The sequence below is a fragment of the Ixodes scapularis genome, unplaced genomic scaffold (assembly GCF_016920785.2).
Source record: "Ixodes scapularis isolate PalLabHiFi unplaced genomic scaffold, ASM1692078v2 PGA_scaffold3__209_contigs__length_174095766, whole genome shotgun sequence".
Classification (NCBI taxonomy): Eukaryota; Metazoa; Arthropoda; class Arachnida; order Ixodida; family Ixodidae; genus Ixodes; species Ixodes scapularis.
The window spans coordinates 8,937,987-9,010,075 of NW_024609868.1; the positions used below are offsets into that span (position 1 = coordinate 8,937,987).

A 72,089-nucleotide genomic window follows, 5' to 3' on the forward strand; every position below is an offset into this window, starting at 1 on the left:
GCGGGTGTCGCACCTGAGCCCCATTTATCCCAAATTGGCCGGGGTATCACTTGTTTGCCTCGCCGCGGCTGAGCAAAAAGGTTCTATTGTGTCCTCCGTGCAGTCTACAAAGGACAGGCGGGACGGCGACAGGGAGGGCGGATGGCCTGCGGGTGCACCGGTCTATCATGGAAAACAGGTGTGGCGCGTCAACAAGAGGGACGCGAGATGGTTTGGCCGAAAATGAGTTGTGCTCGCCATGCGCAAAACAAGACGAGCTCGCCCACCCTTTGTGGATCACAAGAGTTCATACCTTACGACAAAAGATGATGAAATCATCTGATACATAACGATGAGGTATGATGCAGCGATGCAACGCTTCGGAGAAAACGAAACTGGAGAAGATGCGGCATCCTTCCGCCAGGGGTCCTCAAAGCGCAAAAGTTAATTTTGCTCTTTTTTTTTTTTATATGTCGTCACGTGACACCACAAGCGCAAGAAAGGAAATGGCGGCGTTAGATGTGTTTCGCTGCCTCAAGTCAAGATTCAAAACAATTGTGACTGCATTAATACTGGTTCATCTTGGGTTTCCAGACTGTGGTAAGTTTGTGTTTCTATCGACATTTTAGTTTCTTGTTTCCCCATGTTTAGTAAGCATACCGATCTATACTTTCTCTCCAAGTGTCATATGCTGCGAGCCGCTGTGTTTTGCTCAAGATTCTCTCTGCTTTACTCGCATAATTTTTCTTGAAAGCATGGAGTTAGATCTGCCGATCTTGTCGATTTTAAAGTTGTCGTAGCTTCAGCGAGTGTAACGGTTGCATAGTTCAGCACTATTCAATTAAGTTTTCAGTTCAAATTTTGCTGCCCACTCGTAGTAAACATTTCACGTGTGTTGGGCCGGTCAGGGTGTTTTCGGTCAGAAATACTCTGAGAAAAATATGTTGCCGAGACTCTCGTCATATTTATTCAACATTAATCTAGCGGTCCACAGGTCACCCTATGATCCGAAACGAGTATGGTGAGGTTTGCTTCTGTGACTTCTAAATCTTTGGATAAAGTGTATGCAGCCTAAATCGCGTTTAACGCGACCAGTAATTAGCCTGTGTAAATGAGCGACTGCTGGACGGTCCATACTTTGGTATGTTTTCTGAGACGTCGCTGTCGCCAGGACGCTTTCGCGCTCGTATTTTGGACCCTAAGCGTCTGTCTATAACAAACGACGTTTGTTTTGTGATAACGGCAGTTCCAAACAGATCGCCACGGATAACCAAAGCATGAACGCTCGAGTCTTTTGACAAGACACGCGTTGGGGAGTTCGTTTTGTTTTGAATTTCATACTACGCATGTATCTCGACAGTTCTCACTCATGCCAGTGAAACCACTTCCCTTCTACTCAGTCACAAGCTATCTTCGCAAGTAGATTAAAATTTTTATGTTCCAGTTTCTTTTTTTTTTTTCTTTCTAATATCCATATTTATTTTGCCGTTGAGGTTGCATTCCTTTTTTTGAACCCTGTACTGCCTTTTCTTTTTTGTATCCTCATCCGTCTTTTTATTTCTGGTTCCTAACTAGGTAAGTAATACAAATAAAAATGGATGTGGTAATCATTCACTGCCCCATTTGAGCACACTAGTACGTAGCACATATTAGGATCAGGCTCCAATTTATCGCCTGCCAAGAATGTCAATCTTGGTGTTGTAAAATGCATGCCACCACAGCATTGCGCTGTCACGATCAATATGAGTGTGAACACCGCTCCGCGTGGCCCCTGCTACTTTCTGTGCCCCCTGTCGATTGCTCCGTGAAGTATAAAAACGCTTTGCGGACAAGGCACATTGTCTATAGGGATCGTTGCACCACTCTGCTCTTCCGATTGTCCGCTAGCGAAGAACAGTCGGCAGAACCACGAAACTGTTGGATGAACAAGCGCATTTTTTGCTAGGAATTGTGCTAGCAAAAATAGCTTATTTGTATATTTTTTGTACGGTAACTTTTTTATTGGGAAGCTTTAGAATTGTTTCTGTGATTCTGATAACAATACCGGATACTCCGCTGACCCCTTTTCACATGCATCATATTGCGAGAGCGAAGGACTGCAAATTTGCACTTGTAAGAAGCTAGCGCGCTGCAAGCGTAGGCTATCTTTCGCTCCCTGGAACCTTAAAAGCAACATGACACAACATAAATCGCTCGCAAACTTTCCTGCAGCGAGTTCAGCGTCGCTCCGAGGTATTATTCTGCGATAACCAGTGAACCACTTTGCAGCTTAAACCAATATTACAAATGTTTTCTTTGTCACGCACGCTAAAAATGGCATGTGTGTGTGCGACAAATTGCGGAGGCCTTGGTCGGTTCATCCAGACGACGCGGAAGTGAAGGGCATTGTAACGAGTGCATGAGTCCTCGACACCCTTTGCATCTAAGCTTTACGGAGCATTCGACAGGAGGCACTGATAGTAGCGCGGGCCACGCGGTGCGGTGTTTACACTCATATTTATTGTAATAGTACATGCTCACTGTCAGCACCTGCACAGCGGTGGTGGGCACAGCAGTCTTGGACAGTGAATGCCATGTATACACCAACCAGAGCGCCCCTAGCAACACGCCATCGGCGGCGTACATGTGCGATGCAGTGTCGATAAGAAGTGTGCTGTTGCCCATAAACAAACCATTGGAATGCGATGTTGTCGGCATCGGTGTGAGTCTCCATACTTTTCTTTTTGCATTGGAATTGTTGATTCTGTGCCTTTCTTCTTTAATGGCCTCAGCAAAATTATTAAGGCTCGATACTCCGCAAAAGTTTGCGTGAATAATAGGACGTGCAGATAGTCACTCCGCATGGACATCGCAGACTGGGTGCTACAGCCTGATATACGTGACAAGATTCTGCCCATCATTTTCAGTCACGACGTCCCTCAGACTACAAAAGAAGCATAGACTGTAGTTGCGATGCTCGACATTGATAGTGAAAATCGCAAGCAGGATTGGAGCATGTGAATTAGGCATAACAAGTCAGGGATGGCCACCGGTAACAATGATAGATACACTTGTATCCACTGTTTACATCGAGCCCACTTAACCCAAACATCCTTCAATTTTAGAAGTCTTTAGAGGTCTGCACTTTTTATTGCGATTACCGTGTCAATGTGGGGTCTGCAGGCCACTGTTGTTTGAACGTGCAGATAGTAGTTTGAATGATAACACTGCCGTTTGAACTGCACATGGTCTGCGGGTGATCTGGACAACTTGACAGTGTTCATGTTGGAACCAAAGAAATAGATCTGACAAACACAAGTATCCGTGAATTTAACCCAAAGTGCTTCCCACACAAGCAATCATTGTCGGACGGTGTCTGGTTTTCCCTTGTCACAACACCTATCCACATTCTTGGACGAATCAGACAGGCTGAAAACACGTGAATACTGATTTGGCACCTTTCCGGCTCTCTTGTTGCTGCCCCAGTCGCAGCAGCTTGACGAGAAAGCAGGTTTAGTTTGGTTTCTTCCAAAACAGCACAGCAATGCACGGCCCACATGGCGACTTCCACCCATACGCCAGACCGGAAATGTGCCCAAAGCGCCACCACTGCAACGTGACATAACAGAGTTGAGCTGGTGTATAGGGGCATGTTATTCCTTTTTGTTTTTTTATTGTCTCCTGTTAGGAGCCAGATCCCAGAAAATGCATTCTGCTAGTGGTTCCTTTGTCATCCAATTGGCAAAAGTGCTATTGTTACTGACAAGGTGAGAACAGCAGGATGTTGCTTTCGGATGCCATACCTTTAGCATGCGCTCAGTTACCTTCAATTTGTGATTTGACTATACACAAATATTAGAGGTTTGCACGCGTACAGGTCAGCCCGCGGGCCGAGCTCAGGCTTCACGGTTGCAATCGTGAAAGGGCGGGCACAGGTCTTGCATTCAAGTCTACAAAGCGGGCCAAAGCTGGCTAAACCAGATGCAACTTTATTTTTTTGGCGCAAATGTTTTTGAAGTTTGTTTGGGGGCTTGGGAAAAGACCACAGTGGAGGAGATGCAAATGCTAAAAGCGTGTATGTGTGTGTTTTCACGGCTTGCAGTGTGTGCATTGTTTGCTGTTCCAAAGCATTAGCGGTGCGGCGTTCATTTTTGTCACCAGGAGTGCTGCCGTCGTACAGTCGCCTCTCCCCATCAAACACGCACACATATGCACCTACACAATGCAAACCCTCACAGGCATAGGCCATCTATACCTAGGAGCAGAGGTCAGCATTTTAGGTCTCCCTCACTCACCATCACAGCCACACTCACCTAAGCACCTCACTCACCCTCACAGCTACGCTCACCTTCAGCCCCTCACTCATCCTCATAGTCACACTCACTAAACCTCATGGCCCTCGCGCACTCCACCGCGCTCACGCACTTAACACCCTCACGGCACTCGCGCCACTCATGGTCCTCTTGCACTCACCACCCTCACACACTCATACCCCTCACACATTCCCTGCCCTCACAGCCCTCACGCACTTATACCCCTCACACACTCATGGCCCTCACGCCCCTCGCACACTCACGGCCCTCACACACTCACGCACTCACCGCCCTCACGGTCCTCATGCACTCATGGCCTCACACCCCTCACGCCATTCATGCACTCATAGCCCTCACACACTTATGGTCCTCGTAGCACTCAAAAGCCCTCACGGCCCTCACTCACACTCATGAATTTTCCTGGTTCAGAAACTAACTCACCCTCACCTCACCTGTGAAGATAAGGGTGAGTGAGGGTCCTCATGAGTGAAGTTCGCCGAGGTATGCCTAGGAGTATGTCTACCCACAATATGGGTGACGATTATCTGCTTCTGTCAAAGTAGCTCTTTTGTGGGGTGCTTTTCCATACCAATTTCTTGCCAACCACCTAATAAGACTGCAATATTTTTTATCACTTACTTTTTTTCCGTTCGTGCACGGCGGGAGTGGGCAATTTAGAACTTTGTTCTTTGTAAAAACCCGTTGCGACATTTCCATTCCTTTTCAACTTTTGCGCATCGTTTTGTTTACTGTTGCCTGCCATTTTTATATTTCCATCCTTTTTCGAAACAGGTTTATCGAAAGAAGAGATGATGGGGTTGGCTTTTTCCATATAATGCGCTTCCTAGACCTGAAAATTGGTGTGTCTCATAATAGTTGTAACAAAAGAAAAGAAAACAATGCTTACTGCACTGACTATCACATACTATAGTCAACATGCGTAGCAGCTGCAAGCGAGCTCGCCATGCAGGGCAACTTCTGAGCTCAGCTTCATACTGGGTGAAAATTGAGCTCAGCGGGCCCGTGAAGTGTCGGGCCGGCCTGGTCGTCAGAAATAGAAAGCGGTCCACGGGCGGGCCCGAACCCAAGAGGCCGGGCCGGGCCTGGTTGGGCTCATATCAATCAGTGCAGAACTCTTGTGCACACTCGAGGCTCACGAGTTCCGAAAGTGTTATAGAACCCAGGAAACTCGCACTATACTCCGCGACAACTTTTCTTGGCAATGCAGTGGAAGGTACAGGCCCGCGTCCCCTCTCCCATTTTGAGTGTGCGCAGGCTCTCCTCCTCCCCCATTTCCGGGGTGAGGAGGAGAGCCCGCGCACACTCAAAATGGGAGAGGGGACGCGGGCCTGTACCTGCCACTGCATTGCCAAGAAAAGTTGTCGCGGGATATAGAAGGGGGGCAGCTAAAAGGCCTCCCTGCTCTTTTCATCCCGTCTGGGACTGTAACAGTCATAAAACATGCTGGTTGCTCTTGCACCCTCACTCGGATCTTCTAGCTAGTAGCAAAATTCTGATGGAAGTTTGGTATTGACGTTGCCTGTTTGCCATTCCAGCCCATACCTTGGAGTGTTACTGTGCCGGACTCTGCCCCGATTTTGCGGAGAATGGGACCTGCGTAGCGCCGCCAGACAGCCAGTGCTTTAGTGCCGTCGAAGAGATCTACAACCCAGAGACGCGAAGCGTCGAGCCAGAATGGTCGTTTGGCTGTTTACCGCCTGATGAGGCCAGCATTTTGTGGGTGAGGTCATTTTCTAATGCATTCTCTCGCTTTCTGCTGTTTTGAAATTACAATGTTTCTTTGTTTTTTCCCTTAGTGTAAGGCACACCTTGTCCCCCACAACATTCCCAAGTCAATTGAGTGCTGCAACCACGGGGACCTCTGCAATAAATACCTCAGGCCAATGTACAAGCCTAGGAACGAAGGTCGGTACCTCCTTTCTTGTTAATGTTACTCTGGCATCGGCCAAGTACAGGCCCCAAGTTAGATGTGTAATCCTCCCCTGTTTGCACTTCCTTGTACTGCTTTGCAAATTTTTAAAAATATTATAGGAGCGTCGACTCGCAGGCTGGCAAAGTAAACGAAAGTGAGCTGCGCTCACTTTCGTTGACTTTGCCAGCCATGATACGGCACCGATCGGCCTGCCGATCAATGCTGCCGTGATATTAAAAAGTTACAGAGCTGTTCGGTGCCTTTTTAGAGGCAGTAATGAAGTGCAACATGTGACCATGTGTGGCATGTGACAAGGTGCAAATCAAATGTTTCCAGGCACAACATAGTAGTTACTTTATTATATTTTTGAATGAGCTCGTAAGCTAATTAAGAAGTAGCTTGAGCTCGTCTGTGGCTGTAGCAGCCATATTTTGTGCCGCATTTCCACAATGGCTCATGTTTCTTTTGTCAGATTACGGCACCGAACTCTACCGCTACGACAGGAGCATCCACCACATCGTTCTTGCCATCTCTGTGACAGGCTGCCTACTTGTTCTGCTGCTCTTGGGTTTCCTGACGTATATGAGGCAAGTCCAGACTCCCTGCAGCGTGCCATTTTATGCACCAGGCGCACAATTCCCATCTTTGAGAAGTAAGAGAGTCGTTGAACAGAGGCCACCCCATTTGGGGTTAACTTTATTTGCTGCATTCCTGAGTTGTTGTTGCATTGCTTTTTGCCTACCTCTCCATCGTTAAAGGTAAGCCTACGGTGTACTGTGTCTTCCCTACTGTAACCCGCAGTATTTTTGAGTGAGGCCCCGGCATCTTTTTGTGGGGAGAGCTTGACGAAGGTCATTTATTGCAATTTTGGCAAAGCAGCCCAGGAAATAATGAAGTTTCGTAGTAAAATATTTTTTTGATGTCATTTTACATTGTTTCTTGGCATGTGAAACATTAGGCTAAGTGTTGCCACTCAGAAAGGTTTTTTCACCATATTTTTATCAATAGCTTCGTGCTCTGCTGGATTGAACATGCACAGTCCTTGTTTATATGATGTGCAGGTCACAGTCGAGAAAATTCTAGAAGCTTTGTATGCCCCTTTAGAAAAGCTAAAAGTACAAAGTCATACCTGTCTGAGGCACTACTGCTGCACAGGCATATACATATAGTGGTGCCTTTTTTTAAAGCCATTAGACTGTGTTCCATGCTTCTGTAGGGTGCTGGACATTTTACAGTGGTGATAATCTTTAAAGTCTTTAACCCTCTGCAGTCATTTGCTGGGCCGTACTGAACAGGTAATTAAAAGTAAGGTGAAGCACTAATCAAATTTGGGATACAAGCATGTTGTTTTAGAAAATATGCAGGGAGGGTTTAGCAGACCAAAGTGAAGGCCGTTGTGGTGCTTCTACGATGTTGCGGCCAGAAAGCAGGAGCATATGTGTACATAACCATCTCTCCGATATCAGTAATTGTGCCTTTCACGATGCTACATTGCACTTGAAAGTGCACAATGAACTTAAAAGCTAACTCTCAAACCTTTTTAATCATTCTAATTTTCTTTACATTTTAGGCATAGCATCGAAAATTATGCACCATTGTTTTTTTACGATGGGGTTTGCTCGTTGATTTGCTCATGATTATTGTTTTTTTAAGTCTAACTTCTCTCCAACATGCAGGCACAAGAGGTCTCTGCTGAGCCGAAGCTTCTTTGCCTCCGGATGCCACGAACCGTTTTTGCCAGGGGGAGAGGGTGGGCCCTGCATCAAAGACCTCATTGACCACTCCATCACCTCTGGCAGTGGCTCTGGTTTGCCCCAACTGGTACGGACGTTCTTGCTGGCTCTTGTTAAGTGCAGCGATAATTTCTTCTAACAGTGAGATGCGGATGATTGCGCTCAGAGAAATCTTTATGGTGAAACAACTCCGACGCTACTCTCACCTTTTAGCCAGCATGATGACTACATGGTGGTTTATTATCGGTGCATGGTTAAAGTTGTGAAGAACAGAATTTTATATTTGTCCAAATAATCATACACTTGCCAGGCTAAAATGGCCAAACGTACCATGTCAGTTTACCTTTATGCCCTTCTTCCGTCAAACATCTCCGAAGATGAATGTCTCTTTTCTTAGCCAATTCCTAGCTTTTTACGTTCTTCCTACGAGGTTGGACCATCTCTGTTTTGTTGGGACTTTTGCACAATTATTCGTTTTAGTCCACTCTCGTCACTGAGAGGATGAGAGGCAGCGAGATCCTTCAGTCCTCCAGCGTGTGCTTCCTAGGAAGGTCTCCGGTGTTTCGTTAGCTTTGAGCATGCACGCACAGCTGAAGCACAACGAAAGGCAATGAGTGCGTGCTGCGGTCCCCCAGGAGACACTCTGTCGTTCTCATCCTGCCAGGGATGAGATGCCTCCATCTCCCCCAATTTTACTCTATTGCCAAGTTCTTGATGTTCGTCCGCCAGCTTGGCCTCATGCTCTCCACTTGCCACTCCCTTAAAGTTCCCAGCTTCCCTAGTTAATTAACTATAAAGTATAAACTTGTTATAACAGACCTTGATAGTGAAGATACTCTTATAACAGACTTTGAGGTGGAATATGGCTGAAGTTTGTTCTAACCAGTGATACGGAATTTGAATGGACATTAGAAAAGAACTGGTTTTGTTGAAACTTCTAAACTTTGAAAGGTAGTGACTTTTTGTGGAGCTGTACCGACGATCGTCATCGCTGCGCGCTTTAGGCCATATGAGGCTCGCAAGGCGTCAAGCACGATGAAGGCAGTTTGGAAAATGGATGCCAATGCTACCGAACCAAAGCCACTCAATGTCCGAAAAAATGAGTGCTGTCAAAGAGTTTGCTATAATGGATGGTGAACTACTTACAAACTCCATAAAATAGTCCATTATATCCAAATGTGTGTTATAACAGAACCTGTGAAAACAGAAATTGGCTCAGTGCCACAGATAGAAAGTCCAACCAAACTTCACAAATCTTTATGTTATAACTGAATATCTGCTGTAGCCAGATCAGTTGTAACAGAGTTATACTGTTGTTAGAGGTCGATGTTTGGCAGCTTAGCTCTTAATTATTTGTAGGAGCTCCATAATGAGACGTTCGGAACGCTGCCCTCTCGTGGAGTAGCACATCGACTGAGCTGCGAATGCTTCCTGCCTGAACAGGTGCAACGGACCATTGCTAAGCAGATTGAGATGGTGCAGAGCATAGGCAAGGGACGCTACGGCGAGGTGTGGAAGGCCCGCTGGCGAGGAGAGTATGTGGCGGTCAAGGTGTTCTTCACCACGGACGAGGCCAGCTGGCTGAGGGAGACCGACATCTACCAGACGGTGCTGCTTCGCCACGACAACATCCTGGGTGAGGACCCTTCCTTCCACCCACAGATGTGGAAAAAAAGAAGAGTCATTGGGATGTCAACATAGGACGAGTCGATGTACACCGTGCAACATCGTTAGTGCAGACAAACAATAGCCATTGTTTGCTTTTTGTTTTTTTAGAATTGATGGTCTGTCAAAAATAAAACTACTCACATAGAAGAAAGCGATAATTTAGGGCACAAACTCAGGCGGCAAAAGTTTCTTTCCCTCCAGTACACCTTCCGAGTAAAACGCAAGAAAGCGCCAATCTCATGTTTGCACTATTGGTGTTGCACAGTGTACTTTGTGTCGAGCTTAATGGAGCTGGGACCGCGAATTACCCGAAGAGCTGTCTGGTGGTGAATGGAAAACAATACTTGAAATCTTTGAAGGGAAAGTAATATTGGGTTTTTATGTCTCTTTCTCGCGTGACCTTCTAGAGGTGGTTTGCTGGTGAATGTGGGTATCTCTTCCAGTAGCTAAAATAGCTGCAAGGGGCATTTTCTGGTCACATAACCGGCTTCGTAGGGACAATGTATGTATAAAAGGGAACTCCGCATTGGCTGTTTTATGCTACTTTGTCAAGACGCGTAGCTTCCACAGTGCTGCAGTGCACCACTGCTTTGACAGTCTGTGGCTTCGCCTTGCGGCTCATACGCACGTGCTCAGACGAGACGCCAGATGAAGTGGCACGCTTGCTCAGGCAGCTTTGACAGCGTTAGAGCTCTGTGGAAGCTGCACCATCCTCGAACTATGCAGCATAAAAAAAGGTTGACGCCAAGACATGCTAATGGCTGCCATAATTTCGTCCTCGCTTGGTTATTAAAATTCAGTTCCGCATGTAGAAAAAGAATAAAGAGGCTTGGAAATATGTACATAAAATTAACTGCATTTGCATACTTTAGGAGTGGCACTTTTGGGGAAGGTCATTATAAGCAAAAAAGAAAGAAAAAAAAAAAAAGACGCTTACAATTCTCTGTAATGCCGAATTAGAGCGCAGCTCTTGAGGAGGAAAAGGAGGGGAAGGTATGCCCCTCCTCCCCCTCCCCCCTCTCCTGCTCCCCTCCAATTAATTGGGAAATTTTTCCACTAAATTTAGCAGGAAATGTTTCCACTAAATTTAGTAGGGAATATTTTCTGCTAAATTTAGTGGGGAAATTTTTCTACTAAATTTAGCGGAGAAATTTATCCGCTAAATTTAGCGGCTTATTTTTTCCGCTAAATATAGTGGGGAAATTTTCCCATGTTGCAATGCGTGGTTACATTATTTCCTTAATGCAACGCGGGCAGTTACGCCGATGGCGATGCCGCTGAAGTTGGAAACTGGCGCCTAAGAGCTGCACTCTAAAATGAGAGGCAAGACTTGCGTATTCTGTGTGGAAACGACTGAAACACCAGGTACTACTTGCCCTCTGAATCGGTCACATGACCAGAAAGTCCTATTTGCAAACTTCAGCCGCCGGGAAAGAGAATTGAAGAGATCACAAAACTGGTGCCCCAGATGGAGGAGCCCTTGATGACATAATCCATTTGGTGGCTTCTGTGAATTGAGGTCTTAGGCGTGTCGGTGCTTATTTGAAGGTGGATGCCTTATCACAATTTTGCGAGATGCTGGAATAATCCCACTTTTGCCTATTGATGTTTGTATTATAGCTAAGGAACTGATGCATAAAGTCTTTATGTGGATGTTCATCTATTGAAGCGTCATTCTGCTGGTAGACAACATTTTGCAAGTTTTATGTCTGCATAAACAGGCAAGTATCTGTGTGCATGGTTGCACATGAAAGAAAGTAAACAGAAATGTTGGACAGCACATTTGCCAACCTAGGCAAAATTTAAAAAATGCCTGGACTGCAAAAAGGGAAGAACGAAGTTGAAAGATAACTCATTTTTCAGTATTGCAAACCATTTTCACTTTAGCCTTTTTTTAGCTTGCAATTGCCGTATTAGAAAGTGGACCAAAGACATTGTGCTATGACGAGTCCGAACTTTCTACAAACTGGCGCATATCAAATTCACCGCTAGTAACCATCATGCACTGACTTAGGGCAAACCACTAATGTCATTATCAGCATCAGTGGTCTGCTTTCAATGGAGACGTGAAACATAGCATACTGAAAGATTCGTGTCATGGCTTCGAAGTTTGGAGACTCATCGAGAAGTATGAGCTTTTGACTCCGCCATTTTTGCTGCCTCGTGGCTGCCACGCAATCCCTCGACCATGACTGCCGCTGCCACCATCGAGGATGGTATTGATGATGTCCAAGGTGCCCTCTCATAATCCACTCGTTGATCAATTTTGTGCATCCGAGAAGACCGCAGCCGCCATATGTAATGCAACTGATGCACACCAGCATTGCTTGGCTCTAGCATTGGGCATAAAAATGATGGAATTTCTAGCTCTTTGCCCAGAATTTACTCAGCATAATGATATAAAAACATTCAAATAAAAAAAAAAGCCTAATTCTGAGATACTATTGTTTTGGGACACAGCACATGTGCTAATGTTGGTGAGTAAGTTGCTGCACGCAGCCATGCCGGAGTTTTATTCCAGGCACTTTTAGAGGCCTGTTGATATGCAAAGACATACTAGGTACCTGCCAAGTGCAAGTGCATGCACATGACTACTGTTCATCTTTGAAACTTGGTATTCTGCGAGTTGAAAAGCCAGGGTTTCATACGTAGTCCCATCTGCCATTGCAGGCTTTGTGGCCTCCGACATCCGAGGCACGGGCTCCTGGACTCAGATGCTGCTGATCACCAACTACCACGAGCGAGGGTCTCTGCATGACTACCTCTCTACCCACGCCCTGGACGCGGACGAGGCGCTGATCCTTGCTCACTCGGCAGCTTCAGGAATCTCTCACCTTCATGCCGAAATCTTTGGCAAGCAGGGTGAGTTGGCTCGTCTCTCTGTGCCCGCTTTTATCAAGAAATTGAGGAGGGTGTCTCAAATAATGACCGGTTGTGCTAGGGCTCAAAAACTGCTGCATTCTAGAACTGTAAACATGGTAGAGTTGTGTATGAACGCTAAGTAAAGTTGAGACCAGAGAAAAGTAGAAGAGATTCTCTCTTGAGGATTTGCAGACCAAATAACAATGAAAGCATGGAGCAGAAGCAGTTTTGTTTGCCTCTTCTTTTTTTAAGGGGAGGCACGGCCAGAGAGCTCTACCTCTTTAAGCACATCACCAATCGCAATAAAATTCGCACAGTGTTAGTGGCGCGAACTTGGGAGAATCTGCCAACTTTTGGCCAAAAAGGATGTATTTGTGCAAATTTACAGTCTAATTTGTCATAAAAGAAAGACTGAGTAGCACCATTGAAATTACCTATCATTTCGAAATACAAAAAAAGGAAGTAATATCTCTTTTGCTTGGATGCGATGTTGAACAAGTGGTGAACGAGGTAATGTGTGTAGAAATATTCATTAAACTTCAGCATAAAAATGCACATCTAAAAATTGACTTCATTTCTCTCTTATATAACATTCACTAAAATTTACCTTTTCGTGCTGAAGAAAATTATTCAAAGCCAAGTTCCCTACTGAATTCTCCATTAAATTTCACCTAAGAAAAACATTATTTCATGTGTGTTGGAGAGTAACTAAGAAATTATAGATTTTTAAAAACGAAAATACGCTCAAAACGCAAAACCGAGAAAAACGTAATCGGAAGTTCAAGCAATGTTCCTCTCGAAATGATGCTTGCCACATCACTTGAAATTATCCAGGAGCATAGGTAAGTCCTTCCCATTCACGGTCTGGCACATAGCAGGCGCTGTAAAGCTCCCGCCAAATTCTTGACGCACAAAACGTCGAGCAAGTTGTAGTCCGCGAGCTCATCGAGTTCGCAGCTGTTAGGTAGGCCTAGCGGCTGCTTTCTGAGGCACACTTCTTGCTTCAATGTCGCCATCTTTCGCTCAATTGCTGTCAGCTCGTGCACCCTCTTGGGATGTCAGTGATCGGCAAAGATAATGCATGGTCCTGCGCGGCCCATACCTCCGAGCACTGACGTGATGGGAGTCGGGATCGCCGAGTGACTCAGAGACAACATTAGGGCGGTTTTTTGAAGTTGACCACCTCCGATGCCCCTTTGTTTCCCATGCCTGCGCCTCCGAGCACCCAACGTAAACGACTCCATGCCATTAGCCGCCAGCATCGTAGCAATAGAGTCAAAGAACGTAGAAGGAACAAGAGCTTGGGAAGCTGTTAAGAACCAAAATACAAACTTTTGCATGCGCTGCATTTTTTTACAGTGGAGCTGTTAAGGGCTAGTTTTCCCAGTATCGTGCCCGTCAGCATACAAATGATGACACCAAACTTTGGACAGCTACCGCCATCTATAGGCGATGGTGGTAACCGGACAAGCGGCTTGCCGGTTGTCTGGTTGCCGCCGTCACTCATAGGTGGCGGCAATCTTTTCAGACTTTCCACTCTGGCTTGCCGACTTGTGGCCAACCATTACTTCATTCCCATTATATTACAGCTTCGCTAATCTTTTTTCTTCGCCAAAATAAAAAAGGTTTTTTTTTTTTTTTTTGTAATTTGCGAGTGAATTACAGCTACTGCTTTGCTGAGCTGCCCAATAGAAGTGCGCACAGCATTTCAAAGTGCTCTAGAAAGGGTGTTTTCTTGTCTTTTTTACGAGGTTCTGTTGCCTGATTGCACAATGTTGAATGACCAACTAGAGTGCAAACGACAGAAGAAGGAACGCTTTTCCCAAAGGGTGGTCCTGCTCTGTGCTAGGCCTAACCCATAGAGAGCGAGCATGCTTTGAAAATGGCGAACGCACGGGTTTGCTCGCGCCTCTGGCCAGCACCTAGCTGCCAGCACATCGGAAGTAGTTTGTCTATAAGTAAATAATACACATATGAAAATTGTAAGAACATTTCTTATGAGCTATACATAGGAGATAATAAAATAGTTTTCAAAAACATGTTCTTCAGAAAAGTTTTGTATTTCTAGGTTGTGCCTCCCCTTAACAGGTCTGAAAACATAAATCGTTTCTAATGCACATGCGATCTGCTACCTGAATTTGGCAGGAAGAGGAGTGTTAATTGGGCCTATGTATAAGGTATATACTATATTGGTTTGCAGCCACTCGGAGGTTGGTAGATACGTTCACCTTCTCATACTCCCCTTGTATCCCAATGAGCTTGCGCCACTAATGGCAGCGTTTCCGTCCTCTGACAAAACTGCTTTTTGGAAGTGCATCGCACCCACGCCTAGACAGCTACTTCAAGCTCATCGGTGAGTGCGGAACATTGTCCTCGCAAGTTTATTTTCGTGGCCCCATATAGGTGATAACCACCGGGGTGGAAATGCACATATGCACGACCAAATGGCAGTCAAGTCATACAACGCGTCACAAGGATGACTAAACACGGCCAAGAACTGGCCAATCGTGGCCTCGCATGAATGCACCCAATGTTGCGATTGACCACTGCCTGCCTGCTCAGGTTTGGTCGTCTTTCCGACACGTCATACCTCTTGTCGGGCGTTTGGTCGTCCATGTGTACGGCCAGGTCTGTCCTACAGTGTTTATCACCTTTATGGAGCTGCAAAAAAACATCCGTGGGAGTGCCATTTCGCAGCCACTGAAGAGCTGGAAGCAGTGTAGGCGTGGGTGTGATCCACTCTCGTAAAGTGGTTTTGTTGGCATGGAAATGCTGCCACACTGCATTTGACTTTGGGGGACATATGTGAAGAAGGTGGACATATGTATGTACCTATCTCTAAGTGACCGGTATCTGCCAAAAAGAAATACAGGGCTAATCAATATGGTGGCCCCTCATAGATACGGCTCGTTTTAGCATAAGTTTGTTTTATTTAAATTTACTCTTGTAGTGAGTCTTGTTGTCCCCCGCCCCCCTCCCCTCCCCTTTTTCTATAAATCGGACCTTAATTGGGTTGGTCTCAAATTGAGTTTTGCGATGATGTATTTTTGTGTAGGGAAACCTGCCATTGCCCACCGTGACATCAAGAGCAAGAACATCCTGGTACAGAAGGATGGCACCTGCGCCATAGCAGACTTTGGTTTGGCCGTCAGGTTCAGTAGGTGAGTTCACCGGGAAGTCCTGAGCATCTTGTCACATTCAATACCTGCTGTTTACAAACGAGCCAGCGTTCGCCCACACCTTTTGTGGGCACTGCACTTGTGCACAGGCCAAATTTGCACGAGTTGAAGTGTCTACGCATGTGTCGTGCCGACATCTGTGCCACCACAGACGTCGGAGCCACGTGCTGTAGTATACAGACAGTAGCCACAATGCAACATAATTGTCAGTTGTTAGTGAACTTGATTTTCGTTTGTCCTTTGCCCTATTCCCTGACTATCCTTTATCATTGAAGGAACAACAACAAAACATAAACAACAACAACAATCTTACCGTGAAGTGACACAAACGCATGTCGCCTACTTCAGTGGTCGAGCAACATAACAACACCGATACATAGCTTTGATCTTAGGGTTTCCAGGCAGTATGTTGTTATTTGTTCTATGTATTTACTCAAATATGGACCTGACCAACAGCATTTAATGCTAATCAAGTCTGGTATGCAGCTGAGATCATGTTATACAGTGCAACCCACTTATAACGATACCACATATATTGATGTACCGCTTATAACGATCAGTTACTAGAGTTTCTAGATTGGAAATGATTAGTTTCTAATCTAGATCCAACGATAATCGGTTATAACGATTGAAATTTTGGGTTTTCTCTTTATCGTTATAAGTGGGTTGCACTGAAGTGTAGTACCTCAAATTACTGCCCGAAAAGATAACAGCTGCAGGCTTGAATAGTCAAGCTGTCGTTGAAATTAGATTTGAGCAATTATTAGTCCACATTGTCATTGTTGAAGTAAAATAATGAAACAGTAAAATTGAAAAGGGAATAGGGAAAATTTTCTGCCCCATTGCAGTCTTATAGCCAGTAATTAGCCCGTGTCTTTAACAGTCTTTTTAATGTATTTTTATGTTTCTTGGGGAAGGAGGATACTTAAGGGGGGACATGGCCTCGGAATTCAAATTTTTCTGAAAAAAACGTTTTTTTTTCAAAAAGGATATGTTTATGTTTATTAACTTCAGAAGAATGGTTTCAGAAACTTTCATTTATAAACATGCAGGATTCATCTCGCAATAAATTATTTTCGACAGGTCGGCAGCCCTCCGGGTCAGCAGGGAGCAAGTTTTTTGTGTTTTCTATTTAGTGCTGCTTCATACTTATTTAACATAGCTAGAATATCTTGCCCCCATTGGAAGTGCCATTTACTCTAGATTTTGCCCGTAGAAACTTTCCAAGTTTACAAGTATCAATGGCCAGGAAAGCCATATACATCCAAACAGAAAAAAATCTGAAAATTTGTTATGGGCAATCTTATTGATTGAGACCTGAAACAGGGTTTACGATTGGTCATTCCCAGTTACGTGATAGTCTGTCATCTTCAGTAACACTCTTTTACGGTATCTTCCACTTCAGATCCTATTCCTGCTTTGCTGCTCTTCTTTAGTGCAATTTGCCTCTTAGTTCTTGCCAGTTTATCTGTGAAGGTATGCCTGCTACAAAAGCTAGCGTGCCTACAAACAACACAAACTGGTAGCTATTGCCAGGGGAACAAGGAAGTCTCAAAGAGGAAGGTGCTAAAAACGCACCAGGTGAATTTCGCCTACCTCGGTCTCACAGAAAAGTAAGAAACCTAAAGCTGAAACTTCAACTGCATTTTTCTCAGTTTCACTTTTTGGCAGGAAATGTGGTATGAGGAAATGTATCATTTGACATCTCGAAAGTGTAAAGATTTCATTCAGTGGTGTCCTGGACTGAAATTTTCTGAGGAACAAGTTAAGGTACTCATAATCTGAGAAAGCTAAATTCTTCATGACAAAAACTGAATATTTTAAAATGCAGAAATTTGTGAAAATCCTTTGCTCTTTTTGGGTGCTGTTGTTTTTCTCTAGAATTGCATTTTCTACATTTAATTTTCACCTTAACTTGCATTATGGATATTCTGCTTCACATTAAACCAAACATTTTATGGATTGCAATTATTATTTTTCTAAAATACATTTCCTAATAAAGTAACTTTTTTCTGGAGCTTGTTAAGCATAGTATGTTGTAGAATTGATCTATCAGACTGAAACTTTAGATGTCATCAATCCTAATGGGGTTCAATTCACCCTGAAAGTTTGAATCGATTTGAGACAATGGTTCCAAAGTTGACCCTCCCAGGCCATGTCCCCCCTTAAGCTGGCAGTCATGACCATTGCTTCCCATCTTTTCTTCCCAGTGAAGCGAACGAACTGGACATAGCTGTCAATCCTCGTGTCGGCACCAAGCGCTACATGGCCCCTGAGGTGCTAGAGGAGTCCATGCCCAAGAATCATTTCGATTCCTACAAGATGGCCGACATGTACTCGTTCGCCCTGGTGATGTGGGAGATCACACTGCGCTGCGTCGTGGATGGTAAGTGATCAGTCTGTGTTTCTTAAAGGTACTTAGGATATCTCTGGACGTGCACAATTTTCTAAAAGCTTTTGTGCAGTCCCAGTACGTTTTAAAATGGCTTATATCTTGCTGCCTTTATGTTTCTGGAACAGGCGTTGAAGCTGGTATTGATTTCCTCATCTCTCGACAGTTTCGAAATAGAAAAACAGTACCATAATAATCTGAGATAGCCCATCTAAAATCGAGAGAAAATTTTCGTGAAAATAAGGAGTGGGCAAAATTTCGATTTGCAACCAAGAAAAGTTGAAAAAATGCTATTTTTACATTAGTATGTGTCTCTGCCAAACACGTTACCGTGGCGAGGCGCCCTGATGCAAAGGTTACTGTACTTCCCAGTCAGCAATGTTTGCTTATATCCCACCATAGGTAACAAGACACATTTATGCCTAGGTAATCATTGCTCTGTGCACTACGATTCCTAGAAGAGCTATCTTTCAGTGTTTGAAGCAAAAATAGCAAATTAATCCAAAAATAGGGGGTGAGTTACTTTTGGGGGCTGGGGCATCTCAAGATATTGCAGTAGGCTGCACCCATTGGTTCTCAAACCTTTCTGTCTCGAGGATTGTATACCATTCTTGGCTGATAGCTGAGGAACCTCTTCTGATCTTTTCCTTGGTGCAATAAAGCAGTACATAAGCGTGCAGATTTTAGAAACAATGATGCACATACGAGGAAAGGGTGTGCCACATAGTTATGTGTCCCTGACCTTAAGGGAAGAACACTTCATTTAGGGTCAGGGATGGCTAAGGAAATCTTGGAGCTCGAGGAATGCTGTAGGGTACTTCGGGGATTCCTAATGCTTCGTGCTTTTAGATTAAAAAAAAAAATCTAAAAAGCTTTTGTTTTGTGTTTTTATAGGACTTAGATTTAACACATAATATACTTATTTACGTTGTTGGATGCAATTTAGGTGGGGGGGGGGGGGGGGGGGGGTCACGGCCCATTCTAAGCCCCACCCACAGATCAGAGGTCCCGCCCATTACTACTTGATTGGCTTGATTGCTCGGCCGAACATACTTGCAAGCCTAGCGTCTCCCTTTCGTGACATCCGGTGCGTCTAGTCTGGCGCCTAACACCGCCTGCTTGTCATGTGAGCAGACTTGTGGCAGTATCCAGCATCATCTGCCATTCCACCGCCGTTCATCGTCATCTGCAATTCCCAGATGCGGATATGAAAGCTGTGTGTTGGCGTCCATTTCCGCCTGCGTTTGTCTGCTGTTCTGTCGCCGTCCGAAAACTTCCCCAGCGCTCTCAAGACGTGACCATAAAAGCGGCATTCTAGCGTTCCATCATGCACGAGCCACGGTCCACTACAGTCACCTGTTAGCATCTGTCTATGTGCGGTAAAAAGCGACTGAGGGGACTAAAGAAAAGCATCAAAATTAATATCCAGTCCTTTCAGCTTTTCTGTTCTCGAGCAAGATGGGTGAGCGTCAGGATGCACAATTAAAAAGCAACCTGAAAGTATTTGCTTTGGCAGGCCAGGTGCACCGCAAAACTTGAGAGCTACTTGCCTTTCAAAGCAATATGATGGCGGGAACAAACCTGGACAAACTTGACGCGAGCGGAACGCCTGATTGCCTCCAGCCAAATGGCTCTCAAATTCTTTCCCATGTAGATATCTTCTCGATATAGAAACCGTAATTGCAATCACGACGGTCGCTCGATTCATGGGGCCGCTTTTACGGGAACATCCTTATTCAGCATCAACACACGCAAACAAACAAATCGAGCCAAATCAAGCAACATAGTTGACGTGGGATGCTAGGCTGAGGCCAGTCCTGCTACGAACCCAAGCACGCGCACAGCGCTTACGAAGGAGTGTAGCTACGACAGCTGTTTGTTGCGATCTACGCCTGTTGAGGAGATCATTTTCTAAACACCTCAGTAAACACAGAACGAGTCGCACTCATAAAAATTAATGTACTTGTTGAGAGCTCCGCAGGCGCCGGCACTGATGTTCGTTATCGTTTCATACCAATGCGGAAAGGGCAATCTTGGGATACTTTTGAAAACAATAATGACTCTGTCTAGATTACTTGTTTCTCAAACATAAAAAAGTTGTGGATTAAAATACTAGTACAGCACGTAGATACAATTTTACATTCAACATTTCACATGTATATCATCCCTCGTTCCGATGAGAGCCATAAAAAGGTACTTTGTTATCTAAGCGCCGAGTGGGGCGGAGCCTAAAGCCTAAATAGTGTCTGACAATGTAAATATTGCTAAAAAAAATATTTTTTTATGTTTGGTAGAAACATTTGCAGTAAACATTCCCCATATAGACCTTTAAATTTTTTTTTTTTTTTTTGCATTGCTTTTTTTAGAGAAAAAATTATAGAGGCATGCAGAGCTTGTTTGACAGAATCCAGAATCAACAATGAAAAAGCCAAAATTCTCTTTAGTCTGCCGTTGAGGTTTAGAGAGGGAAAAAATGGAATGGATTTGAGTGGCCGACTGACTGATGCCTGCTGTTGCTTGCAGGGGTGGTTGAAGAGTACTGCATCCCATACCACAACGTGGCCCCCAGCGACCCAAGCTTCGAAGACATGCGTAAGATTGTCTGCGTGGACAAGTATCGACCCCAGCTGCCCAAACGCTGGGCATCCTGCGAGGTAAGCACATCCAGTCGAATGAGTGGTTTTGTGTTATTTAGTGCCCACATTACATCATTTACTGCAGGATTGCATAGTGAAGGGTGGTGATAATAGTATTGTTTGAGAGATCATAAAAGGGAAGGGCAGAAAGCATAGAAGAAAGTGCTTGCACTTTATAGTATGCAGTAAAATGCCGTTGATGTGTTCATTAGGGAATCCAACAAAGAATGTATATAATTTGGGAAGGTGTGGCAGTCGTTAACTCTTCTGGGGACTTGTAGTTGTGGCAGGAAGCAACTCTCAAATAGCAATTTATTTCATGTGAACATTTGTTACTGCGAGCAACTGCTATATGGGTCATTCCATGCCAAAGGAGACAGCAATTTTCGTCATATTTTGGATATGCTTGAAAAAAAATAATATGAATAGAGACAGGTTCGAAAGATAGGATGACTAAGTTTGAGGGTTGAATTACGTTTATTTTTGCTGACGTCATGCTCCAAAGTGCTGGGAATCGGAGAAAACCTTTTATATTTCGAAAAATCACTAAAAAAAAGCTATTTTTACCACATAACTTTAAGTTTGCATGCCATTCGATCACTAAAATATTCTATCATACCTTGAAAGTAAAACACCTTACGTCGCCATTTTGGGTTTAGACAGGCACTCCAAACCTAAGCAAATTTTTAAGATTTCTTAATTTTTTTTAGTCAACTTGAAATTAAAATTTGACTAAGAAATTTTTTGACTTATTTTCCTCAACCTTATGCTCAAATAGGTTGCGTTACAATCGTAAAAAAAATATTTGGACAGTTTTTAATTAAATGGTGAACATGTCACTTTCTTCAAAAACGGCCATTAAAGGGAAGCTTAAACACTTCTTGAAAAAAACGAGTTAGAGGTGAATTCTGGCGTATTTTTATCCCGTGAATCTGAATATCACTTTTGTTTTCCCTGAAGTTGCAACTAAAAGCGAGAAAAAGCGAAAAAATATTCGACCAGTCGTGACGTCATACTAGGATATTCGGGCCGCCAAGCGCGTGTCGCTCGTGTGGGCAGCGCGTGCAACGGCAAGCTTGCCAGGTATATTTCCCCGCACTGACACCAGTCATGACATCTCTTTCTGACCCTTGTGAAAATAGCAAGAGTGCGCGTGCATAGCTTTGACAGGCACTGAAGATGCGCGAGAGCAGAGATTCCGAAAGCTCCTAGCGTGACGTCACGCCCCGGGAAGGAGGGGCTTCGGCGGTACTTTAAAAATTAATTTCTGAAGCCTCCGTGCACCAAATTGAAAAATAATCTTGATATTCCTGATCCTGGAGGTAGAATGAAGGCCATTGAAATGTTTTTTCTCAAATAGAGAACCGCTTCAGTTTCCCTTTAAGAAGGTAAAAAAAAGCCATGTGGGCAACGGTGCTCGCATTTTTTAAAATAGCCGAAAGGTTAACCGACCCCCTCTGTTCAACATATCAAAAAATTAGAAAAGTACTTTTTGATATTTTTGAGAAATTATTTTTTAAATATGAGGCAGAACGGCATCGCCTCCAGGTGTCCACCTCGTCGGCAACGCATGCCGCCGTCTGCTACGGTCGAGTGAAACACTGCACGGGGAACTTAATTTCGTTAATTATATTTGTATACCTAACGCTAGGAATCTTGCCATTATGAAATGTCTGTTTATAGTGACTAGAAAGTGCATAATTCGTTTTGCCCTAAACATCATGTCCGAGTGCACTTGCAAGTGGAATAGCGACAACTTGAAATATTGTTTGGGATACTTTTTATCAAAGCCGAAACAAAGCACAGTTGTAGCTCACCGACATTTCTTTTTCTTATGTACATAAATGTAATATATAGTTCAGGAATACTATATCACATTTAGAATATCAGTGTTTTATTGGTTTTCAGTTCACCTCATAGTCTAGAACACTGCACACGACTGGAACATCACCGGTAAAGTTCTTCTGTTGCAATGTCTTTAGCGTCGCACGGAGAACTCTTCCTGGACGTCTGATGTGGACGTTATTTTAGCAACCACGTGCCCGTGTCCTATAGGTGCCACATAATGGTATTGACGTATGTTTGTTATGGCTTTTGCTTGCTCATAGCGGTTGCTGAGCCTTTGTCTCAGCTGTGACGACGCTATGTGGAACCCATATGACGTTCACAGTTTTCATTGAAGCCTTCGCCCATTCATAAAGATCTTGTGCTGTGGTGATCTGACTCTCAAATGGCCTTTGAATGCTAGCTTTGCTAGCGAGCCTTTTTATAGTGCCGCCTAAGCCATCACAAGGGCTTTTTCCATGAGATGTGGCAAAAAAGTGCCACGTCGCTTCCAACTCGAAATCTTCCTTGTGAAAGCAGAGGTTAAGGAAGTTTTTCCTGTTCTTATACTGAGAAGCAGTGCCATCCGTAAAATAATGAACTTTTGCAAGGTCTGCTTTTTGTTTTCTTAGTTTATGCAGAAAGTGGTGTTGAAATGCATGCACTGCCGCGTTGTCATGTTGAAGGGAGTCGGACACAATTACGAAGGAATGAGTAATGTACGAGTCAGTACCTTCCTTCATGCTTCGAGTGTAGGCAACAGGATGAAGTGTTGCTTGCGTGCTGTTCCAATGGAAGGACTGCGCAGCATCTTGAATGATGAAGTTGTAGTTCTCTGCAAAGTCCATGATGACAATCGCCTCGGTTGGTGGAAGTGTCGATTTCAGAAACCTAAGATAATTTGACTGAACTTTGCTCACATAGTGATGGCGTTTCAAGTTCTCCAGCTTTTCGAGGAGTTCTTCCACTACTTCTGTGGTACTCGATACAACTGTCATGAGTAGGCACTTCTCCGAGTGAACCCACCGCTTGTACTTTATTTCGTCGTCTTCGGAAGTCTTGCCTTGGAGAAAAGTTTTTAGCAGTTCCGGTCCTGGGCATCTCGAGCAGGTGTTCATCATGCAGCTCTCTTCTTCGAGTGAACAAACGGTTAAAGCCATAAGCTCGCCACATGTTTCTTTTATTCCCAGTGCATGGAGCATAAGCTTGAAGTTTTGATGGTACTCGCACACACAAACAGAGTGTGTGTCAGCTGAGCTTGCTAACACACACCAGGGGGGACGCAGGGATGCGAAGGTTGAAAAAGAGGCTGGCAGGTCTGGATTTTCCCCTTTCCATTGAATGAAAGCTTCCTTTAGATTCAACAAAAGAAGCCGCTTTTGATTTCCTTTCAGGACGTCTTTCATCCCTGGAAGACAGTATGATATCCTGTCATCTTGGTAAAAGGCCTCAATTGATGTTTTCACTCCGGAGGACAGTGGGCGATTTTTTTGTGGATCGGGTTTTTCGAGAATTACCCTCGTGTCTCGGAGTCGTCTGGCAGATCGAACTATCCTCTTGCCGCAACCAAAATATCCACTAGTTTGGGATATTGTCCAAGATGGCGGGCAAAGTGCAAGAATTAACAGCTTCTCTTGTCTGGACTTCGAGTTTTGAAATTTTTTTGAAGGCCACTCACGAAAGACTTATAATCGCGCAGCAATGATTTGTCGTCTCCAGGAATTTCAGTTTGTGACATATTCGGATAGACACTGGCACAGGCATCCACGCAGGAATTCGAATCCGGATTTCTGCACTTGGATGGCTTAGAGCTCTCGCAGTCCTTTGCGGGACGCTTTCTGCTTCCTGAGGCCTCTGTTGTGGGGCTGTAAGGCGTATCCGCAACATCCTCCCCGGATGATATTGTAGCTGCTCTGTCGCTGTCGAGCTCAGATACCTCTTTCAGATTTGCACACTTCATATAACATTTGGGACATAACCTGTCACCAGAAACTAAGCCGAGAGATATCAGCCTTTGCGCCAAAGTGTTAGAAATAACAGAAGTTCCGCGGCATGATCTTCTGTGTTCCGCGAAGGGGCCCACGCACAGCTTGGAAGTGGTGTGCGTTGTGTACTTAGAAAAGTACATGTAAAAATGGTGTGCACATATGTCCGTTACAGTAGACTTGAGTCTTTTTCCACGACGACAAATAACATCCTGTTGGTCTTGTGGCAAGTCTGAAAAAAGCTTGACCCACGTGGTTCGTACGTAGTGTTTGAGATGGCAACTTCCTGGGCCAAACGAACAATCCGCTGCGGAATCAACGGAACTGCAATTAAAGAGAATGTTGGCATATGTAAACCCACTGTTCTAAAATGAGTCTCCTTTCTTATGCACTATCATTTATGACATTGTTTCTGGGCAACTTTAATCCTACATGTTTAGAGCGGTGCTTTTTCCGAGGCATAAATTAGGTACAGATGCCACTTAGATAAGACCTCAATATACCAGAAAGGGCAAGCGAACACTTGTATTTAGGGGTTTTTGATAGGAGCAAAACACGTAACTTTTTTTTATATATAGGGTAGACTTATATTTTACAAGCGGTAAACGCGCAGCGTGCCTCTTTAGTGTCATAACCTTCAAATGCTCGTGGGCCTGAATATCCACTTTTAATGTTCTGCTTCTTCCAATGTTTCACTGTCTGTTTTTCAGTTTCACTATCTATTTGCACCACAATACCTTTTCGACAAAGAGGAAGCCAAATCACCGTTATCGCTCGGCATCTTTCACAATCTCCCGCGTCCACTATTTAATTTTTTACAAGCAAACGCAGTATGACCAAAAAGTGAAGACGCGCCGTCTGCTAACGAATTCTGACGAACCATCTGCGTTCACAAACTCGGTTAGCAGACAACGGCTTTGTCTGCCGTCACCTGAGCTCGTGTAGAGTGGAATTAAAACCTTCGAATTAGCGTGCCATACGAATATTATTACGTGGTAGCTAAAATAACACCCACATCCATCGTGCAGGAAGAGTTTGGCAAGCGAATTTAAAGACATCGAAGCAGACGGATCATACCGGTGACGTTCCAGACGTGCGCAGTATCCTAGCCTATGACATGAACTGAAATCCAATGAAACATTGATATTCTAAATGTGATATAATATTTCTGGACTATATATTACGTTTATGCACATAAGAAAAAGAAATGTCGCTGAACTACAAATGTGCTTTGTTTCGGCTTTGATAAAATGTATCCGAAACAATATTTCGAGTTGTCGCTGTTCAACTTGCAAGCGCACTCGGACACAATGTTTAGGGCAAAACGAATTATGCACTTTCTAGTCACTATAAGCAGACATTTCATAATAGCAAGATTTCTAGCGTTAGGTATACAAATATAATTAACGAAATTAAGTTCCCCGTGCAGTGTTTCACTCGACCGTAGCAGACGGCGGCATGCGTTGCCGACGAGGTGGACACCTGGAGGCGATGCCGTTCTGCCTCATATTTAAAAAATAATTTCTGAAAAATATCAAAAAGTACTTTTATGATTTTTTGATATGTTGAACAGAGGGGGTCGGTTAACCTTTCGGCTATTTTAGAAAATGCGAGCACCGTTGCCCACATGGCTTTTTTTTATCCTCTATATGGCCGTTTTTGAAGAAAGTGACATGTTCACCATTTAATTAAAAACTGTCCGAATATTTTTTTACGATTGTAATGCAACCTAGTCGAGATAAGGTTGAGGAAAATAAGTAAAAAAAGTTTCTTAGTCAAATTTTGTTTTCAAGTTGACTAAAAAAAAATTAAGAAATCTTAAAAATTTGCTTAGGTTTGGAGTGCCTGTCTGGACCCAAAATGGCGGCGTAAGGTGTTTTACTTTCAAGGTATGATAGAATATTTTAGTGATCGATTGCATGCAAACTTATAATTATGTGGTAAAAATATCTTTTTTTCAGCGATTTTTCGAAATGCAGAAGGTTTTCTCCGATTCCCCGCACTTTGCAGCATGACGTCAGCAAAAAGAAACGTAATTCAGCCCTCAAACTTAGTTATCCTATCTTTTGAACCTGTCTTTATTCATATTATTTTTTTCAAGCATATCCAAAATATGACGAAAATTGCCGTCTCCTTTGGCATGGAATGACCCATATGTATTCAAACATTATTTAGGAGTTGATCTGTAATCATGACTAAAGTAGTGTATAGACAGGAGTGAGCAAAACCATCGAGCTAACCTAGCCGTTCCCCCACAACAGCCGCTGCCCCTAGCACGCCGGTACAGAGGGCCAAAGCCAGTGCGAAACATTTACACAAGCGTGCCGCACGTGGTGCACGGTTACAGACTCCGAGTTACATGTAATATGAAACTAGCATAACAGGTGAAATGGGACGCAGTAAGAAGTAGGAATCAATGGCCGAGTGTGTTGACGTACTGTGGCACCTAAGGGTCCTGGGTTCAGTCCCCACCCCTGCCCATTTCCATCTGGATGAGCACCGTACTGGCATGCGGTTCTGTATCGCAACTTCATGGTGCACATGTTAGGAATCCCAAGCTAGCAGTCATACTGCATTGGTGAACTTCCTCATCTACATGGGTAACACCAGATGCCCACAGGGACTTACTCCCTTTCCACTGTCTAAACATACATGCAATACAGTTGCTTCGCAGCAGAAGTGTGCGCTGTTGAAAAAGATAGAAAAATAAATGAGCGATTGCGAAAGTCTGAATCCCTCTCGAGCCTAGTCCAAGTTTGTGCCCAGTGGGTGGTCAAGAGGCGCATCACAAATAGGCAAAGAGTTGAAGAGGGGAAGTGGAGCAAAAAGAGGAGGGTAGCCACATCCGGGCACGAACATGGCCTCAAAGCACAGAAAACATAGCATAATCGTATAGCAGCGACAAATGCCTCCAACATGGATTCCAGCGGGTTCCGGCGAGATTTTTTTACCAAAAGCAGCGTTGCATCATACAGTATTAACATATTCAACGTGAATACTGTAGTCCCTCGTTATAAGAAAGTCAGCGGGACACCAAAATTGCAAACGACTACACAAAGTGCACTGCGGCTGACAGTGGTAGCTGCTGCGTTGTGAAAAGCCCATTCAAGCTTGGAAGTCTGGGTCCTGCGTCCTTCGTAGCTCTCGTGCCGTTGCGGGTCTTTGCATACTCTGCTCAGTGCAGTGCGCCTGCCACACCTGCTTCTCGAACACAGTGCGACGCTTGCGTGGTTTGGCCATGTCTGTTTGAAAGAATCAAGGGGTGCCCATGACCGCGGCCGCTTTGGAAGAAGCAAAACTATGTAGGTAAGCTGTTCCATTGAGCCGCGAGAGCAGACGAGAACGGAGCCTGGGTGGCGACAGTGGAGGGTATGTGGACGTAGCAGGAACGACGGGGAGGCAGAGTACACTCTCCTTATGATCACGTGGGTTTTTCGGAACAGCTGCGGCCTACAGGGGAGAAGATAGGGGAGCAAGAGACAGAGACTTGCCGCATTTGGCGTGTATGTGTGAGGAACGGCAGGGAGAGGGAGAGCAGTGCCTCTGTTATAGAGAGGGGTTTTGCGTTTGTATGTGATTATTATTTGCCGGGAAGGAGCACTAGCAGTTACCGTTAAAAAATTTTATATAGGAGGTAATTCGATAAAAAGCGACGGAACCAAAATAACAGCGACAGCAGTCTTGAAGGGGGGTGTGGACGCTGCGGAAGACTGAATGGATATTTAATCGATCAAACCTCAACAACTCGTGGCACCTATACTGAGGAATAAAAGAAAAAAAAAAAAAAAAAATTCAGCCTTTTTATTTTTGTGAAGAAGGAATACCAGCGGAGCTATACTCGATACACTGCCACAACGCGCACGCGCCTGTGTCCCGCTTCTTCTCGTCCGACACGCCGCCGATCGTGGATACGTCTCCGGTGAACCAGAGTCGGTTGCACAAGGTGCACGTGACGCCAAACGGATAACCCATGAACTCCCTCCGGACCCTCGTCGTCGCGCCCGGGAACTGTTCAGCCGGCGTGGAGCGCAGTCGTTGCCGGGCCTTGGGCTTGCACTTGGCCTCCGTGGCACGATCGTCGTCCGTGGCGTTGGCCCCCCGGCGCCCTTTACATCGCTGGTTCTGTTCTTGGCAGAGGCTTTTCAGGCAAGCGATGTGCTCTTCTTTGGCAAGGGAATCTGAAGTGCTCGATGCAGTGGAAGTCGAGGCGACAGCGGCCTTGCGGTGGTTGCGGACCCTTTCGCACTGCTGCGTACGTCGCTGCTCCTTCCGCAGCCAGTTTCCTTTCACCGAAAGGGCGCACGGCCGACCCATCCTAAGTCCAAACCGAAACTGATAAGTGCGTAGGAAACAGCGCGCAAAACAGACGAGGACGAAGTAACACTCGTGACGAGCGCTGCGCTCGTTACGTGTACTTCTTTTTTGCCGTCGTTTTGTTTTTTGCGCTGTTTCCTACGATGAATTCCCACCAACGCGCCCAACTATCCATCCTTCTATGATAGCTGAAAAGGTTGGCGCCATCTACGAGCGACTGTGGCAACCAGACTGGATGTGTGCTTGCCGCCATTGCTTATAGATGGGGGTAACCGTCCAGGTAGGTTTGTGTCGACATACTGGACACGGTCCTAAGGAACGTAGCCCTTAACAGCTCCGCTGCAATAATTAATTGAGTTTACCAATAATTTTAACCGGGCATTAGTGCTCGAATTGCTCGGGCATTGCAAGAGCACCGTAACTGCCGCTGCGCTCCACTTTGTTCCGAAGGAGCCGTAGGATGTTTGCATTTCTTCGGTCGTCGGTATCTCTCGAATCGCTCTCCGACATCTCTTCATCTTTACCTCGGCCACACACAAGGTCTATAATCACAGCATCTCTGCAGGAGCAACAACGGGGATATCCGCATCGACAAGCACAAGCAAATCAAAGTTTTCCTCGGTGGCTTTACTAACAAATTAGAACAATCTCCTTTAGAGATTTTCGCAGCTCTGGGAATCATGCAAAGGCTTAGCTAACATGCACGTGCAAGAAAAGTCGACGTGCACAAAGCAGTTGGCAATCTTTCATCTTCGAATCACTCTTTCTGAATCCATCGAGTGCTTCTTGCTTGATCTGCAAGATTGTCGATGATGGAACGTTGAATTCCTTGACGATTTCGGACTTAAGCGGGTCAATTTTTTCAACCTTACAGATTGAAGCAACTTTCGGTAAACACTCTCATATGACATATTTCTTTGTGGCAAGCGTGCGCATCAGGGGCTCATGAAGGGATGATCTCTGGGCACTTTCTCTTCCTTGCTCGATTCCGACAAAAGCTGGGCCGCAGGCACCGTGTGTGTCGTCGGAACGTGGACGTCGCTCCCTGACCGCGTCGGCGCATCGAATGCGGCACTCTGCTCTCCGTCACCCGTTTGCTCCGTTTTCTGTTTACCATTTTCCTCGGTGGAGGAAAGGGACAGGGAGGGAATGCAAGGGTCTCCTGTGTGCCTCTGTGTAGGCTTGCTCGCTTTCGACACCTCGGCCTTCGTAAAATTTGCGGTCGGTCACCAATATACTTCAAATAATCCGGTTCAAAACGCATGCATTTCGTCTGGAACTGCATTGAATTCCAAATAAAGCGTTAATTCAAATGAAGTAGTTTCGTTATAATGAGGGACTTTTGTATGTTGTCGTGTGAGGTCAAAGCTGCCAAAAAGCGTCTTATGGAAATGGCAACTAATTTTTGAACTAGCCCCACTCATATTTAGGAAGCAAGAAGTGTTTCCAGGAGCACAGCTCACTTTCAGGTTCGGCACAGTGGCAGCAGTTTCAGCAATCTTTTGGTTGTTTCTTGCTTGTCTCCTCTCCTCCAGATGTAACTTCACCAGATCTGTTTATGCCACTGCTACCTGCTCACCGAAACCAGAAAGCACACACTCTTTGCCAGTGGCAGCTACTTTAAAATTTCCAAATACCATGTCATGTGAGAAAAGTAGATTTTCAGTTCAAAGCGAATCCTGGTTTTTTAGTAGTGTTGACGATTGGGCTAGTTGGTCATTCATATTAGCGGAAAACAAACAGCGCAAGGACAAGGACAGAGTAGAAGGCGGTAGACACACACAGCGCTGTGTGTGTCTACCGCCTTCTACTCTGTCCTTGTCCTTGCGCTGTTTGTTTTCCGCTAACCTGGTTTTTTAGCCAAATATTTTTTAATTGAATATTGGATAGGTTCTCCAAGCCTTTCCTACTGTTGCACCATGCTTAAAGGAAAACCAAGCTAAACTCATGAAGGTTGTTCCCAAGCTTCCATTTTTCCATTTATAAGCTAATTTTAATCTACTGTAAAATACCGTGCATCCGCCCATACCACACTAAGCGCTAGGGTTGTGCGAATATTCGAAAGCTTCGAATATCGAAGCGAATAATGCCATATTCGATTCGGACTTCGAATCGAATACAGTTGAACCTCGATGTAACGAAGTTGGTAAAATTCGCAATTTACTTCGTTACATTGAAATTTCGCTAAATCAAAATTTGGCTTTAGCATGCGAAAAAAAAAAAAAAAAATTCCGAAACATTTTACGGGTATGAAAACTCACCGAAAATGACATTTATTTAGGGGCAAAGTAGTCCGCGAGTTTTGCTTGCGCCTTGTCCGACAGTAGCAGCGGCGTCGGCGGCGTCGGCGGCGTCATACGTCATACGGCGTTCGAGCGCCCAGAGCGTTTGCACGGCATCTAGCTGCCCATGCGACGCCGTGTACCTCCTCAGTACGTCCTTTGCGTCAAGCACTTCCCGAGTGCTCGTGATCTCGGCAGTTTCTTCAGGATGGCGTCCAAAACGTTTGCTTTCTCATCCAAAGAAAGAACTTTACGTTTCCTTATGGCAGCAAGCACGTAAGTGAACCGCCCGGTTAAAAAATAAAGCTGTTTAGTTTAGGCGGTGCCAATGTTTCCAACCTACACAGCACTCTTGACCGCACAGTTTACTTGCCCCCTTGCGCCCACAGTGTGCTTGCGCCTTTGCTTTATATCACGCTCGCATGACGATAATCGGTCTTTTCGGTCTTCTCCTAGACGGCACTGCCCGTGCGGTCGCGCGGTCGCGCCATCACGTCGCTCCCCTGCTGAAGTTGGCTCCCGCGCTACCCGCGGTACAGTGGACTATGATGATCAGTGAATGTCAGTGGTGATGCTGTTATGCCGTGTTAACTTTCTGCTCGGCATTTTCTGGCCAGCCTCGCGGAATCCGCTTTGCCGCATGCCTCGCCGGCGCTACCGGCGCCGCATCCTTGGGCAGCCTAGGAACGTTGGAAGGCCTGTCCCCGTGAAGTAACCTATCAAGCGCTCGCGTTTGCGCATAATTTTTTTTTTTTTTACCACAATTTTTTTGCGAAGTTGTTTTTTAGAGTTGATTTATTTATTGCTTTATGTGGCAATGGCGCTTCGTTATATTGAAATAGCCGCAAAATAGACTTCGTTATATAGGGACTAAAAATACATGGGGTCTATGGGCAAGAAATTATGAAAAATAAAATACTTCGTTAAATCGAGGATTTCGTTACATTGAAGTTCGTTATATCGAGGTTCGACTGTAGTACTATTCGGAAACTTCAAACATTTTCGAAGTATTTCGAAGTTTGAACACGGTGCAAACCACGACCTTATTCGAAAAGAGGTAAGCACCCTAGTTACACGAGTGCTCTCAACTGCCATTCAGTCAACGACAGTTGACTCAATCGCGATCGGCCGGAGTTAAACGGCGGCTCCAACTTTCATCGAGCCGCTAATGACACCTCAGTTCAACTGAACGGACTTCCCCAACGGAGGTAAAATGGCGCCTATCCGCGGGACCGCTGCCGCCGACCATCGTTTGCGAGGCATTTACTGTTTCGGAATGCAGGGGGAGGCGCGCAGAAAGAATCGTGGCAGCAAACATTCCGGGAAGGAACAGGTTTAGGCGTCTGAGCTGCCGCTAAAACAATCCCGGCTAACCGGCTGGCCACCAAACGAGCGAAGATAGCGGAGGGAACTAGTTTCGTTTTAGCTTTGGCTGTGTTCTTGAGAGCCACAAAAGATGACATTCACGTCAAAAACTGTGTGATCGTGTGCTACGATTGCCAGAGCTAGCTCCTGACTTATTTTTGTCCTCTTGCCTCCGAGTACACCTAAACCAATTTCCCACGTGCTGCACGTCGCCTACGCCCCGCGTAGAAAACAATGATGGTGATACCGATAGTTTCTCCAATTTGAAAATGAAAATATCTTCATTTCGATAGTTATGATACCTCTCGAATACCGTAATTGTTTTCTTGGAATTAAGTCTGACACAGTTTTGAAGTGTTATTCAAAAGTCGAAATCATGATGCTCTAAACAGTCATAATTTCAAATATGAACGATATCGGCGTAGACTTCTAGGTGGCGCAGGCTACAACCCGTGACTGCCTTGACTCCAACTGTGGCGTGTATCCACACGTATGCATGTATGATTCCCATCATTCTAGCCACCATACCAGCGATACCAGCCACCATTTCCTTGTTCTCCTTGGTTCTGCTGATCCTGCTTTTATTGTTCCTCTCGCGTTTGCTACCGTTCGCTACTTCTGTCACTTTCGCTTTAAGCGAGCTGTGAATGCAGCTTGTCCGTGCGTTCCCGGAAAAGTCATGGACGACCCAAGCCACCAAACTCAACGGGCGATCTGCCGCAGCGCGATCTGGGAGTTTTTTGATCGAGGACCCAACAGTGCTAAATGTCACACGTGCAAGATGTGCCTCAAGACGCCGATGGGTACAACTACGACTCTGGTAAATCACCTGAAGCGCCATCCCGGACCATTTAAAGAGTTTGAGCAGATGCGTGCTTCTGAAAGTGCGAAGAAAACAGAAGCTAAAGAGTCTGACAGTGGTGTTGCGACTCCCGTACCATTCAAGCCAAAGCTGAAGAATGACAGCCAGCGAGCGAAAACACTGACAAAGAAAACGGCGCTGTTCCTTGCCACAGGCCTACACTCGTACTCGATCGTCGAGGAGCCGGGGTTTCTGGCGTTGATGAACGCTGCCGTGCCAGAGTACCAGGTTCCTTCGAGGACAACCTTCTCCCGAGGTGTGGTGCCAGAGCTTTGTGCCAAAGAGAAAGAGCGCATCAAATGCGAGTTGTGCGACCATTTCGAGAATGGATCTTCATGTTACGCCCTCACGACAGACGGGTGGACGTCGAAAACGGGGGACAGTTATGTTTTGATGACGTGCCACTTACTTGATGCACACTTCCAGCCCCGCAACTACAACCTGGCGTGCAGGCATATGCCCGAGGGCCACACGTCTGAAAACCTGAAGAGCCTCCTGCTTGATCTGGCTACAGAATGGGGACTGCCACAAGACATTCCAGTCTTTATGGTTACTGACAAAGCGAGGAACATTCTGAGTGCGGTATTGCGAACGACATGGACCAGTCTGCAATGCTTTGCGCACACACTGCAGCTGTGTATAGAGAATGCCAAGAAGGAAACGCCAGACTTCGACGAGCTCTGTGCCAAAGCCCGAGCAGTTGTAGGGCGGTGATGTGTTGGACATTTTTGGTGCCCTGGCATCCACCAGCACCTCGAGCTTCTTCTCCCGACGACCATCAAAAGAGGTAGAGGAGTGCCTTTACTCACCCGTAAGGCCCCGATCGGAGAACCCCTACCTCTGGTGGAGGAGTTTGCGGAAGGACAAGTACCCCCTGCTGGCAAAGGTTGCCCAGCTTTACCTCTTGATCCCGCGACGCAGGTATCGAGCAAAAGGCTCTTCTAATTTCGGGGAACGTTGTCACAAGCAGGAGGGAGCTCCTCCTCCCAGAGCACATGGAGCAGTTGGTGTTTATCCACAGCAATATAGAGTAAAGCTTACGACGTGATGCATAGGTGTCAATAAACTTGGGGGAAAGTTTGCTCCCTTGAATCTGTGCCCGACTGTTTTTCCGGTAGCCTTGAAAACATGTTGAAGACAACACGGCTAGCTAAGCCATATCGATGTGCAAATTATTCAAGTTCTGTTCTGTAAATTTTCTCACTTTTAAATTAGCAAATGCAAAATATTCGCTTCGCTTCGAAATTATTCGCTTTGATTCGAAACTATTCGTTGAAATTAATTATTCGCTTTGTATTTGCTTTAAAGTGAAAATTCACTATTCGCACATCCCTACTAAGTGCCCATACCCAAATTTGTTAAGGGTTGAGAAAATATGCACAGTACATAGGTATGTAAAATTGATGACCGGAGAAGCACCCATCCCCCATTTTTTCGCGATTATCTCTAAATTTTGAGTGGGCACTTGCCCGGTATGTTACTGTAACAATATTTATGGACTGTGACTTCAGAAAGTTTGACGCCTTGGGATGTCAAGTTAATGATAGGTTTGACATAAAATGAAACCTATAGCGATGCCCAGCTACGCCTATTTGAGTGTATTTACAAATCTTGCTGTGTGCAAATACCTTTTAAGCAATCCCGAATTTAAAAAAAAAAAAAAAAAAAAAAAAAGAATTGCAAATGGTGAATGCAAATTGTCAGGACATCTCTGCCTAGCATATACCCTTGCATAACAGCCAGAGTTTAATTCTTAAAATTTTACTGCTATGTAGATATCAACATTTACAAAATTTGTTTCCTTTTGAATACACGAGGTGTGCACGTGCACGATCCTGTTGTGAAAGTGTGCTCTTTTCTCAAGCACTCAGTTGCGATATTCATACTTTTCCAAGTGTCAGTCGTGGCAGGTTACCCCTTTAAGTGCACTTGATAACTGCCAAAAATTCTGCCGCCATCAAAATGACATTTTCACCTGCTAGACAACTGAGAAAACCACTAGATTATTTGGAATATTGCTAAATTGGCAACACTGGTCTCCTTTCACTATTTATCTTTGTCTTTTCGCCGTGCATTGTGGAGCATGGTACATATTTTTTTCAGTTTTCAATTGGCGTTTATTCATAGGCTTCATTTTGGGTGGTGTGTTTTTGGCCTGTAGGATTGGCTTCTGGTTTTGCATCTCTTGGCAAAGATGCTACTTCGCTGGTTTTTTTTGTTTATGGGTGGTCAGCAAATATGCACCCTTGAGAATCTGAGACTAACCATTAAAGAAAAATTTAAGACCTGTTTTACTGCCATCGCTCATCACTGACAGCGGCACTTCTCGCTCGCTGCCACTGCTTGCTGGTGCAGGGATCTTGCATCACCCTTGGGTGCTTGTTGTTTGTGCAGGCAACGCAAGTCTTGTCGAAGTTGATGCAGGAGTGCTGGCATCCAAACCCATGTGCTCGGCTGACGGCACTCCGCGTCAAGAAGTCCCTAGCAAGGCTCGTCCACAACAGCGGCTGCCAGGGAGTCAAGATGGTGTGATGTCTGTGCCACCCTTAGGACATTCCCCACCTGATCCCTGAACCTTGGAGGTGTTTGTTGTTGTAGTTATTGTTTGTTCCTCATCTCTGTCTTGCTTGCTTTTTCTTTCTTTAGGCTGCCTTGCATGAAAACGTACTTCACAAGATACATAAATTGTGAGCATAAACACAGGAAAATACTTTCGAGCTTTATGTATCTTGTAGGCTGATTTCCTACAAGGCGGCTCCTTTAAAAGAGTGCAAAACAGTGTTTGGCATCCCATTAGGCTTGTTTGATGTGTGGCTTTGTATATACTTGCATTTCTTGGCATTTCTTCTTGTTTTGGTGCCTTGGCAACATGCTCGACTTGCATAAGTTGCTGTGTTCTCAGGCTCAAGCACATTTTTTACTTTGTTTTCAGTTGACTTACAGCCTTGAAAGTTGGCTGCTTTAGCGTTCAACTTTTCTTTTTGTCAAAACTTTCTCATGCATATACATGTGCTTCACAAGCCTCGATAAAATCATGGTATCTTGTGCATGTGTATATGACTGATTTTTTTTTTTTTTTTAATGTAGCATGGTTGTGAAAGTGTTTGTCCTCTTTTCATTCTAGCTGTCCTACTTAGGACTTTTAAGCCTAATCATCTGCTTTCGTAAGCAGTGGGGACGCTACTCTCCTTTAGCTTTACTTCTTACCACCAGAAAGAAAAACTTCCTGAATCTTTCTGGCTAATCTGTGTAGTATTTGGATTATTATTAATTGTACCACTTTATTCTCATATTCTGATGCAAAGGCATGACCTGCACCAATAAGTTGCTTTTGTTTTGACAGCTTTAATGCTGCCGATATGAATCAGAAAGTACAATTGCCTTTTATGCCTCAACTTGTGTAATATATTCTGTGTAGGTATGTGATGTCGGGTTATTAGTCATGTTAATCCATTTTGGATAATGTCTACACAAACATAACATACAGTGCCAAACGATAGATTCAGTGTTTCTATCAATATTTTGGAGAGAATAGTTTATAGTAAACAAGGTGCTTTTCATACTACGGTACCCATGAACGTCCTTCTCTTATCACGCATTGCCTTTTTCTCGCTGCATTTCTTTTTTTTTTTTTTAGGCAGACATCCGTTTTACTTTGAAGCCTAAATTAAACATTGTGACATATTGTAGCCTTTTTAATTTTCTACACTAAGAATAAGCATTTGTAAGTTCCTCTTTGTCCTTCAGCATAATGAGGATGGTTTGTTCTCTGTGTTCTTCTTTTCCTCTTCAGCATTTCAAGCCAGCAAGCACACAAATCTTTTATTTTTGTTTGATTTTGCAGCAGAGCTTTGCATAGCATTTACAATCAGTGTTGGATTCCTGTAACCAGTTTGCCTTGCAATTTTCAAAGCATAGCACACTGATGGTTAAGACGTAAGTGCTGTGCTTCTCGAAGACTACACTTGTCAATTTCAGGCCATGGCTTCTTATGCCTCTTTCTCATTCATGGGGTATTTTGCCAATTTTTAGCAGAGGAAATGCTCTGACAAGTGGTGGTGTTCTTGTGTATGTAACTATAGCGTGATGTAGGACTGTCATGCAATTTGAAGGTGCCATGGAGTTTGTGATTTCCTGTCATCTAGCCATGCATAAATTTTTATCTTTCAATTTTATCCATGGTGCTCAAAGCCAGCTCTAGGAGTGTCTCTTATAGATATATTAAATATCAGTATGAAATTTCTCATCCCCCAACGATAATAGTTATATTGAATAAGCACTCTGCCTTGGTTTTGTATTTGAGCCTTAAGTCATTGGTTTGTTACTTTTTTATTCTTGAATTGGTGTTTGGCCAATAGACTGAAAAGTAAAGGCCCGTTCACACTGTCGCGCGACCCCTTAGAACTGGGTGCCTTGAATCCTTTTACAACGAGAGGGCACACTGGCACCATCTATTGGGTAGCAGTGTAAACTTGGCTGTCCGGCATATGTTTTATTTCTCTCTCGCATTATCCTTTCTTTCTTGGCTCGAAAAACTTTTGTCAACGTTATAAACGAGCCTTTCTTATAGGTATTACACAGATTTGACCTCGGAAATCATGCAAAACATTTGCTCTTGTGAAATGCAGTTCCAGGGTCACTGCATAGATGGCACCAGAGTGCCAGTGTGTTCTCTCGTCTTAAGAAACTTGAAGAGGTTTCAACAGGTCTCCTTTCTCTCAGTTGTATTCGGTTGCAAGAGTGTGAACAGGCCTTAAAATTTTGCAAAAGTTGGCAATCACCAAAAAAAAAAAAAATGAAAGAACTTGATTTTCACAATTTAGTGTTTTCTATGTATGCCTTAAGTGTGCCATACTATGCAGCTTTCATATTGTCAACATAATTTTATTTACATTTCATGTGTGTTATTAATCCCAGTTTTTGCTCTTTGATTGGTGTTTGTTTTAGTGAGAACTAGTTCAGTTCATCCATGAACATGTTGGATTTGATCTTTCATGTCTGTCATTTTCACCTTGGACATGGAATTTTGACTCTGTTGAACAGGATAGCCATCGGTGAATTTGTGGCTAATTTACTTTAAGACACCTTCTTATGTGTGTTATATTCTGCAATTTCAATGCTAAAAGGGGCACTGTTTAAATTGCAGCTAAGCTTTTGCACTGCTTTCTTTTGAACATGTCATTTTCATACTCATCTTCATTTATGGTTGCTAGAAAGGTTGTATACTCAAAAGGATCCTTCCGGAATGCATGCAGTTACAATGGCTCGCGATGTACAAGGAGACTACCCATCTGTGGTGGTATTTGTAAATATAATAAATGTACAGGTAACTTTTATTTCGCTATGGTTGTGTGTACATTTTGGGAAAACAGCGATTCAACAGTCAGTGTTGGCTCCTCCATAAATTTATTTTTCTACCAGACAACAATGCTACATGTTAGTAGACCATATGGTAAACAATAGAGCACAATATTTACAACAAGGGCATGAGATACATATTTACAAAAATGCCAGTTACGGGGCTATCATTGTACTAGCTGTGTGGCCCAGGGCATTGCATGGGCCATCCGCTTTTGGGAGGCAAGCTAAGCTGTGTAATGAGGGTTTAGCAGGCCTCAGTTTTACACGATTTGCTGGAAGTACACAAAGGAAAGATTTACAAAACCAAATGATAAAATAGCATTGCATCCTGTCGACTAAAGAAATACTAGCACATCAGTTGTTCCTTTACAGAGGAAATGAACATGTAAATTGTTGCAAGGTAATCTCCCATGCCACTTTGACTATGCTAGACTATCCACTTTTTTGTGTACATTGGTGTAGATTTGCATGCATATTAATTTCATCACTTGTTGCATTGATGAGGATGCATTATTCCAAACATGGCATAGTTTTAATTGAAAGGTTAGCCAAAATCTATGCTCCAGCTGGTTTCAACTGAAGTCTTCATTTAAATCCTCCATGTGAGCTTTTGCATATGCCTGCTGTGGGAGATATTCAGCCTCCAATCACAATTGCTGGCCTTGATACCCAAAGCATCCAGGAGCTTGTTCTTCGGACATCATTTATATCTCAGACACACTTTACACACAGAAGGCAGTCATTCTCATAATGGTGCATGTAACACTTATGAACAAAGCACAAATAAAACCGTTCAAACAAATACACTCACATACTAAGAAGCAAGTTTGTGCTTTGAAACTGTCATGTGCTTTGAAAGAAAATTGAGAGCACTAGTCTCAAAGGAATGGCAATATGCTGAAAGCATTATCCATGCCTGCGACATCTTGAAGACTATTATAGTTTTAATGATCATGGCAGTTCTAGGTATCTTGAAAGACGCTACATAACATGACACCTGGCAATCAATACTATTAACTTTTTTTAACACTTCAACGTGAAATAAAGGACAGGGAGTAATACTCCAACATACCACCATGGCAGGTGGAGGTTACAGCAACCTCATCTCGCACACTTTGGCACTCAAGACTGACATTCATCCCCCAGTAGACTGGACACGCAAGTCACATCTTTATGGATGTTTGCAACATTGTTTTCTGAGACTTAAAAGTACCTTCCCCAAATAGAACTCTTGGACATTAAACGCTAATCCAGTAGAACTGTTATTGTGAATGGTTGGAGGCCAGCAAGAGCCTTTCCATATTCATAGGCGGGCATAGTTGCTGTACCTTTTATGATAAGTAGATGAAAATGATCCCTGAATGTGGTGAGGAGAGTAAATGTAATAAATAAGGAATTAACTTAAATGCCTTTAACATGAAAGCAAGTTTGTGACCAGCCATCTGCTTCGTGTTATCTGCCATAAGCTGTTCTACAGAACTAGTGTGACGAGTGACATCTTTTTGTGCCGTCGCTGTTTAAAAGTAGCTATCACGCGCAATCTGTATTTCATGACCCCAAATGAAACGGCGAGTTTTATAAAGCCACTTCCATGATAACTCAAATTTGCCGTTCCTAAAGCCTGCGTTAGACGTCATGCTCACCGATCACTTGTGTGACGTCATTCCCAGCATGTACTCTGCATAAGATTCGATAAACATTGCTGGAAACGGATTTGCTTATTTACCTTGCCGCAAGGTGCTGGAATGGAATGCACGTAGTTCAGCAACAGGAGGTATTCTCGCGGCCTTTGTCCTGCTGAACGTGAACATTGGATGTTCCTTGAACATGCTGACAGAGTGCATTCAATTGTCCTATGACCAAAACCAACAGACAACATGAAAGCTTACCCAATAATGCACCACTTTTTCTTGCCAAGATTCGCTCAGGTGTGTGAAAAAATTAGCGAAGCAAACGAATGCGTTCCATCAACACGTTCCGGACGTCACCGTCATGTACATTCATTTCTGTGGGATTTAGTTCGGGGTGTGGCAGTTCTGTAAAAATAAATACGGCAGATCTCGTTTTAGAGCTTTCCCTTCTTGAATACAGGCAGATCGTAAGGAAAACCCTTGGGAAACCTTGACGCTGTCTTCTGCTTGACCCAGAGAAATGCGGACAACAGACACGCTATAACGAGAATCGACAGCAATACGACAAGCGCGGACGCAAATCCTGGCGCAGACATGCAGATTACCGAGCTCTCGTGCTCTTCTCTGATCATGCGTGCCGCGTGGGTGTCATTGGAGCCGAGACTAAATGCTAAGTCTCCAGCGGAAACGACACGGATGACCCGATTGACGCCGATTTCGGCCATCTCCTCGTCGTCCAGTTCCTCGTCGATGGACACGTCTCGTTCCTCCCTGGGCCGCCCTGCTGGTGGAGACACGTGGTTGGAGTAGAGCACCTGCCGGTCGGAAGCCGACGAGTCAACGGCAGCTTGCGCGGAGCACTGGTCCGGGCATTGGTAGCGGCAGATCTGGATGGTGCACTGAAAATGCACCTCCATAGTGTCCGGAAACTTGAACGCCTGAAAATGCGCGTAGGACAACACTGTGGCGCTAGAACCAAAGTTCCGGATCTTGGTGAACCTGCTCATCAATTTTGATCGCACCACGCAGCCTTGACTGTCCACGAGCTCAATCGGTGCCCGCTGTCCGTCGTGCGCGATGCAGTTCCGAACGAGCATATCGAATTTATTCTCGTCGTCTTTGATTGCTAGCACCATTGTCATGGTCTGTCCGATTTTTACGATGCCCGCTACTTCGCTCGCCCACGGCCCTTTACCTGCCTGGATCTGCATCCAGCAACCGACGTTGTCGCCCGCAAAGTCTGCGCGCACCACGTCGAGCATGTCCACTGGAAACGGTCTGAAAGTGACCGCTTTTTCGTAGTTGTTATGCCATGTACAGCGCAGTTTTCGTGCCTGGTCCCAAACCTCCTGTACCTGGGGGTCGTACTGAACGATGATGGTATTCTCAAAGAAGCTTCCGGTCCCTGAGGTCCCGCCGTCGTGGCCATACAGACCGTTCTGTGTATTTCCAATGGTTCCGCAGCTGTTGATCGACACGTCGAAGTAGACACTCTTGCGACCGGATCCAGCGGGCAAGTGTACGCAGCTGCCGTAGCTGTAATGACCCTTGCTAAAGATGATTCCGTGAAAGGGCGTGTCGAACTCCACCACGACCTTCATGAGATTCTTTTCGCACTTGACGTCCAGGTGAACAATCTTGGGCACCTCTGGCTGAGGCAGTGGCCACGCGTCATGTGAACCGTGATCCGTCTGGGGGTGTACGTTGTGGTTCTCGATGTACTGGTGGTGCTGAGGTGATTCCTCCTGTGCCAATTGACCTCCCCCGTGATGGACCACCTGCGTTGGCTGGTGGTGGATGTCCGGATAGGCGACGACAGGAATGTGGCCCTGTTGGTGATCGAACACAGGCTGTGGAGGCTTCTTGTTGCTCTCCCACTGGGACAAGTGGATGGGGCCCTGTTGGAGTCCGTTATTGAGGAGCTGCGGCAGGATGATGTGGCCGCTTTGAATGGGGATCTGGTGCACGGGTATCGGGATGCCGTCCAAGGGGTAACCTCCTCCCTGGTGGTAGTGGGGCTGCTGGAACACCTTGTCCGCCCCGTCCGGGCTGACCTTCGTCTCGATATCCGAAGACGCCTCCCCCAGTGAATCTTTAGCTCCCTGCTGCTGATCGGCTGCCTTCTGCTCTGCATCGCCCGCCAGCACAGCCTGAAAAGAAGAGCAAATCGTGCGTCGTTTAATGGGCGGTAAACCTCTGACAACAGAAATGCAGCGTAAGTCAATTCACAGTAAAAAAGTCAATATGGTAGACGTCGGTATTACACAGATAGGAATGTATTCGCAGCAGCAGCGGACAAATAACCACAAGCACAAGTAAGTTGTTGGAACATACGTTGCTTGCTTCGGTAAAGCGCCGTAGATTGACATGGTTTTGTAGACTTTTTGAAACGACTATATACGCATACCATTTTCTCCTAAAGTATATTAGTTTATGTCAGTATGGGAATAACATCTGCGTTTGAACGTTACTCCAGGCTTTATTGCCGTAGACAGGCGTAAACATTCTGGCCCACGTGTATGCCTCATCCATATCGTATGAACTTTAACACCGCTTCCTCGTTCTCGACAGGTAGTAATCTGTACCGCAGTACACCCAGATATCACAAGGATGTAATATGATTGCTCTTCCATCGTGCCTACCCTGCTGGGGAATTTGCACCAATAATGCTTCCACAGATGGCTACAGCAAGCTTGCGCGAATTTTCACAAATTTAGGTTGTCGTGTAGAACAGCCCGTAATATGATCTGTTCTTCGTGTCGAACGTGACTCAGGACTCGGAAGTTTGGTCATATTTCTCATTGTGTGTGGTCCGTTTGGGCGGTTTAATCAGCTTCGTTGAGTGCGCTTCTCCCCACTCCTTGGAGCACTGCAGGGAAGCTACGCAAGCGGCGAATGCTTATGTCAAGTGGCGTCACACACGTTGCATAAAACTACGGTTAGTCAGTGTGATACACTGTGACGTCCTGACAAGTTACGTGCTTCATTAATCGTGTTCCTGTTTTGTTTTGTTTTTACATTTGAGATTTAAGGAAGTATCGGATATCGAACAATGTTTAATGAATCACATTGAATAGCTCCAGCTCATCTGCGCTATAGGTTTCACTTTCATGTTTAATTAACACTTCTAAGTATTCAAGCGTTTCTAGACGCAGTCAATAAAGTATTTATTGAAACATCTTTAGCAGTGGAATGATAGGTTGGGAATATATTGTTTAATTCAGCTGTAGTTTTAAGGATTTTTTTATCGTCCACGTGCTGAGTTTGCGCCATCATAAATCTCTACATGTAATATTTCATTGATGCACACATTTAAATTACCTTGAAACTTAATTATGTTCTGCAATATATGCTCGAGTGGGTGCACTGAAGTGGAAAGACAAACAAGCACTGTATTTTTAGTGGACAGGCCGACTGGTGAATTGTAACATTTGATTCGCAATGGACTGAATGAGAAGATGCTTGAGCGGCAATAATATATGTTTTGTCTGCTTCAAAATCAACTTTTTGGTTGCTTCAGGTGGTGCTCCGAATCGACTCCAACAAATCACATCCCTGAGAGTGCCGTCATATTGAAGGCAGCCATTTTAGCGGCTCAGTCCAATTTTTGCGAATTTTGTTTGCACGCGTATTACCCCCACCTGCAGCGCGCGTCGTTCTTTTCCAGTTCCAAGGGTGTTAAAACCTGATCTTTAGCGGGTGCCAGGTAGGCGAGTGTGAGGCTAGCTCTCCTGTCGAGTCGACAGAAGAGGTGCGTGGTTCGAACGGGCACGTCCTCGCTAACCTGGCCCCTCCCGGGCCTCCCGCCACCACCGTATAGCTTCTGGCGGTGCAACGTACGACAGGTTTTGTTTTCTTTGTACGTTGCCCGAAGGCCCGAGCGCGGACAAGGAGGAGGCTGCACCATCAATAACCGCTGGCTGGGAGGAGGGTCCCTTGACCCAGTCTTCCACAGCCGCAGGCTACGCGGAGACCGCTCGCTGCTCCAATGCTGCCCTGCCGACCGGCCACCTACTGCTGGAGTTCAGGAATTTGCGTGACTTGACTTAGCCGGCTCTTTATTTTTTCTCTTCCTTTTTTAACACCCCCCTCTCTCTGTCTTCTTTTTACGTTTACTCTTTTTCTGCGTATTTTTCCTTATCTTTTTAAAGTGCCTTGGTTTCCTGTATTCTCGCTCTTCCCGCTCGTCCGTTGTCGCACGGCGGCATCATCTTTCCTCTATCCACCCTGTTGTTTTTCTTTTTTTTTTTTTGGACCTTTTTCTTGCGCGTTTTGAGACAATTTTCACCTCTGCGATCCTTCTTCTTAATGGGCAGTTTCTCCGCTGAAATCAACATCAGTCAGGAACGGATGCACTGTAAAATGGGGATCCAAAGTAATATCAAGGTCACGACGGTCTGGAAACTTAGTTTTACTTTTTTTAGCTTGTGCATCGGACGCAGAAGCGAAGTTTTTTCGGCTTCGTTGCGTGCGTAATCTATTACTAATTGTTATCTTTTTTTCTTATTTTAAGGTTTTATACGTGTCTAGTGCGCCTCACGTTGGAGTTACGTGGAGTTACATAAAGTCCCTTCATCTATGCTGCTTCGCAGCAGTCGGAGAAAGGCCATTTTTAAGGCGTTACTTAAGATTCTGCCCAGCGGCGTTTCTTGTGCACGGCGCGCTCACCGTGAGCACGCTTCCGGTATCAACGAATTCCTGGTTCTGGGGCAATGGGGCTTACACCTCGCCACTGAGCACATATCTTTAAGAAAGCACTGTTGTTCCCTTCCGTGCATGCGAGGCAACCTCTGGAAAGCTACGCTTTACGGTTTATACTCAAAAGTCATCTGCACTCAGATTCACAATAAATAAGCGCGAGCGAGCACCAGCGGAGTTAGAAATCTTAGAACGTCTTTCTAGGGAAACATTACAATAAGTTTAGGGCATTTGCGAACCTGACCCTCGAGTGGAGGTCTGTGGATTCATTTAGATCGCTCACGTTTCTAAGAGTGCAACCGAAGCCTCGGTTACACACTTGCGCCTTGTCATCAACACTATACTCGTTGGCACCTCAAGAAAAAAGCAAGTTTTGTGTATTGTTCATACGCCGCGTGAGGTAGCTATTACAAGATTTGGGTATCGGAGGAAATCGACTTCTGGGCTATCTCAAACGTAACTTTTCGCTTGCCCCAGTTTCGTTACCTAAACTTGTATGTGCAGTTTCTATCTGGAACCCCGGTATCACCCTTGCATCAGCCGTCGAATCTATCGTTCCGCCAGTTTCATACTTTTCAACTCTCATCGCACAGCCAGTGTAACTTCCATGAAGTCGTCCCTTTCCTTGCCTGATCTCTCTTTAAAAAAAAAAAAAAAAAAAATCTTGTCAACGTTTATTTTACGAGATTTGTCACTCTAACCCCACTCTCCTTCAAGCACTGTTTTTAGAACCATCGTACATATTATCACGTGTAGACCATGGCCCAAAGGTAGGGATATTCCCCATTGCAGCACCTCCACGTTTAATGTCTCTTTTCTACCCCGGACCTCCATTGGTTGGAATCGCCTTCCCGCAGATATAGTCTCAATAACTAACACTGTTGATTTCAAAAGTGTTGTTATTACCTTTTAACAGATGTTGCGTAGCGCGTTTTTTTTTTTTTCTTTCTCACTCATCTATGTTACACTTATGTGTTTTAAATAACCGGCCACTCCTCTCTGTAATGCCTTCGGGCCCCGAGGGAATAATAAATAAAATGAAAAGATGCGATAATTGGGCGTTTGGAACGTGTGCGTCTTAATGAGATAACATATCTAGTTTCAAACGCACCTGCGTATGTCTTAATTTTCCGCATTAATGGGAAAATTCGTTCAAGTGAAGTGAAGCCTCAAAAAGCGTAACCGGAAACAACTGCGCTAAATTTAGCGGGGAAAATGACGTCACATGGCTTCGTGTCACGTGACCTATACAGAACATCAGCTTTCCCGCTAAATTTAGCGATAAGAGTGACATGGTCACGTGACCTATACACAACATCAGCTTTCCCGCTAAATTTAGCGAAAAGGGTGACATGGTCACGTGACCTATACGTAAATTCAGTTTCCCCGCTAGATTTAGCGGAAAATTGGCGTCACGTGCCCTCAACGCCAATTCAATTTCCACGCTAAATTTAGCAGGAAAAATGACGTCTCTTGACTTCGTGCCAGGTGACCTATACACTAATTCAGCTTCCCCTCTAGATTTAGCGGGAAAATTGAAGTTTTCAACACGACGGGTATATTTCAAATTTCGTTGGAGTATCCCTTTAAGCTGAGACTAGAAGCTCCGCATTCAGCGCGAGCTTTCTGCCCTTGCTAGCAGAAGTGTGAACGCGCAGGCACGCGCAACCAAAGCACTTCGGAAGCCAGCGAGCTCGCGCTGAAGGCGGAGCTGAAGACGGAGTATAGCCTAGACTATAGTGCCACTAAATAATCTACGCTTCAGAGTAACGACACTTGGCCATACTGTGGTTTAAAATCGTGGTTGCCAGTTATCTGAAGCTTTATCTGAAATCACAGGAAACGCATTTCCGTCCTCCACAAATGTTTAAACGGTTCGCGACGAAGTATTACATGAGCTTCCTAACTCCGAATCTCATGCTGAGGAAGTCGCACTTTTGAATCATGCGATCGGCAGTTGCGCCTGCTCTGCCCACAACAATGTCGGGGAACAGAGTGCCGATACTCTAAGCGTAGCTCATTTATATGAGCTGCGCTTAGCGCTTAGCTTAGCGTAGCTTAGCAGAGCCTGGCTTAGACAAGAGGCATCTTTCTCTTTTATTGGCCGGTTTTTCAGATAACGCGATAGCGCGAGCTGGCGCGCTCAACGGGCTCGGCTCTGCGGAGCTTTATTCGTTTTCTTTTCTTTGGAAGCACCGTGAGCTCGCTGTCTTTTACAACCTGGATGATTGTGACATCCATGGATCTACCCATAGCAAAGCCTTGTAGTTCGACGACGGAGCCATAGAGCGTCCGGTCGCAAGTTTAGAGCACGAGGATCTGGTAGCACAGAGTATTTCTCGAGGAGCCTCTAGTCAGCGTCAAGCTTTTGCAGCGGCGAGGACCTGAAACATGGTTTTCAAACCCGACGAGAAAAGAAGCGGTAGCGCGAAGAACGCAAGAAGCACGAGCGGACATCCCATCCCTCGGGACAAGTGTGTTTCGGCGTCTCGCCGCAGCGGGGCGCCCGTTACATGCCCTCTCCCCTCATATCCGTTGTCTGCCACTCTACCTTTCCACTTTCGGCGGCCGCGTCTCGTGGCGATATGCCAGGCTTTGTCAGTATAGGCTATGATCTACCACAATAGAAATACAAGGATGACAATAAAAAAAGAGAGCAAATAGTGAGGCGAAGAACTTATGTCAATAAAATTTTAACCGTGATTGTAACCATAATTTATATCGCGATCCTTATGATATCAGTTTTACAATGATGATTTAAATCAAGCCTTTGCCATAAAAATAATTTTTAAAATATATTTTTTTTCTATTTTCCTTTTGGGTATCATTTGATGCTATCTATATGCATTTCTTTGGTATTTAAATGAAAGAATCACCGAGAAGAGACGACTGATAGCAGGCTGAACATCGGAAGAAAAGTGGTGCTCTTCGTCATTTACGTATACTGCATCCTCTTACAAGCAAATCAGAACGCTATGACGCGGAGGAAGGGCAGTAAAAACGTTTTCAGTTTCGATAAGAAAAATCAAGCTGCTTTTTTTCTACTATGGCGGACTTTATAATAAAAAGTTTTCTTTATTAAGCTGTACTTTGAAAGTTTAAATGTACAGTATTTATGTCCTACGCATTCTTTTTAGTGATAGTACAGATTGATCTAACATATCATGTTTAAAAATACATCTGGTGATAAAGAATCGCTCTATCTAGCTGCACGATTTCAATCAAATAAATGTTGTTTAAATCATGTAAAAAATATCATCCTCATTTTTACCCTGCAATATTCAGACATTGGGCTCTTTGGAATTTTTACAGTTTTTCCATAAATGTTGAAATCATTCCCTTTTGCCGCTTTGTGTGAGTATGGTTCCAGTCTGGCTGATCATTTTTTATTCTATTAGGTTTTATTTTGATTTGATTGGTTCCAACGTTAGAAGCAGTCGGCCTCCCGCCCTATCCGTAATAACAGCTTAACTCCACAGTGCATATAGGTCTGTTAGTCTCTAAAGACGCGTCATGACCTAAAAGCTTGACGCCATACGTACCCCAATTACCAGAAGCAGGTAGCCCAGTCTCAGGAAGATCATGATGTTCCTAGGCGATAGGGCCTCCGTGGGGGGAGCACGACTCCAGAAGCAGAAGAGTCTCCGTTTCTGCTTGTCCTATCACTGCGGAAGATATCAAACGGGAACCCGTGGTTAGCAAACAAAACACACTACTATCGCAGGCTTTTCTCAACAACGGCAACGGAAGAAGTAAAAGAAGGAGAAAAAAACATGGGGTGGGTAACATCTATTGATCCGATTCTTCCTGGCTAAAACAAATAAAACAGCAATAAAAAAAAACTATTTTTTTGTAATTTTTATTTTTAGATTCTTTAAGATTAATTGTACGATCTCGATTGTACTTTATTTGGGCGGCTTGAGTTCATTATTGCGCCTTACGTTTTTTGCCAACCAGTGCATTTTTCGTATTAAGAGCAGGAACTCCGGTGCATTCGTGAAATGGTTGTTTCGTAGTGTGGGTCGACCAGGGTTGCTGGTCGACCTACACGATTAAAACCTCGTGAAGGCGAAGATAGGAATGCTGTGGCGAAGAAACATATTGCAACGTAGATATATTGACGCGAAAATAGAGATACTGCGGCGAAGACAGGGATAGACGTGTTGATAATGCTTGTTCTTTTTAGAACAAGCTTTATCGACATTACTATCGGTGTCTTCGCCCAGACAGTTGGTACAAAAGAAAAAAAGAATGTTACTTCTAGTACATATTAGAAAACTTTTAAAACGGCGACACCATATAGCCACGTTCCGTCGTGTAAAATGCGTTTTGATAAATAATAATATTAAATTCAGCATTTAAAAAAGCGAGGTATCTTTTTTAAACTTGTTTAATAATGTATTTATACTAGATGTGTTCATCTCAATAACTTATGAGAAGTGCTGCAATATTAGTTATTATGCGACATATTCCCGACAATTTTTAGGCGTTTGTTAAAACCACAAACCACAAAGAGATGGCCACCATTGAACCTCAGCTCGAAATTCAAGTTCGGTGGCACCACTGTACTTAGTTTCAGCTTAAGTCTAGACGCGGCCAATCAGACAACGTCAATAGGGCACCATCATGGTGTTCGTCATGTTTCTGTACTTGTTCTATCAACGCTGAACCAATCAGAAAGAGAAAAAGCCCAACGACTTCCGCTTTTCAAGCTGCTTAATTGGTTCCATTAACTCGTAGCGTCGGATGTGTCTGGTGAACCTGAGCTGATATGAAGTTTTAGGCATACATTCGCGACAAACAAACGAGCGTGCACCAGTTCCTACAGGCTCACGTATACTAAACATGGTCAAACAAGTAAAGTGGTTTTCGGCGAGTCAATCCCGGCAGTTAGGAGAAGCAGCTCCCAACTCTAGACGGCTAACGGCAATTTTACGTATGGCTCGCGTGCTTCTTTGCCGAGCACCGGGTCAATGCGGGCACCGTCGAGATAGCGCGCAAACCGCAAACAGGAAGATGTGGACGACGCGGAAGGCCACCACAGAGCAGCAGCACACGGTGAAAGATCACGTATGGTCCGGGCGGAAAATGCCTTCCTGAACCCACCTGTTTTTTGTTGTTTTTTGTTGTTTTCTTGATGGTACCAACTTCAAATAAACATACATTTTTCTTTTCCTTGCGTTTTAGGCCCGTCCGTCGTTAAGTATTTCCCAAAACTGTCTTTTTGCACTCTAGCCTTCTTTTATTTTAAGTTTTCTTTTTCTTCCTTACATGTACGCTGGTTCTCTCCGGTATTTTGAGTGAATGACCCAGTTCGGACGCTAGTTACATGTTAGTGTAACGGTAGTTTCCTTCGAGCTTCATCGTCCTACCGGCATGGCGTTGTAAAAAGGTCTAGCCGCGCTACGTATACTTTTTTTTTTCTTTTTTTTTTTTTTTTTTTTGGGGGGGGGGGGGGATTCTTTGAAGATCCGGGAAGTTAATGGTTCTCCGAACGCAACGCCGATGCTTGCATTCTGGCATTACTCTGGACACGCATTGTTTAGATAACCTCGCAACTTTCCTGTTCCGACGTTGGCTCCCACGAAGAATCTAGAACGCCTGACATGTTTTGTCGAACAAAATAATGTGTGCACAAAGTTGTTTGTCTTGGTCGCGTATCAATTAATGGTAAAAGAGTACATACGTACGGTATAGCGACAAGTAAGGCAAAACTTGGAGCAATAACCCCATTCTTTTATAGACGTGTACACACAGCCATAAAAGGCAAGGCGGCAACTTGGTGGGCTTCTTTCAACGCTCGTCCGGCCTCAATCTTCGGTGGACCCGATTAATAGTGTTTTTGTGGATAAGCCATGACTAAATTTCGAATAATGTTTAGATGCGGTAATGTATTATTCCCAACTAGTGATCTCTTGAAAAAAAAAAGCCGTTTATTGTTATTGCTTAAAGGCCGACGACCAGACACGAGATTCTGCAAGGCAGAACATCCTCCTCACCCTGGGTGAGGAGGAAACAGGCACCGGTGGACAGGGTAGAAGAGGGGAGATGAAGAAGCGGGGAAAAGTGAAAAGCGTGAACTGGTCGTCGGTCTTTAAGAAACGCAGGGCGTGTCAAATCTCTATCATCTCATTATCGCTCCTCAACCTATGAGATTGCGACACTCGCCGACAGAAACTCAGAAGAACGAATCACGAGGCGAGGAGCGCGGCCCTCCGCTCTGCGGAACGAAGACGCCAGTCATTACTGCGCATGCGCGGCGCTAGCCTTGCCTGCAGAGTCCCGGATCTTGTAGCTGGTTGCGGAGAACGTTGCGCTTTGCGGGACGGCGGAGACGATCTACGAAAGCTCCCTGTTGTGTTCACGTTCCGCGCGTTTTATGAGCCATCGGTTATTATAAAATATACCCGGTATCGTTAGAAGAATGCCTGCGCGTTTAACTCGATGCAGAGAGCGTGTTGGGCCAATCGCGGTGATTAAGGGCACAGATCCAGCGTCCAGGCATAAGAACCAAATGGTTGGTCTCGAAAAGGTCTTCGCAAGGACAATCAGTTGGGGACAAGTCATTGTCCTTGTCTCTGCCCATGTTTCGTATTCGAGACAAATAGTATTTTTGGACCACAGCATTTTATTGGGTAGGCTTCGTAAATTGCGTAGATTTGTAAATCGCGTGTTCTGCGGGAAAGTAAACACATGCAAATTGTTGGGGTGTAGGACTGCTGTAGCGCAGATACACGAACAAAGCAGAAAGGTAAATACGCAATGTTTCAGGTAAAGGTCATCACGGAAAACTAAGTGCGCAGGCAAGCTGGCGGTAGCTAATTATGTCGTTTAACACCTTAGACCTTTCGTCGAAGAAAAAACAGACACCGTGTCTGTTCCTTCCGGTGGCTCCGAGGCAAGGCGTCGGCCTACCAATCCCCATGTGGCTGGGTTCGAATCCCAGCCGAGGTGCCCGCAATCTGACGGAGGTTTAATGCGGAGAAGGCTCAGTGAACCGAGCTTTCGGTTGCATGTCAACAGATCCCCGGGTGGTCGAAATTAATCCTCAGTCCTCCGCAGCGGCGTGCCAGATGCCCGTCGTTGGTTTTGCACATAAAACTCCCAAATTTGACTTTTTTTTATGTCTTGTTTTTTCGACTAAGTTGTTTTCTCCTTTTCTGCATCACAGTCTCAGGTGTTAAGTGACATGAGGAAGTCATCACTATTTCTTTTCTACAGAAATTTGAGAAGTGGAATATGTCGCACAGTAATGAATATGTACTGCGAACTGGCGAAATTACTTTGAGGAAAATTGCAGCTAACAAAAAAATCGTCCTCCCATATATTCCACTTTTCACCAAGGACAGTCTTGTTTCGCCTAAGTATACAAAGAGAAAAGGAAGCGAATTGGACACCCTTCTGCAGCTCTCTTTGGTCGTTTTCTTCGAGCGCTATGTATTTTAAAATTCACTATTTTGGCTCTTGTAATTTCTGCATGCGTTATTTGTTTTTTCTCAACCAAAAATGCCTGTTCCCCGTTACTGCAGCATTCCATGTTGTAGATTTCATTTTAGATTTAGCTTGGATTGCATGTTTTTTGTCGTTCGCCACGCGTCGCTGGCTTCCCAGGAAAGTCAGAGTTCCTCTCTTTGGAGGAGGCATTGGTGCATGAAACGCAGGCAGCCACACGAAGCTACTCACTTCTCACTCCGGCGGCAGCTCCGGCATCCGTAATGTGCGAGAAACATCGCCTCGGTACTGTTTGTTCCCTCCCGTGATATATCTGCGCCGGCTGGGCAGGCCACAGGTAGCGAATCTAACAGGCCTTCCCGAATGCTCGCCGGCTGAGCGGGCGATTAAGGTCGCGTTCTGCTTTTTGTAAGTGCGTGCCAACTGGCGCTGAATTTAAACTGCAATTCCCATTATGTACCTGGCACGCAACATGTGTCTAGCTGAACTGTTCTGCCGTCTACTGTTTCTATTTCCTCATTTCCTCTTGTATTTATTATTTCGTCTCGTCTAACTGACCGGCTATAGTGAATGTCCGAGGTAATTCCTTTGCTCATCTTTAAGTATGTATGTTCAGCTTTATTCGCGCTTCCACTAAAATTTTATTGTTTTGTTCTTTCCTGTAAAGCAGGCGGTGGTGGATCACCGTCAGAGTCTTCTGTCTGAGAGTTTGGCCAGTGCGTACGTCGAGTCTCAGATGGCGGCGCGTCCCGGACGGCAGAGGGAACACACTCTTTCCCGGTTGCCAGACCCACAGCTGTGGTTCGCTAGACTGGTGACATCTCGAAAAGATTTTCAAAGTCGATCACCGCTATCTACGGAGAAGTGTCACGCGAATAAAGCGGGTATAAAATGGTTTTGACTCGAGAACGCTATCTACGCTGGGACCATGCACATGATGTTGTCCCGGAAAAGTCACGGATAGCATAGGAACGAGTAAGCGGGTATAATTACTATACGGCGTCGATTGGTTTGTTATTGCCTTCAAACCATGCGTAGCAAGTTATAATACCTTTGGCTGCTCATATAAAAAAATAATTCGGTAGTTTTCTTGTTTTTTCTTTCTTTTTGAAGACATTTTTAAGGGCACGGCTTAGTATCTGGCAACCGGGGAAATGATATGCTGCCTCTGCCATTTTGTGTTTTCGACGCGTAACAAACCATGATTATAGACGCTTTACACACGCGCCAAATTACAGCCGCCATTGCTGACCTTCTCTTGTCTTACCGAGATGCCGAGCAACTGAAACGGTAGTTGACGATCCTCTACAAAGGCCGATGCTTTGGAAAAGGACACAGTTGAATCTAATGTGGCAATAACCTGGCCTGCTATGGTAATGATGAACTGAAATAAACGAAATAAGAGGAAACAAAAACTGAAGGTCAGTTATGGCGGCGTCCATGCACAGCTGCTGCAAAGCGTTTATATGTCTATAAGATAACACTCCGTTAAGACGGAAGCTTGGGCGAGTTGGGGGTTCATCTTGAGGTTACAGCGCACTAGACGAGAACAAAACGAGAGACACACTAAGAGACAAACACAAGCGATTGTGCTTGTCTATTTGTGTGTCTCTCGTTTTCTCCTCTTCTCATGCGCTGTAACCTCAAGATAACACTCCGCTTGGTGTTATCGCGAAGGTGGCTCGTCCTATATAGTGAGCCACGAACTTCGCGCATCGGTAAATAGACTCTTTCTAAAATTCCATCGAGCAACATTGGCGGTCGCCATTGCTTGGACACGAAGCGCGTGATTGGATCCGAGTCCTCGCCGAACGCCGACATCAGCACTCGTGTCCAATACGAGCTGAGCCGATCGAGTTAACGCCGAACATTGACGGAGGCCTCGTGTCCAATACGTGCTCAGAGTATGTGAGCAAGCTATGGCGGACAGGCGTTGGCACGGACTTTTGAGAGGGGTCTGATGCTCTCTGATGACTTTTGGCGACTTCAGCAATGCAGGGCGTTGCTCATTATGTTCCCAGTACTTGATTCGCGATTTATTCCTCGGCGTTCTTGTCGGCAAATGCCACAATGTGATTGATTGCGGAGCGATAATGAGATAGCTGAGACCCGTAACAGCCCGCGTTGCTTCAGCTCTCGGTGACTGGTATCGGAGGAGCCCATGGCACCCCCATGCAGTTGCGCACCCGCAGAATATTTATCAAAAACAGCAATGTCTGTCTATACTAGAAAATATCTAGTTCAATACCATGACGAAGAAACGAAAAAATAAACCTGGATTAAAAAAAAAAGAAACAATGGTATATACTGGTGCCACTAAATAAGCTACTAGTAACGAAACTTACCCATCTTACGGTTTTAAATCGTGGTTGCCAGTTACCTGAAACTTTATCTGAAATCCCAGAAAACGGTTTTCCGTCCTCCATGAATGTTTAAACAGTTCGCGACAGAGCAAAACTATATTGCACGAGCTTCCTAACACCGAATCTATAATGCTCAGAAAATCGCACCTTGAATAATGACGTTCGGCAGTTGCGTCTGCTAGGCACAAACACCAAAATGGCGGCGCCCACAACAATATCTGGAACAGAGTGCCGATACTCTATGAGCGTAGCTCATTTAGTGGCTCTAGTATATACTATATAAAATACGTAACGTTTTCTTGCATAGGTTCTTTCTAATGCCTGTTTCGCTACACATTGTTATAAGAAGAAACACATCCCGCAATTGCATGTAGCAAACAACATATATATATATATATATATATATATATATATATATATATATATATATATATATATATATATATATATATACATATATATATATATATATATATATATATATATATATATATATATATATATACGCGGTACGACGCTTGGTGTCACGTGGTACTTCGTACCACGTGACACCAAGCGTCGTACCGCGTTCCACGCGGCGGCGTGTGTTTCCAGAACACCTCCGATTGGATACATTTCGTTTCTTGTGCATTAATAAGACAGGTAGGAAACGCCAGAAAGCCAAGGTGGAGTGGTGTAGAGGTTAGCACACCCGACCGGACATTGGGAGGCCCAGAGTTCATATCCTGGATCCGCCGTTTTTTGGCTTTCGGCGGGTTCCTGAAAACTTTGATTCTTTGATTTATTTATTTATTTATTTGATACCCACAGCGCCTTTCGGCATTACAGTGGGGAGGTTATACACAAAAAATCAAGTATGACGTAACAGGTACTACATTGGAAACATTCATAAAAAGACAACCAACCGAACAAAAAATATTTCGCGAACATTAAACAACAAAGTCACAACTATCGCGACACACGGAGAAGATTGCAACAAGTTTTACAAAAACATTATTAGAATCATGCTATGAACCTTTTCAATCGAATGGCGTGACTGTTTCTAGGGCAGCATAAAAAGCATCATTGTCTATAACAGACGCTATGGTTGAAGGCAACCGATTCCATTGGGAAATCGTTTTAGGGAAAAAAGAGCTACTGTATGCTACAGTCTTGCATCTAAGCTCACGCACTTTGTGGGCATGATCCACACGAGCAGGTACATAATGTGGTGAAAAAATATAGGTTTCGCATGGAATACCAGATTGTGAATGTTATATGCTATGGAAAAGCTTTAAACGAAGCTTTGCTCGACGGTGCTCGAGTGTGTCCACGCGTCGCGCTAAAATCACCACCCCGTTTTGGTTTTCCTGACACATACCGAGCGGCTAGGTTTTGCACTTTCTCTATTTTCTCTTTGTCAGTGTTTGTCGGAGGTTCCCATACCGTGCAGGCATATTCTAGTATAGAGCGCACATTAGTTTTATACAAGAGCTCTCGGACGTCATGCGGAAACTGTCTAGTGTTGCGCTTTATGAACCCTAAAGATCTGCTAGCTTTTGCAATAGTGAAATCCACATGTCGATGCCAACTCAGCGAGGTTGTGAAGTAGACGCCTATATACTTATATTTAGACACTTTTTAAATTAATATTGTTGACTACATAACGAAAATTAGTTTTCACTTGCTTTCTCGAAAACGTCATGGACACAGTTTTATCTAGATTAAGTTTCATCCCCCATTTTTCGCACCAGGTGTATATTGCATCTAAATCATTCTGTACTATCTGATTATCACTTTCACAGGTTATTTTTTTATACAGTACGCAATCATCGGCAAACATTCTCATACACGACGTTACGTTTTCATTAATATCATTTATATGAATTAAGAAAAGTAAAGGCCCTAAGACTGATCCCTGTGGCACCCCTGATGTCACATCAGCGATTGTCGATGCTGCACCACTAACTACGACGTACTGACGCCTTTCACGGAGATACTCAACAATCCAGGAAATAATTTTAGGGTTAATATTAAAATTCGATAATTTTTGCACCAATAATGTATGGGGAACCAAGTCGAATGCTTTCCGAAAGTCTATAAAGACACAGTCTACAGTTGCACGGTTGTCCAGTGCTTGTGCGATATCGTGGGTGAAATCTGTTAACTGTGTCACGCACGACCGCCCTTTCCGGAAGCCGTGTTTGAATGGGTTAAACAGAGAATGAGCATCAATGTGCTTCAGAATAGACGTATATAAAATATGTTCCAGAATTTTGCAACAAACGGAAGTTAAAGAAATAGGACGGTAATTTGAAATAACATTACGAGCGCCTGATTTGTGAGCGGGAACAAGAGACGCTATTTTCCAGTCATTTGGAAGAGCGCAATCATGCAAAGACTTCTCAAAAATCACTTTCAAATATGGAGTAATCGAACGTGCACAGGATTTCAGCAGGGCAATTGGTAAGCCGTCCGGGCCTGCAGCCTTTGAAACACTTGATCGCTCCAGTAAAATGTTTATCCCATGTGAATCAAACAATATGTCTTCCATGGGCGCCACTGCACCCCAACCAGGCCTTTCAGTTCGGACATTATCTGCCACTGGTAACGAAAATACGGAGCTGAAATAACTGTTGAAACATTCCGCTTTATCAATAGGCTTGTTAATGATATTGTCACTATCTAGAAGAGTAGGAACCGATACGTTATCTTTTTTTATTTTTCTTAATGTACTTCCAAAGTTATTTCGGATTTTTTTTTAACTTTACCCTGAAATGATTCAAAGTAAGCGCATTTCGCTTCGGCTATTTCAGTTTTTAATTCGCTGGATATTGCTTTCAATTTGTTGAGATTTACAGCAATCGGGTTGTTCTTAAATGCACGATAAATTCTTTGTTTTCGCTGTGTCAACCTTTGAAGTTGTTTTGTAAACCAAGGCTTGCTTTTATTTCGTCTGGTAGTTAAGATCCAAGTAGGGACAAAGCGCTCTTGGATTAAGTACGGTTCATTCATCTGCACATATTCGTTTATATATACATATATATAAATATATAAGGTATATATACGTTACGTGGAATACAAGGTATTCCACGTAACTCGAGCCGAGGTTTAAAAATATTTTGGTGCATTTTTGGGAAGACGAAACCAAACAAATAAGTTTGTCCATTGTTTGGAGCAAGTCAGGCTATTTTTGTATTTTGCCTATTTAATTAAGATTAATTACTGTAAACTAGTTAATTTTCGCGAATTTCTCGGATGGCCTACAAGTCACGAAAAATAGGCCCCGCCAACAATTCCGGTAAAATGTATGCACGTTGGAATCTTTATTCAGATCCCATCGCGTCGCGAAAATGACAACCCGCGAATTGTTCCAAAACCTCAGCTTTGACCTAAATCGTGAAATATTGAGCCTGCGAAAACAACAAAACAAAAAAAGTCGTTTACATTAATTAACTTTTGAAATATTCAATTTAGAGCAAACGTTCCAACGACAAAGTTGTAGAGCTCACTTAGAAACATCCAATTCAGTGGTTTTTATCGAGAAACCTCTAGAAAAATTCGTTTTTCCGGGCTTAAAAAAAAAGTGCCCGATTTATATTAAAAAAAAAAAAAACACAAAAAACGCGAATTCGTCATTAGCGCCCAGTCAACAGTTCTCAATTCAACATGCGGGCCTAGTTTAGTCAAGCCACGGTTGAGCGCGTTGCAATACAAAATGTGCACGCCCAGAGTCATACGTTTTTTTTTTGTTTTTTTTTCAAAATTCGCAAACTTGTTTTGGAGCCAATAAAACAAGAATGGTGTTAAGGTATTTTGAGAAAAACCACTGAGTTCGATGTTTCGGAGGACGCTCAACCACTTTGTCGTTGGAACGTTTGCTCTTAATTGAATATTTCAGAAGTTAATTAATTAATCCTAAGTAATTAGTTAATTAGGCAAAAAATAGCCTGACTTGCTCCGAACAATGCAATGAACAAACTTATTCGTTTGGTTTCGTCTTCGTAAAATGCACCAATATATTTTTAAACCTTGGCTCAAGTTACGTGGAATACCTCGGGCCAGATTCACACAAAACAATGAGTTAACTATGAAATTATATCCATACATTGAAACTCCATGCCTCTGCATGCTAGAATCGCGAACACCCGTGCATTAGAGTAGTGCATTTTCAAGTGAAGACGAACCCTTTATAATTTGGTATTTATTGACCTTTACCGGCAGTCGAAACATAATAATAAAAAAAGCTTACCAGCTTCGCGGAATTACATTTTTCGATTTCTACGGAGCCTCGAATTCTGAAAGAAAAAAAACAAAAATTTTTTTTAGCTTGTATTTTCAAGCATTACATTAAAATAGTGAATTGAAATGAATTGATATTGAAATGAATTCGCAATTAGCGCCTAAACATTACATTAAAATATAAACAGAAGTTGTAGCACCGCGTTGCAGCGTCACATGCATTTGTGAATCTATATCTGCTAATAGAATTCATTATATCCATGTCGTTACAAAATGAATTGAGAAAGTTCGTGCTTCGGTTAACTCAAAAATTCGTCTGCTAAACAGCCTTTTTTTATTTACTCAGTGGCTTCACCCCGCGATCGTGCTTGCTAAACGCCTCGTGGCAGTGACCAATGAGTTCGCGCAGCGCTGTGTGTCTCCGCCGCAAGGAATTCACTGCTTGCAGTGGTGTGGTTCTCTTAGTACATTCAAGTCTATAATGTGAATTTTCTAGATGTCTTTTTCTGCTTCCGGTTACAGACAGCGCTTACTCTGGGGTCTGTATATCATAACCTAAACAACCGCAGTGCTCACAAAAGCACGGCCGCGAGGGTGTGACTTTGGAAAGTGTCTTTCTTTTATGCGCAAAATAACGTACAAACAAAAGCATTCGGCAGATCTAGGCTCACGTGCCTGTTCCCTACCCTGTAAATATTACAATAGTTGTTGTTATTTTTTACTTCATGTGGGGGCGAGGTTGAAGCTACCAGCACGAGCGTATTGTCATGAACGATGCATGCATTGCACAAACGCGTGAGCTTGGCAGAGGCCCGGAGCTCTGAAGCTGAGGTTGCAGTCAATGCCACAAGCACGAGAGCACGAGGCCACGGCTTGAAGCGTTCTTCCGCAGAACGAGCGCTCGCGCTATACACGCCTCAAAGCCAGGAGCGCGGGCTAGCTCGCGCTTCTAGCTTTGGCTTCAGTACCAACTTAAAAAGTCCTAAAAACTAAAAAAGAAATAATTAAACAGTTTGGGCGGAACACACGTGTCAAGAAATAAATTTTACGCGAAAAACAAAATAATTTTAGGGCAATATTGACGGCGAAAGATTTATTTGACATTCTGCGCGCAAAGTCCATGACGACACGTTATGGTCATTCGCTCTTTCCACCTCAACGTGAGGGCGAAGTCGATCCACGTCTCCTTCACGCGTCCGAAAGGCCGAGAGAGAAAACAAGTGGAAAGGAGGTGACTGCCGACTAAAATAGCCTCTCGCGCCGTCAATATTGCTCTAAAAAAATTTCATCGCGTAAAATTAATTTGTTTGACACGCGTGTCCCTCCGAAACTGTTAAAAAAACTTTTTTAGGGGCTCTTTAAGGATGAAGGGAGTGCAGCTAAATCCCCTTGATGTGTTTGTCTTGCAAATGGCATCAAATGCGCAAGTTCACGAGGCCTGCGTCTCGCGAGCGGCCCTTGGAAACAAATGGCGGCAGAGAACCCGCTCTTGGCCCGTGTTTTGCGCGGTTCCACAACAATAATTGACGGTACATGCAAAAAAAAAATAATAACACGCGTTTATCAAAGGGTTTTATGTGTAGCTGGTCTAGCTTCTTCTTCACTAGCCACATTTATCTGTCACACGCGCTCCGTTTTTTGTATGTATATATACATACAAAAAACGGAGCGCGTGTGACAGAGAAATGTGTGAACATCTATGGGCATTGGGCTCGCGCCAATCTTCGTTCCTCACTGCAGTAGAAAAAAAAAAGGGAAAAAAAGTTATGGTGAAAATTATATATATATATATATATATATATATATATATATATATATATATCCCCAATACCTCAATACTGCCTATGGCACCTGATGCCAACATAACGGAGAATAACTAAGCGACGGAACAGCGGAAGGAGCTTTTGTCGTCATCCCGTTCAGGGCTTGTGTAGTCAGTGCATGACTTTGAACTAGATACATGTTCATACTGCATAACCTCCATTCACTCATGTGTCATGGAGTATGCGTAACTGAAAAGACGCCAGTTAATGTCTGCTCCTTTTCATAATTTTACTTATCTAAGAAAAGTTCACACAAACCAAGGTGGGAAACTCCCTCGGTGAGCATGAGATAAGGCGCACGTTCTATCAAACGACGCAATGACTGCACTCTACAAGAGTTGTCTTGAAGTTTTAATAACTTTTGGCCAGTTATTTATAATTATGGAAGTTGGAAAACCTGTGATATGTTATATTTACCGCACGGTGCTGTAACGAGGGCCAGTCGTAAATAAACAAAATCAAAAATCCAATATTAGTTAACCAAAACACGTTCACACAATCACCTTTTATTTATTTAAAGCAAATTCGTTTGAAATCTATTTGATATTTGTAGTTGCTTTATCTTCAAATTGATGCCTTTCGTAACTTTTCGTTACCTGTGTTTCTTTCTTTTTTTTCTTTTTAGCATGGAAGATGGATTGTATTTAATGTTCCGAATCACTAAACACAGTTTGGTAAACGAAATGCACCGTAAAAGTAACTATGCCGTACGTTGTAAGGTCATTTAGATACTTTATATTTTGATTAGATACTTAATATACTTATACAGCAGAAGCAGACTGTTTTTTTTTTTCATTCAAAACTCTTTTTTTTTTTTGGTAAGACATCAACCTATCTAAACTTGAGTCAAAGAGCCTCCAAACATGTTCCATCCCTTCTTTTGAAAGCTCCCAGCCAAAATATTTTCTGCCAGTTTCCTGCGCGCTGCGCCACTGTGGCCGTGGCCTGTGCAGTTGCTCCAGGCAAAATGTGAGCAGCCTCTTGGCCACAAGGCGGAAAGCAACAAGATTGAACACAGTCTGCAAATCGCCTTTTAGATTTTTTTTCTTATGTATAAGGTAAAGCAAGGTAGTGGTTTCATAAGACTGGTGGAACGATTACGTAAGACAAAACGGTTAGGCTATCCGATATAAGATCAGGCTGACTCATGTCTCTGTTGTTGTTGCCAGACTTTGTCTTTGTCACTGCCGGTCTGAATTTGATTGTATGTGCATGAACTAGCCTTGACCGTAGGGCCAAGCGTTGATGACAAATTTTAACCCGAATAATCGGAACCATTTAATCCAGGAGTCTTCAAACGTTTTGGTTAAGGGGCCTGATCGGAGAACTGTCGCAGTCTCAAAGACCGGAAAAACTGAAGAAAACTAAATAAATATAACTGAGGAAAAACTAAATAAATAATCCTAGACATGCATTTTAATACAAAATTTAAAGTTAGATTAAAAATAAAAATAAAATAAATATAGTATTTAGCTAAGTATAACGTAGACAATGATAAGGACCCAGGAAACTCACCAGGCATAAATCAAAGCGCATAAGAGTTTTGTCACGTTCACACAGGGCCGGAAACTAACGAGAGTAGAAAGTTGGGCAAGTTGGTGATTCATAATGATTAAAAAGCGCAACAAGACGACGGACAAATAAGAAGGAGACACAGACACAGCGCTGTGTCTGCGTTTCCTCCTTGTCTGTCCGTCGTCTTGTTGCACTGTTTAATCACCAGGAAACTAATGAAAACAATAGAACTGATTCTGACATTGTGCAAGAGTTAGGACACAAGAGAGTAAGCACAATATACATGGGAACGCAAAGGAATTTTAACAAACGTACTTAAACAGATATAAAAGAGGGGAATATAATCGGGGACCGGTCAAGAGTAAAGAGGCAGCTCCTGTCTCTAATTCAGCGTTCACTTTGCTAAAGTGGAAAGAGGTGGGAGGAGCTTCCAATTTACTCTTAACCTGTCATTGACTATAAGAATGATGATGCTGACGATCACAATGTCCAAGGAATAATATGGCGAGAACCTGTGTTACTAGAGGCAGTTTTCTGTCGTTCCTTTTGGTATCTTGGTGTATGAGGGTATGTTTATACAGCCTGACTTTAGCGCAAAACACATGTACGACGAAACCGTCCGATCCGACGTGTGACCTGCCGGAACGACCTTCGGGGGCGAGGGTTTTCGTAGCACCGGAGAGCGTTGAAAACCCTCGCCTCCGACCGTCGTATTGCCTGATCGGACGTCGGATCGGACGGTTTCGTCGTACATGTGTTTCGCGCTTTAAGTCTGCTCAACGGGCGACTTGTCTTTCAGCTGTAGATGAGAAATGTAGCCAGTGCAGTACAAATGCTAGCCTGGGGTCTTTAAACGCCTGTTCACACATGCAGCGGAGCGCCACAGGAATAGCGCTGACCTCACGCTAAGCGCGTGCTGACGGGAGCGTTCACCAGCTTTGTATCGCAGCGTCAAAACTGCTGCTCATGGCAGATGATAAGTAGCTGACGACGCGTGAGCAGCGCTTCGCTGCATGTGTGAACCGGCCTTAACTTGCATCGCGCAGTAGTGATAGACGACCGCGCGCCGGTACGATGCTCATCCAGATCGAAACGGGCAGGGGTGGGGATTAAACCGAGGATCGCTGGGTTCTGCAGCGCGAGCTTTCGCTCCACGTGCTCCGAGCTGGTGCGCGCTAACCGACTCAGCCACCGATCTTTTTTTCTTCTTTTTTTAACGTGTAAAGGCGCTTTTATTAATGCGTTCAGAACGAATCAGATTGCGAGAGGGCACCGCGTTCGAATGGTGGGACGAGCCATGCGTTCCACGGGCTGGCGCCTAGCCATGTGCTCTGTCGTAACGGCTCCAGCGAGAAACAACTCCATCGAGTCCGATGAGCGGGCAGCCCCGACCCAGTTCAACTCTCGGCGGAGATCCGGCCTTGTTCCTCCTCGTGGCTAGCGCTAGGCCAGGCAATCGACGAACCAAGGGAAGACCAGCAAGCGGGCGGCCGCGACCCATGCCCATGGCCGGTTCCTCTTCGTCGGTAGCCGGCAAGCGTACTGGGATCGGGCCTCGGACGCCAGTGCCCTTGAGGCTCGGTGAACGGGAATCCTGGACAATACTTGGGACCGCTCGGGACACGCCATGTTCGGAACGTGCTTGTTCTTGCTCGTCGTCTTGCTCTCTTCGCTTCTATCCCCCTTTCTGGTACAGTGATGTCTCGCTACTATGGACACCTCCGCTGCCCCCAAAAGTCCGCCATAATGTGAGTTTTTTCATAATAACGAGACAAAAACGCACGTAGTTCCCCAGTTTGTCCCCGGAAATGGCGTTCATATAGCGGGGTGTCCATATTAACGGGACATGACTGAATCTTCCTTTGAGCGGTTAATGCGCGTCACGGTGCCGTTTCTTCGCGCGAGCTTTGGCGCCGGGCCGCGGGCCGGGCTTCATTGGAAGGACTGCGGCCAGCCACTTGCCGGTCGGTAGACATAAGATGGCCGGATTTGGCCCGGGGGCCGGGGTTTAGAGACCCCCTGCTTTAATCGATTAGTTATTCCATTAATCAGTTTCGCTGATTTCCGTGCATAGTATTTTGAAAAGGGCAAAATGGCACTTCTTGCCCTTGCTTCTTCTTTTTTTTTTTCTTTTTTATGTGATAAACGACGAAATGTATCTATTTTCAATTACGGTTCAACTTTGATGTGCATTTGAGGACTGTTCAATGAGACTTACATCTCATTTCCCCACTTGTGGAAACACGAATGTTCCTTGATATCCTCCGGCAGGAACGACCTTATTTGCTGTTTCCCAATAGTCACTGCTGCGCTTAGCAGACACTCGCTTGGCGTTGAAGTGACCGTTCCAAATATATTCTTCTCGCCTTGCTGTGGGTTGCAAATATAGCCCGTACAGTTTACATTAAATTCGTATGTCACCTCAACTGGTGTGCCTGTGAAATGTCTAATAATTCCACGTCTGTGAAATGTCTAATAATGAAATAAGTAAGTGAATCATCGATTTAAATCTAGCTTTGCTCATTGTCCTCCACCCAACCAACTGTAGATGGGGATACTCGTTAAAGGAAGATAAAAGACACAAATAATTGGTTTCCTTAAATTCCTGAGTGGAATAAAACGGAAAATAAAATAATAACTTATTTTGTGCTTTCGATTTTCTCGGTTTAATCCACCTGCGTTGTGGCGCTTGTTTCGACTATTGTGGCCTTCGCAGTTATCGAAAATTGCCCGGCGATTTTTGTCAACGACTGGGACGGCGCCTGGCGTGAGCCAAGGAAAGGAGCCGTCGGGCCGTTCGGCTGCCGACAGGTCTTCCCGCTGAACAGCTCAAGCTCACTAACGATGTAGACGCGTCGGCCTCCCTTTTTGTGTTATCTCTAGTTTGACGGGAACCTTAGTCGGCGGAATGTCCAAAATTGGCCCCTTGAATATCCAATCCAGTTCAAGTTGTAGTTTAATTGCGCTCAAGAAAATCTGAATGATGTATTACATGAGAAGTTAAAATAATTAATCAATTACCTCAGTACACGTTAAATGTTTGGAAAGCAGCACTATGTAAGCAGTTCACAGTAAAAATGTAAGAGGCGAGAGGCACGGGAGCACGAATGGTCACATTCCCTTCCTCCCAAAAAACAACATTTTTTTCACTTTGAGCGAAATTAAAGGGTGTCATTAACAGTTACGATTGTGTCAGGGAGAGAGTTTTAGTTTTCAATACACAGGGATCATGATCCCCAAAAAACTCTTTTTTTTTTTTTTTTCAACTTTGAACGAAATAAGAGAGGGCCATTAACAGTTACAATTGTGTCAGAGAGACAGTTTCAGTCTTCGATGCACAGGGAAAGCAGAGAAATTTTATGTCGATTAGTTTGTAATGATAATAGTTGAAATTTGAGTACACGATCACACCGTTGAGATATGTAGGAAGGAGGATGAAAGTATATGAAGTTCAGTTGTGGCAGGTTGTAATACATATATTATGAAATAAGCATAAACGAGATAGTTTTTTAAGTGCTGACGAAAGCGAAAGATTAGATTCTGACTTGAGTTGTGAAACACTCGGCATGGGTGAGCAGTTGTGATGAATGAACCGGGCCCCGCTTTATTTTATAAGGACTCCAGACTGTTGACTAAGTGGCTTTGGTGAGGGTTCCTTATGATACTCACATTTTTCAATCGTGAGCGGACGAGTGCTTCATAAGCTGTGATTTTGTCTGATAAGGGGCTTGGTGCAAATTTCTTAAAAAAAAAAAAAACCAAAGTTCGTGCTGCCTTTTATAGTGCGGTTTCGATGCGCGAATTCAACGTTAGGTCTTTGGTAATTGTTATTCCTAGATATTTGTAAGAATATCTAGCACAACCTTCAATATCAAAGAAAGCGTTAATATTCATTTGCCACGTTTTGCACCAGCCAGAAATGATGCATGATCGGATTGTAGCAGAGACAAATCCTCTCAACTTATAATAGGGCGGTTAATGGCGCAGTGATCCGCAAACAGGCGTATAGATGAAGTAACAGAACACAGTAAGGAAAAGTAAGGGGCCTAGAAAACTACCCGAGGGGGGGGGGGGGGTGATTAAACTGGTCGAGGCGAAGACTTAAAGTCGTTAATATGTACACATTGATCACGATTCAGGACAAATAAGTCGATCCATTTGATTACTTTTTTCTTTAATATTAAGCTGCGAGAGTTTTTGAAGTAAACGCTGGTCAGGTACCGTGTCCTCGGCGAAGTCTGCGGGATCGAAACTATCCGTCTGACGAGCGGGGTTCATGGATTGGACACGAGAACTGCGTGAGCATTCGACATTGGCTCGTAACAATCGATGCCTCGGCGGACACTCGGGTTGTGGTGGCTCGTGCCCAACCTCTGCGGTGATGAGGATGGCCGAACTCTGAAGATGCCTGCTGTGCCGGTAGTGTTTTCTACTTTGCCAACCTCAACGCGTGACTATGATTAACGTTGTCGGCATAGGATAGGGACCAGGCCACGTGGCCACTTGTTCTGGCTCCGAGCTGAGGGGGTGAATGCTCTGGGTGAATGATGCTCATATTCCTCGAATACTTTTGGCAACTGTCATTGCCTAAAAAGATAAACTAAGGCAAGTTTCTTTAGAAAAGAGAAAAATCGTTTCATGACCCCTCTAAAAGGGCTATGAAAAAAATTTTCTATTTCTTAATCTTTAGCTTTAATCCTCAACTCAAAGGCGAACAGGTGAGCAGCGTTTCGCAACTTTCGGTTCTTTAAGAAATTTTGTTTTGCTGCTGACAAACGACGACCATGATCTGCAAGCCTGTCTAAATGATAGCTCTGAAAACTACAGTGTGGAGGTTTCAGATCCAAGCTTGCACATGCTTGCAGCTCCTTGCCGTCGTTTGTCAAGAGTGAAATAAAATTTTCTAAAGAACCGGAAGTTGCCAAACGCGCGTTAGGCAACTTCCGGTTTCTTAGGAAATCACGTCGTCGTGACATGCTTGGGCACCGATCCGATGACTCCAAGCTTCCACCGTGCTTTTTAAGCAACACCGTAGAACTTGTCATTCCCCAGTGACGATAAGTTCCGTCAGGGCACTCATTGGCCGGGTTCGCTAATCCAAATATTCGTCGACGAACTGATTGTTGACGAGCGCATACGTCCGAGTGACGCAATTCTCGTGTCAAATACGTGAGCTGGGCTCGGCTGACGTCATTTTGGCACCGCTGACGTGCTTTGAGTACCGCGGATTTATGTAGGGAAAGGGTGGAGAGCTTTTGAGGGAAAGGTGAATCGAAATAGTCGGCTATATATATATATATATATTTTTTTTTTTTTAATGTTAGTACCGGAAAAGCTGGCTTCTGACTTTCTACCCTCTTTCTTTTGGCCCATTAAACGATATGCGATTAGTAAAGTCCCAATTTAAAACAGTTTATCATAGCCCAACATTTTTTTTATGGCCCCTTAATATGTGCGAACGCTGAAATTGCACCGACGAGAAGCTGTCTACTGAACGGAACACCTTGGAGGAGCTTTTTAGTGAAGCAAGCTAGTGGCGCCTAGAGCATGCCCCTCTTGTGCGCCGATCAAGGCCATGCACACACCGTTTTCACTTCTGAAATTCCACTGAATGTTGTCCCGGAGCCTAGTGCGCCGACACACCATCCGAAATGAATACCAGGCATAAGTTGAATCGGGCTATTTCATGCGGAGAAGGCGTCGGCGCAAGCGCAAGAAGACATGTCAGATTGGCATGGCTTTCAAAGTGTCTTTTGCCAAGCCAGAGCGGTGGCGGCCATCTAGATTCGTGAATATCCCGACTCGGAGATAAAATCTTACTGTGATATCCTCTTACATTTATGTCCTTCCTCTCTCTGAGACGGCATGCATGTGTAATTATTGGATGAATGCGTCCAACCTGAGAGTCAAATATTTATGTATAACCCTCCCCTGTTGACAACCATCATAAGGTTTACTTTATTAGCCTTCATTACGCATAACTCGAACCCGTGTACAATAAGCCATGATCTCTTTTTGTTTTCATATGTGTTCAGTCTAGAAATCCAGTTGGAGGTAAGTGTGAGGACGCAGGCGAGATAAGGAAACTCAAGCACACGTGGCAGGCACGTTTTAAGGTTATTTTGAAAGAACACGCGCCAAATATCAAGTCTTAGTTCGACGACCCTTGGAGACTCAACCGTTGTCTTGGCCGAAAAACGTGACAAGCGTGATACTTGTGTCCGCCCGGTATTGTCTAACATTCCACAGTCACAGCTGCCCGGACGAAGGCTGTCCATTGAACGGCGTGACTGCACATAATGCTGCAGAGCATTACCGTAAAGCAAAACAACGCTTCCGACTCTTGTGCAGCAACCTATAGAGCGACCGCATCATCAGTGCCGTCCACCGGAAGGGCTCAGCTAGGAAACCAGCCCCGTGGCCTTTCCGCCGCCAGTCGCCTGCCTCATTACCTTGATGGCTAATTCGAGCTTCCCCCCTCCTTAGACACCGGTCGCCTATACAAGAATACCGCAAAAACAAGGCGCTTATAGTTCTCTGCGACACGACCAACTCTTCAAGGTCACGGTGCCACGGGCTCACCAAGTTTCTCGCCTCTAAAAAAGAAAAAAAAAAGAGAAAAAAAAGGAAGCATTTCGTGGGTCAAATTCAGCTTCCCAAGCTGGCCATTGTAAACGCGCATGCGACAGCCGCCGCGACACTGGCCTTTTGTCTTACGGAGGACAGAGCACGCTTTGTGCTCACGGGACTCTGTCGAGACCTCGGCCAACACCGGAAAATGTGAGGTGTAAGTGTAACGAACGCGGGCGGCATCCACGAAGGGCACGCTGTCATGGCGTGTCTCACGCATACACACGCTATAGTTTTTATTCGCGTCGCCTAGCTGCTTTTTCTTTTTAAAGAACACAATCGTTTGTCCGATCGACTTTGCAGCAAGACCTGAGCTGTTGTGGTCTGTATTAAAGTAGCCCTTTTCTCACCGTGAAGGTATGTAGACGGAACAGCAGAAGTATGTTAATAGATTTGTTCGCGCAGCCGTGGCCAAAACAGGTGTAGGCTGCGTGGGAGTTCATAATAGCAAGAGTATAGACGCTTTACACACGCGCCAGATTACAGACGCCATTGCCGACCTTCTATAGTCTTACCGAGATATCAAACCACTGAAGCGGGCTTTGGCGAGCCACCACAAAGGCAAATGTTGGGGAAAAAGACACCGTCGTATCTAAAATGCCAGTAACCTGTCGTCCTGTGGTAATGATGGTGCAGAGTGAAAAATATAAGCGAAAACAAAAACTGAAGGGCGGTTATGGCGGCGCCCATGCACAGCTGCTGTAAAGCGTCTATATTGTACAACTTTGCGAGCATAATATGTTAGTTTAATTGCCACATATGCAGGCCTAAGCTGTTCTCCGCTTGTAGTGAGAAAGAGAAATAAGAAATGACAAAAATGGAAAGTTTGGCTGGATATAGCCGAGGTTACTCACGTAAACCCGTACTCGAACACCTTTGTATGACTTGAGTATCTCAAATGCTCGGCATGTCACGGCGAAATTGCTGCTGGTCAAATGTCAAAACGTTGACAGACGCGTAAAGAATTAACGCGGGCATACGTATACAATATTATCTGGCTTAATGTCGAGGATATGTTACCATGTCACACGAAGAAAAGAGGAGTGACTTAGGCACACGAGGGACGGCTAATCTCCCAAGCACGAGTTTGGCGCTAAATAAGCTTTGTTCGGTTTATGATTGGTGCCGCGGAAGCACTTTTAAATATTACCACTGCACTTAAACATAATATTTGTCCGGCAAAAAAGTACAAGGTGTCTCCGGAAAAAAAAAAAATTACCGTTTGTTTCACCGCAAAAATAAAGTAGGCATCGCCGAGCGCTCATTCTCCGCCCAAAGCTAGCGCTATAGAGGTACGAACCAGATGCCAAAGTTTCAGCGCGAACCAATATTGTATTAAACAATTTTACAATTTTTTTTCTAAAAATGTTAATGTGAAATTGCTGGTCGACGGATATCTCGAATACATGGTGCTCTATGGACACGAGAAACCGAAAACGGCCGAAAATGGGCGCCATTTTCCCATCGAAATTTTCAGAAAATCACTTATAACTTTTGAATGAAATATCGTTTCGTGTTGAAACTTTGTCATCTTGTACGGACCTCTAGCTCTATCTTCGGGCGGAAAATGAGCGTTCAACAATGCGCAATTTAATTTTGCAATAGAAAAAAATAACGTTGTATATATTGTTTTTTTCTTGAACGCCTTGTATAGGTTGGCATTTAGTTGAATCACGAAATATAATACGTGTTGCAGAAATCTTTCGTGGCGTACATAGGTGCTTGATATATTTACGCCCTAAGGTGCCCTGATTAGCCTACGTGTCTACGGAAAGATGCAACTCTTTGGCAGTCTTTCAATTTGTCCGCCTTGCATCGTATTTATTGGAGATTCCAGAATAGTGGAAACCCCTTTAATGTTCACGAGCCCTTAACATTCGTAAATCTCGCGAATTAAAAAAAAAAAAGAAAAATAAATCCGAAATTTAAGGGCACGCGCAAATTTTTGGTCCTTTTAAGAGTTTCAATGCAGGCGTCTAGAATTCGCGAAATTTAATGGCCGCGATTATGTCCTGTGTGACCGATTCGCGAAAATATATGGGCCACGAAAATCAAGGGTTTTACAGTATAATTGTGAGCGATTGAGAATTGTGTCATGTGTAAAAAGATAATATCTGTGGCAGGTGCCTTCAGTACAGGACCCCGACTTGTTACAATTTATTTTTGTAGACATTTATATCCGCCGGGAGCTTGCAGCGTTTAATAATAATAAAAACAATTCTGCTAGAGAGAAGAGACGAGAGCGTGCGGGAGCGTGAGAACGCCGAGCCCTTGTCGGAACGATTATTGGGTATCGAGACCGGTTATAACGAAGTCAACGGGAATCGGAAATCACTTCGGTATATCCGGTATTTCGTTAAAACCGACTTTGGTTACAACGAAGTGTAGAAGGGAATGGGAAACCGTGATCACTTCTCTGTAGCCGCTATTTCGTTATAACCGACTTCGTTATAACCGGTCTCGACGTTCCTCTAAAGCTAGCTGCATGTCACCACTGCAGTTGTCAAATGCGTCGGATGCGACTCGATAACCAAACGCCGGACGCCGGCATTCCGCGTTCGACGAGTGCAGCGAAGACAAAGGCCGCTAGCTTTAGGTCTACCCACTAATCGTTCCAACCAGAGCTCCGCGTTTCGACAACGCCTCCTAGATAAAAAATTCGTATAGTGCTCAATGAGATGGCGTCATCAGAGAAGGCCAACGCTGGGCACGGATTGGAAACGAGTGCTCCGTCAGTACTCGGCTTCGAGTCAAGTTTGAGCCAAACGTCAACGCAATCGTCGTGTCCTATCTGTGACCAGCGTTGGCCTTCGCTCATGACGTAATTTCTATCAGCAGTACGGCTAGACTGTGTAGTACGGCTTTGTCGTCTAGGAGGTGTTGGTTCTGTTGACATCCACGCACGCTCCCGCCTTCTTCTCTCTCTGTTTCTTGGCGTATCAAACAATGCATACAACGAGCGGATATAGATGTCTCCTAAATCAATTGTAACAAATCTGGGTCTTGCATTGAACCCAGCTGCCACATATATTATTTTTTACACGTCGCCATGACCTTACACAAGAATTCTTTCAAGCACTTCTAGCGGC

At 44.4% G+C, this 72,089-nt stretch overlaps 2 protein-coding genes across 3 annotated transcripts; one reads left to right on the top strand and one right to left on the bottom strand.

Moving 5' to 3' along the window:
* Positions 1–475: 475 nt before the first annotated feature.
* On the top strand, positions 476–38,642 carry LOC115309488 (bone morphogenetic protein receptor type-1B). Of its 2 annotated transcripts, none has more exons than XM_040208246.3 (11): positions 476–579; positions 5,828–6,012; positions 6,089–6,197; positions 6,677–6,791; positions 7,881–8,025; positions 9,381–9,573; positions 12,276–12,467; positions 15,523–15,628; positions 17,857–18,032; positions 20,562–20,692; positions 35,701–38,642. In XM_040208246.3, exons 1-11 carry the CDS (start codon positions 486–488, stop codon positions 35,836–35,838), a joined length of 1,584 nt encoding a protein of 527 aa, XP_040064180.2. In that variant the 5' UTR covers positions 476–485; the 3' UTR covers positions 35,839–38,642. The 2 variants fall into 2 exon arrangements, with proteins under 2 accessions (XP_040064180.2, XP_042148171.1); XM_042292237.1 differs by lacking the exon at positions 476–579 and adding an exon at positions 30,267–30,347 and having other exon boundaries at positions 5,883–6,012; positions 35,701–35,784.
* A 53-nt stretch (positions 38,643–38,695) lies between these two features.
* On the bottom strand, positions 38,696–42,667 carry LOC8039287. Its single transcript, XM_042292540.1, has 2 exons — positions 42,563–42,667; positions 38,696–42,448 (listed from the first exon to the last, which is right to left on the bottom strand). Exons 1-2 carry the CDS (start codon positions 42,665–42,667, stop codon positions 40,733–40,735), a joined length of 1,821 nt encoding a protein of 606 aa, XP_042148474.1. The 3' UTR covers positions 38,696–40,732.
* Between the last annotated feature and the right edge of the window lie 29,422 nt (positions 42,668–72,089).

Excerpts from the sequence above, each read along its gene's own strand:
- LOC115309488 (XM_040208246.3), top strand. The coding sequence starts at position 486 with ATGGCGGCGTTAGATGTGTTTCGCTGCCTCAAGTCAAGATTCAAAACA. Across the intron at positions 580-5,827 it reads TCTTGGGTTTCCAGACTGTG|CCCATACCTTGGAGTGTTAC; the intron begins GTAAGTTTGTGT and ends TTGCCATTCCAG. Across the intron at positions 6,792-7,880 it reads GGTTTCCTGACGTATATGAG|GCACAAGAGGTCTCTGCTGA; the intron begins GCAAGTCCAGAC and ends TCCAACATGCAG.
- LOC8039287 (XM_042292540.1), bottom strand. The coding sequence starts at position 42,667 with ATGTCAATCTACGGCGCTTTACCGAAGCAAGCAACGTATGTTCCAACA. Across the intron at positions 42,449-42,562 it reads GCGAATACATTCCTATCTGT|GCTGTGCTGGCGGGCGATGC; the intron begins GTAATACCGACG and ends TCTTCTTTTCAG.